At 32.3% G+C, this 72,089-nt stretch overlaps 6 protein-coding genes across 12 annotated transcripts in view; 2 read left to right on the top strand and 4 right to left on the bottom strand.

Annotated features, from left to right (window-relative positions):
- Nucleotides 1-15,596: 15,596 nt before the first annotated feature.
- LOC124939218 (protein FAR1-RELATED SEQUENCE 9-like) lies at nucleotides 15,597-16,343 on the bottom strand. Its single transcript, XM_047479721.1, has one exon. The coding sequence runs from the start codon at nucleotides 16,341-16,343 to the stop codon at nucleotides 15,597-15,599; it is 747 nt and encodes a 248-aa protein (XP_047335677.1).
- Nucleotides 16,344-18,698: 2,355 nt separating this feature from the next.
- LOC124939897 lies at nucleotides 18,699-23,010 on the top strand. 6 transcript variants are annotated; one of them, XM_047480356.1, is made up of 10 exons: nucleotides 18,780-18,827; nucleotides 18,915-18,959; nucleotides 19,068-19,205; nucleotides 19,459-19,681; nucleotides 19,770-21,721; nucleotides 22,035-22,119; nucleotides 22,209-22,333; nucleotides 22,407-22,469; nucleotides 22,578-22,644; nucleotides 22,768-23,010. In XM_047480356.1, exons 3-10 carry the CDS (start codon nucleotides 19,113-19,115, stop codon nucleotides 22,881-22,883), a joined length of 2,724 nt encoding a protein of 907 aa, XP_047336312.1. In that variant the 5' UTR covers nucleotides 18,780-18,827; nucleotides 18,915-18,959; nucleotides 19,068-19,112; the 3' UTR covers nucleotides 22,884-23,010. The 6 variants fall into 6 exon arrangements, with proteins under 6 accessions (XP_047336313.1, XP_047336312.1, XP_047336311.1 ...); XM_047480357.1 differs by lacking the exon at nucleotides 18,915-18,959 and having other exon boundaries at nucleotides 18,699-18,827; XM_047480355.1 differs by lacking the exon at nucleotides 18,780-18,827 and having other exon boundaries at nucleotides 18,935-18,994; nucleotides 22,212-22,333.
- Nucleotides 23,011-32,922: 9,912 nt separating this feature from the next.
- Nucleotides 32,923-36,403, top strand: LOC124940545 (nuclear transport factor 2-like). 2 transcript variants are annotated; one of them, XM_047481072.1, is made up of 10 exons: nucleotides 32,923-33,203; nucleotides 33,292-33,429; nucleotides 33,722-33,941; nucleotides 34,043-34,575; nucleotides 34,639-35,055; nucleotides 35,316-35,424; nucleotides 35,491-35,615; nucleotides 35,689-35,751; nucleotides 35,843-35,909; nucleotides 36,164-36,403. In XM_047481072.1, exons 1-10 carry the CDS (start codon nucleotides 33,168-33,170, stop codon nucleotides 36,265-36,267), a joined length of 1,812 nt encoding a protein of 603 aa, XP_047337028.1. In that variant the 5' UTR covers nucleotides 32,923-33,167; the 3' UTR covers nucleotides 36,268-36,403. The 2 variants fall into 2 exon arrangements, with proteins under 2 accessions (XP_047337028.1, XP_047337027.1); XM_047481071.1 differs by having other exon boundaries at nucleotides 34,043-35,055.
- Nucleotides 36,404-37,311: 908 nt separating this feature from the next.
- LOC124940428 (wound-induced basic protein-like) lies at nucleotides 37,312-38,313 on the bottom strand. Its single transcript, XM_047480944.1, has 2 exons — nucleotides 38,183-38,313; nucleotides 37,312-37,530 (listed from the first exon to the last, which is right to left on the bottom strand). Exons 1-2 carry the CDS (start codon nucleotides 38,251-38,253, stop codon nucleotides 37,458-37,460), a joined length of 144 nt encoding a protein of 47 aa, XP_047336900.1. The 5' UTR covers nucleotides 38,254-38,313; the 3' UTR covers nucleotides 37,312-37,457.
- A 28,082-nt stretch (nucleotides 38,314-66,395) lies between these two features.
- On the bottom strand, nucleotides 66,396-67,224 carry LOC124938658. The gene has a single exon (XM_047479137.1). It carries the CDS (start codon nucleotides 67,165-67,167, stop codon nucleotides 66,562-66,564), a length of 606 nt encoding a protein of 201 aa, XP_047335093.1. The 5' UTR covers nucleotides 67,168-67,224; the 3' UTR covers nucleotides 66,396-66,561.
- Nucleotides 67,225-68,706: 1,482 nt separating this feature from the next.
- Nucleotides 68,707-72,089, bottom strand: part of LOC124938657 (2-alkenal reductase (NADP(+)-dependent)) — a 4,276-nt gene continuing 893 nt past the window's right edge. Inside the window, exons 3-5 of the mRNA XM_047479136.1 lie at nucleotides 71,231-71,397; nucleotides 70,687-70,769; nucleotides 68,707-69,203 (exon numbers count right to left, since the gene is read on the bottom strand). Of these exons, the coding sequence (XP_047335092.1) occupies nucleotides 68,825-69,203; nucleotides 70,687-70,769; nucleotides 71,231-71,397 (629 nt within the window). The 3' untranslated portion in view covers nucleotides 68,707-68,824. The remainder of the gene's footprint in view (nucleotides 69,204-70,686; nucleotides 70,770-71,230; nucleotides 71,398-72,089) is intronic.

Here is a 72,089-nt window from a genome sequence, read left to right as displayed (position 1 = left end):
CTCAACACATAAATATATTTTAAATGTCTCTATATTATTTTTATATACAAGTTCGAATGTGTTTTATATATTAAATTATTTTTTATGAATGAGAAATATAAACTTTAGACAATATTGTTGAAGAGGTAATTTTTCAATTTTTTATCAAATAATTTTCATTTATTATTATTTAATATTTTAATGTCTTAATTAGGTTGTTAAAAATACCAATAATATTAGAGATGGTCACTTGAATGAGGATTTACTCGGCCGAAAAAGACATAAAATTTAGTTTCTCTTTTTAGTTCTACATTTTTTTAATTTTTTTTATGCAAGTCATATTTTTTTAATATACATAATTACGTGTCAACTTAATTCAACATTTATTATTTTTCTATAATATAAGAATAAGAATGACTAGAAATTTATTTTTATTTTCTAATGAATGATTGTTCAATATTGTCTTTCAATTCTTATGGTCTTTTATAATTATAATATAAATCATGGTAAGTAATTTTTATTTTATTTGTCATATTATTGAATTAAATCAAACTAATGATACAATTAGTTGTCAATAATGTTAACAAAATATAAATACTTTTTTATTATTATAGTGTAAGTTATCTGGTATGTTTTTCCTAAAAAAAAAAATCTCTGGTATGTCTTTTATTATTAATATAAAATAAAATATTAGACATTAGTGCATTAGGGCATTTGTACCAGCTTCCCTATCTTATATCCTTAAAAATAATATAAAATAGCAATATCCCTATTTTAGAGAATCAAAATATAAATTATTCTACATCAGCTTCCTTATCCTTATCCATATATTATTTAAATATTCATTAAAATAAACAACTAACTTTTCAACTACCTCACCCACTTAATTACTTATTCACATATATTTAAATATTAATTAAAACAATCAACTTCTCAACCACCTCAACTACTTAATTTATTTATAACCCTTAAATATTTATTCATAACTTCTCAACCACCCTAAGAACCTAAAATATATATAAGAACACATTCTCATAAGGAAATGACTACTTTCACTTTAAAAGAAAATTCTGATTTGTACCAAAAGTTTTTAAGGTGTGTTGGATTGATTTTTGTATTTATTTTAATAGTTCAAACTTTATTTTTTTTACATGATTTGGTGGTAAAAATGAAAGCAATTGTAAAACACAAATTATATGACTTCATAGCAATTGTAGAAACATTTGATTTTTAATGTCACTAATATACATTTTTTTATACTTTACAGGTAAATTCACACATAAAGACTATTAACAATGACTAATGACGAGAGTTTTCTAAATGATTTTTTAAATGAAAGCGATGATGAAGATATAATAGCCACAAAACTTGTTTACAGCTTGCTAGATTGTGCTCCATCTATTTGTGAGAGATTTTTTTGTTCGTTGCCCATACTTAGTTTTTTCTATGACTTCCTTGTAATATGCTCCTACCTTGCTCCAGTATTGACTATTGGTTTGATCCGTTCCATGAATTGGATCAATACTTGTGTTAAGCCAAGCAGAAACCAATAGAAGGTCCTCTTCTGGAGAGAAGTTCTTACTTCGAGCCTTTTTGTATTGATCTTGAGTCTGCAGCTCATTGAACTCATAAGTTAACATAAACTGATCATAATCACCACCACTAGTTTGAGATTAAAATGTTTCATTATACACTTCATTTTCTACTCCTCCCTCCATTCATATAATTGGAGAAATATCCATGATAGAAATGGGAGAAAATAGATTATTGATCTAAGAAAAATGGGAGAGATCTAGGAAAAATAGCAACAAAAGGAAAAAAAATGGCGGAGAAAAACAATGGCGGGATTGTTAGAAATGAAAAGAGAAATGGTGGGATGGTTAGCCATACACTAGTGAAAATATATTATTTTATTATTTAGGGATGCTACAGTAATCCCTAAATATAAAGATTCACTGTTCATCATCCCTAAAAAATTATAAGGATAAGGAATTTGATAAAACATTTTTTTTACAACTTTTATATTATTTATCTTCATAATAGAGATAAAACACATTTTAAGGATTATGTTACTAATGCCCTTAGTGCATGTAGAACCATTTTCTATTTACCTATCCTTTATTCGCATTTTCTTAGTTATACATTTTCTAATAATTAAAAAATTTCAAATAAACATTATTATATTTTATCTATATAATTAAATTAATAATATTTAAATTTTAAAAATAAAATAAATTTAAATATTATATTAAAATAACACACATATTTTATGTTTACTTAATTTTATAATTATAATTTATGTAGTTAAAATTAGACATATTAAATTAAATAATTTAAATAAATATAAATTACATAAATTTTTAAATAAAGTTATATAGATAAAATTAAACTATAGATAAATATATTTTAATATTTACATAATCTATTTTACAACTATATTTTTAATTTTAATAATATATTATATTTATAAAATTAAATAAAAATAAATAATTTAAATAAATATACATTATATAAAAATTAAAATTATATGTATAAAAATAAATTAAATTTTATAATAAAATTAAAATATGTCTAACGCCTAATAACCACCTAAAAAGTTATGTCTTATAATAAAATTAAATATAATATATTTATAAAATTAAGTAAAGATAAAAAAAAAATAGTTAAAAAAAATATATTATGTAAAATATATAAAATTAAAATAAAGTTGTAAGAATAAAATAAGATGTATAAATCTTTTATGTAATATATTTTATTTTAATTTATAATATTTATTTGAATTATTTAATTTAATATGTTTAATTTTAATTATATATATTATATTTATAAAATTAAATAAAGATAGAATATGTTAATATATTTTATTTTATTTTAATATTTATATAATGTATTTTATTTTAATATATAATATTTAAATTTTGTATTAATTATTTAATAAAATATTATTAATTTTAACAATATATATATTATGTTTATAAAATTAAATCATTATTAAAAAAATAGAGTGAATGTGTGTTGTTTAATTATTAAACAGACCCATTGTATTATGTATTTTAATCAATTCTATATTAATTTAATATAAAAAAAATTATTATTTTGAAAATTGTTTTGTTCATTAACTCGGATTTTTGGACGGTTCAATCGGTTGAACCATTAGTTGGAACGATTTTTATTTTAAATATATTTTTGGAGAAAAAAATGGACAGCGAATTAAACATGTAGCCCATAAATATAAAATTTTATGGAAAGAATTAAAATTAAACATATTAAAGTGTCATATTTTTATCCTCTCTTCTCTCTTCTAGCCTAGTAGTAACAATACGTGAATATCCTCAGCCTCCTTAAGAGGTCTTAGGTTCGAACCCGTCAGGCGACAAGTTATGTACCTGATTAAATGATTAAGTGTGTTTGCGAGTTATGTGCTTAACCCCTTTGTGGTCATATTTTTTTATCTCATCTTCTAGCCTAACGACAATAAGAGGTGGATATTCTCACCCCATAGTCCTAGGTTCGAGCCCGTCAAGCGGCACGTTCTACGCCTAGTTAAATGATTATGTGTGTTTACGGGCTACATATTTAGTTCGTTGTCCCATTTTCAATTTAAATATATTAGTTATTGTTATGTAAATTGTTTCGGTCATCAATCTGGTGTTTTGGGCATGCTTCGATACCGGTCCAACCGGTTAAACCACTGGTTAGACCGAATTTTATTTTTATTTTAAATAAATAAATATATATATATATATATTAGTACATAAATTTTATATATAATCATTTAGGCATATGAAAAATAATCAAATAAATGCTAATTAAACTCAATAATTTACCAATTAAATTAATATTATACAAAATATTTACAATTCTCTACAATCAAAATAACAAATATCCATAATTCTCTACAATCAAAATAACATCACACCAAATATCCATAATTCCCTACAATCAAAACAACAATCATTTAAAATATCCATAATTCCGTACAATCAAAACAATAAGCACAACAAATATATTTATAATAAGTCAATAACATTAACAACAACAACATTATCAAACATTAAAGCTACCAACCACAATATTGAATATTCAAATTATACGGTTCTTCTCATAGCAATGGTTGTGTTAGTCAATCTTTATTCTCCCAAACCGTTCCAGCAATATAAAGTACCGAAATATTATATTTATACAATATTTAACAATATTAGTAAGTTAATACTTTACATTGAAGAACATCTCAATATCACAAATTCACAATACGAGAAATATTACAAACTTGTAACGAGAAGCGAGTTTACTCCCACATTTTTATCTTGTTCTTTAGTACAAGTGGTTGCTTCCTCTAGCATTGTTTTTAATTCATTTATACCAATATCTACTTCTGGTTCTTGTTCAATGATCCAAAATTTGGTCTTATTAATGGATTCATAATCAATATGATCATATGAGTGTCATGCACGCTTGCACCTACAATTTAAATCATTATTTAGTAAACATAAGATATTCATCAAGTCATTAACTTTTGATAATGCATTTATACCTATTCTACAAACGCAAGTTGTAATGAATATATACCAAGTCATTAAGTCTTTCATGTTCTAGTTTGTTTCTCTTTTTTGAATTAACTCAATCAAATGTGCTCCAATTACGCTCAAATCCCGATGAAGATGTTGTTTGATTGAGAAATCTAATTACGAACTTTTGCAAAGTTAGGGTACTTCCTTCAAATGACTTACATCACGCATCTATTAAAAATGATATCCAATTACCCATAATAGATAAATATAAAAATTAAAATGATTTCTATTTATATCAAATTCATGAATTATATACAAAATTTGTTAGTACCCGGACTTATAGACTTCGACATATCCAATGTCATTTCATGTGCAAAAGATGGTAATCTACTATTTAAAAGTGTTCAACTTCATGAAATTACATTTTCCATCTATCTTGTATATCCTCTTTTGCAGGGTTACAAAATCAACTAGAGCTTGAATAATAACATGTTTATTGCAATAAGTGTCCTAATAATATTGAAAGGTGGGATTCAATTGATATGTTAGAATGTGAATAGGTTGACAAAATATACATCTCCATCTAGCCTTGATGATATCAGTATAAGGCTTGTAAAAAAGTCTCTTTTTGTTCAAAAATATATCCTTCATTACTTTATGTGCTCTACGCATTCCTTCATAGACATATCTCATTGCAGGATTATCATCAATGTCATAAATTCTCATTAGAAGCATCAATAGAAGCCATCAATTTCACAACAATCGCAACATTGATCCAAAACTTGTAATCCAATACAATGTGTTTCACTTCTACTTTGAGTAAACTTGAGATACGATCAAAACTTCCAAGTCTTTCACGTGGTCATTTAAACTTTGAAGTGCCATAAAAGTAGTAGCAAAGTGTGTAGCATTAGGTCTAACAATCTCATTCCAACTGGGACGTTGCCTCAACCAATTCAAAGTCGATTTGTGATTGTACACAAAGATAGTAATCTTATACCCCAAATTAACTATCATTTTCATTAAATCATCTCACAAATGTCCTTAAAAATTAAATTTATGCAATGTGCAGCACATGGAGACCAAAAATTGATTATATATTTTTCACTCAACAATTTACCAATTGCCTAATTGTTAGCTCCATTATCAGTCACACGTTGAACAATATTGTCAACACTCGTCCACTCAATAATCTCAGAAAACAAGTTGCACAATATTGAAGTATCTTAGATGAAACCCGATGCATCAACATACTTGATAAATGTAATACCCTTAGGACAAAAGACTAAAGAATTTATCAAAGACCTTTGTCTATCATCCGTCCAACCATCTATCATAATTGTGCATCCCGTGTCCTTCCAACATTTTCTATAATCCTCAACAATCAACTCCACTGATTTTTTACATCTCTATACAAATCTAATACACAAAGCATGATATGTTGGATGTGTATATCCATGACCACATTAATCGGTATTTGAAAATAAGAAGAGTTCAACACATTCAATGAAATTTCAGGATCATAAAACCATATTTCCCAAGCTAAATCAGTGTCATGCCATCTTTCTTTACTTTGCAATACATCTTTAATAATTGGTTGAGAATGATCAAAAATACCATGTTTGAAAAACTTTGGAAAAACCTCTTTTATTTAAAGATGGCATTAGCATTGTAACTTTTTCACTATCAAAACTCTCTAAATTTACCGACTTCTTTATAACTTTTGAAATTCTCAAAATTTATGCCTATAAGTTTTCACACACTTCACATGAAACTTGTTTTTATTTCGTAACATCTCCTTTTATTCCCATTAAGTGTTGCTTAAATCGTGAAATTCCTCCACTGTAATTAGTTTTTCACAAAATGTGCAATGAATTGATCTCTTGCCCATATGCTCGAGTAGAATTGCATATTCTCAGGTTACATCTGACTTAGATTTGACATTTGGAATAGCACTTAGTTGTGTTGTTGGAGTTTCGGTTTTCTCACTAGTGTTTGTGTTACTTAATTCGACATTCCCTTCGTGAACGAACCCTTAGATTATCTCACCAATGTTTGTTTACTCAAGTCGTTTTCTCACCAATGTTTGTTTACTCAAGCCGACAATCTCTCTTTTTCTTAATCCCTCACTATTATATGCTATCATTCAAGTCAAATTCACACACACATATAATAATTACTTTTAAAGAGATTTGAACCATAGTCTTAAGTATGAAACGTGAATATTTTAACGACTAGACCAAGTATGATGTTTGAATAACTATGTGTATGTATATATATTTTGTAAGTTATATTTTATAACCAATGTATTTTTTATTTTCTATCTCATCATAATTTTTCTTTTCATTTTTTTCTAATATATATATATATATATATATTATTCTAATTAAAAATATTTCTCTTCTAATTAATTTTAAATATTTAATAATTATATAATATTACATATTTTATCATATGTTTCTTAACTAAAATCATAAAATTTTAAAAAAAATGCTAAATAAAATTGTCTTTATTAGTTTATATTTTTTTTTCTCATCATATACATTTGATGACAACTTTCGGCATTATCTTAGGCCCTAACTCACCATCTATGGAAACGAATCATTGGGTTTTATCAACAATGCTTGTGTTACTCAAGTCGGCATTCTCTCTATGGACGAACCATTCAATTACACCTTTCGACATGATCATAAGCCTAAACTCACCCTCCGTGGACGAACCCATAAGTTATCTCACCAATGTTTGTTTACTCAAGTCGACAATCTAATTTCTGCTTTATCCACCATTATTATATTTTATAATATAAGTCAAATTCACACCCACAAATAATAATTACTTTTAAAGTGATTCAAACCCTACTATGAATGACTAAGTAAGACATTTGAAATAATTTTACAATTTTATGTATGCATATATATTTTTTAAGTTAGATTTTGTAACCAATGTATTTTTTATTTTGTAACTCATCATAATTTATCTTTTCATTTTTTTCTAATATATAATATTTATATATATAAATATATATTATTCTAAATAAAAATATTTCTCTTCTAATTACTTTTTTAATATTTAATAATGGTATAATGTTACATATTTATTTATTTTTATATATAACATATTTTATCAAATTTTTCTTAACTAAAAAAATTTTTTTTTTTTAAAAGAATGCTAATAAAATTTTGTCTTTATATTTTTATATATTTTTTCTCTCATCATATATACATTCGATTACAATATCTGCGTGATCTTAGGCCCTGACTCACCCTGTGTGGATACGAGTCATTGAGTTTTATCACCAATATTTGTGTTACTCAAGCTTGACATTCCTTCAATGGACGAATCATTCAATTACACATTTCGGCATGATCATATCTCACCAACGTTTGTTTATTAAAGTCGACCGTCAATCTCGTTTCTAGTTCATCCACCACTATTATATGTTATTCTTCAGGTCAAATTCACATTCACATATAATAATTACTTTTAAAGGGATTCAAATCCTAATATTAAGTATGTAACGTAAATATTTTAACCGCTCAACCATGTAAAATGTTTTAAATAATTTTATAATTTTGTGTATGTATATATATTTTATAAGTTAGATTTTGTAACCAATGTAAATATATATATAAATATATATTATTTATTTTTTAAAATATCTAATAAATATTTATTATTTTAATATATTTCAATTAAAATTTTGTATTTAAATTTTATTAATTTTAAGGTTGATTATATATATATATATATATATATATATATATAAACGAATTTTTATTTTTGATTTTTTAATATTTTATTTTAAATAAATATAATTTTAAATTTTTATATTATTAACTATTCAAATTCAAATAGTTATATTTTATTTGTGTTTTAAAATATTTAATAGATACTTATTATTTTAATATATTTTAATTAAATTTTTATTTATAAAATTTATTAATTCTTGAAGTTGATTATATATATATTAATTTTATTATATTAAAATAATAAGTATTTATTATATATTTTAAAAATAAAAATAAAAATATTTAAATAATTAATAATATAAAAAGTTAAATATCTATAATTTATATACATGTTAAGGGTGAGTTATATTAATTAGGAAAGAAATATAACTTTTTAATATTAACTTTTTTTTCTTTGTTTTTTATGTTTATAATAAATATAAATAAATGAAATTAATATTTTAAAATTCATTTAAAATAAAGTATTAAAAAAACAACATTAATATTAGATAATTTAATATTTCACCAATATCAATCACACTTTCACACACTCCTTTTATTTTTAATCGTTTAAAGTTTATGGACGAGTCAATCACGATCTGACCCAAATATCCATTTAATCTCACATATATCCAAATTAACCAATTTTTTTTACCTAACAAATTAAACAAATTCAAATTAAGCATTATTATATATATATAATATAAAATATAAACAGAAGACATGTGTTGTGTGCATGTGTGTACTGTTTAATTATTAAATCGACATATTGTATTATGCATGTTGATTATTTAGAGGGAGAGAAAATGTGAGAGGAAATAACGTGGCATCATATTATTGGCTGGAAAAGAAAGAGTGTAGGAGAGAAAAAAGATAGAAAAAATTTATCGGTTATTGCGCCATGTCATTTCCTCTTATTCCCTCACCCAAATTCCCTCCTTTTATCATTTTTCTAATTTAATATATAATTTCTACAAATTAATAGAGTACCCTTTTTTCCTAATTCAATTACATCGCTTCTAAATTAATTCATCTCTGCTTCTAAATTAATTCATCTCTGATGCATTTTCTCATATACACATTGAAAATATGGATCAAGAATACATTTTCTCACATGATAATGATGTTAAAATCGAGAAAATGATATAAATTTTTTTATTACTATAGACATGATTATGTGCTAGCTTATTTGATCATGGATACCTATGCATTTAGTGTTAGGTTATGAATCAACGCGGGACATATAAGTCTTGGTTGATGATTATAAGTTAGCGCATAATCTTTAAGTCTCGGTTGATGGATATGATTCAACATAGGACATTTAAGTCTTAGTTGAAGATTTATGAGTTATCATTATAGTCTTTATCATTATATATGAAAAACTATTATGTTATGAGATGGGTTTTAAATGATGAAATTGATTTGTTAAACTATTGTATACGTTACTTGATCATGTTGTAAACATGTATTATATTTCTTACTAGCCGCTAGTTGAGCTCATTTCAATTGATTATATTTCAAATAAAGAACATGTAAAATCGTAATTATCAGATAAAGAAATGAAGGAAGACTTAATAACTAGACAATAATCCTTATAGATTTTGTTTTGGAAATAATATAGATTGTAGTTATATAATTACTTGTTATATTAATTTTTGAACTAACTCTGATGATAATACGATATTATGAAGTTTCATGTTATGAATTTATATTTGATATGTTATGGATTTATATTTGATTTTAAATAGATAACAGTCATGACTATACGTGCCCTTATAAATTCCAGAGTTCGCGGTGTGACAAAATTGAGAAGAGTCTTTAATTTAAGTTAAGAAAAAGAGAAAAAAATATATTTTTAACTTCTCACAAAAATAAAAGTAAAATTATAATTTTTAACTTTTTACATAACTGATACATTCTTGTCGATATTTTGCCAATAATATTCGAGACAAAGTATTTTCTTAGCAAGGCTAGTTCATTCATATGTGGACCACATACTCCTACGTGTACTTCCTCTATGATTCGTCGTGCTTTGGGACCATCGACATAGAGCATGCATGTTTTGACCATCAAAAGATCGTCTATATAGCTTGTTAGCTATCTAAGCATAGTTGGTGGAATACTGGCGTAGGGCTCTTTATTCCTTAGCTCGGAAATGAGACGGATATTCTCCATATTCGATGTAATTTTGAAGAATATCAAACCATGGTTTGTTGGGAAATGGAGGTTACCACTCCAATTTCGAAATTGTGCTTCTGTTTCTGTCGGATTTTCAAAGGTTTGACCTTAATTTCAACAAGGATTTTGGTCATAAATGCTAGCATGGCTAAAGCATCGGCAAAGCGATTTTGGCTTCTTGACGCATACTCAAAAGACATGTGATCGAACTTATCGATAAACCGGAGTAGGCAAGTATGATAGGGTTTAAGATTTTCCCCCTAGTACTTGCCATGTTCCGCTGACCTAGGATATAACTAGGTTAGAGTCTCCAACTACGTCTAGTTTGGTTACTCCTCTTTCGTATGTGATTTTGAGACCTGAGAGACATGCTTCATACTCAGCCTCATTGTTGGTTATAGAATAGTCTAACTTAATAGAGATGTGATTATAAGTTCTTTGGGGATCTATCAAGAGAATTCCAATTCCATAGCCGTGTTTGGATGAAGCTCCGTCAAACATTAACTTCCATGTGTCTGAAGAAACAGACATTACGGTATCATCGGGAAAGTCGAGTTCAAAAGAAGACTCGACCGTGATAGGTTGATCTATTAGAAAGTCAACAACAACGCTTCCTTTAACAGATTTATAAACTGTATATACAATGTCATATTCAGAAATTATCATCATACATTTAGCGAGTCTGGACGACAGCAGCGTTCGCTGAAACAGATAATGGATTGGATCAAATCTGAATATCAACTTGATAGGGTGGGCTTGCATATAATGTCTTAGTCTTTTAGTGACTCACGCAAGTGCCTAACACACTTTTTCAGGTGTTGAATAATTTAATTCGCATCTAGTCATCCTCTTGCTCAGATAGTAAACGGCGATTTCAAGTTTATTCTAGTTTTCTTGAGCCAACAGGCTGCCCATGGCTGAATCTCTCACTGTGAGATAGAGAATTAAGGGAACACCGGACCTTGATGACATAAGAACCAGTGGTGACTTTAGATAGTCTTTGATTTTGTCAAAATATTTGTTGACAAGTTACATCCCATTGGAATTTTTTATCCTTTTTTAGTAGTTTGAAAAGAGGATCACATGTGAGAATCAATTTACTAATGAACCGACTAATAAACTAGATTTTTCTGAGAAAGCCTCAGACTTCTCTCTCATTTCGAGGAACATAAATATCTGTAATGGCCTTAATTTTAGAGGGATCGATTTTTATTCCACACTAGGTAATAAGGAAACTTAGCATCTTACCAGCGGTGACTCCGAAAGCACACTTCTTCGGATTTAACTGAAGCTGATATTTTCTAATTCTCTACAAGAATTTGTCTAAGTTGGGAATATGACCCTGGCGATCTTTGGACTTCACGATCATGTCGTCGATGTAGACTTTCACTTCCTTGTGGATCCTATCATTCAAGATCATATTTATCGCCCTTTGGTGAGTAGTCCCGACGTTTTTGAGACCGAATGACATAACCCTAAAACAGAATGTATCTACCTCCATGATAAAGGTGGTTTTTTCTTTGTCTTATTCGGCGATTATGATCTGGTTATATCCTAAAAATCCATCCATGAAGGACAATATCAGCGGCATGATCCATCATAATGTCGATATGAGGTAATGGAAAGTTATCCTTAGGACTGACTTTGTTTAGATCGCGGTAGTCTACACACACGCGCATCTTTCTTTCTTTCTTCAAGACATGAACCACGCTGGCTATCCATTTGGGTAGTCCACAATTTTGAGAATTTTGCTTCCAACTGTTTTTGAACTTCTTCTTTTATCTTGGGAACAACCTCAGTTGTTATCCGTCTTAACTTCTATTTGACGGGTTTAGCCTCCAAATAGAGGAGAATCTGATGTCGAACGATAGTAGGATCTACTCCGGGCATATCCTTGTAAGACCATGCGAACACATCTTTATTGGCCTTTAGCAATTATACAATTTCATGACGTTCGTCCTTACTCAAGCTTTGTCCAATTAATACAATTTGAGGATCGTCAACCGTATTGAGGTTTATTTTGATTGTCGTTTCAGCTGTGGACACAATTTCGTCCTCGTGTTACAAGAAGTTTTTCATTTCGAAATTAGTATCATACTGAAAAGAAACATCATCATCATCTGACATATGTTCGAAATTGTACTCTGGTATTTTATTGTACGCTTTATTACAAAAAGACGAAGATATCCCATTAGGATTGTCATTACGTATTTCTTTATTTATTACAACATTAGACATTTTTTCATAGTCCAAAAGGGGAGTGTCTTCATCATCAACTCTTATGTTGATTACATGAGATTTATCTGTTGATGGTAGGTTTGTGGAGTTTATTTTACAAGAGTCTTCATCATCCAAGTCCTCTTCCGTCAATGAGAGATCGTCTCTGATAAGCTTTTCCAAAGTTTCGTGCCAATAAACAGTCATTTTCCTAATAATATTAATAGATAAATTATGATTAAAAGAACAATCCAAAAAGATTTCGAAGCCTAGAGAGAGGATATGTAAAACTTGATTGAAGAATGGCTCGGAGAAATCAAAACACAATGTGGGTTTTCCTTCTCGCACAAACTGTCCATTTAGGGTTTGTATGATTTAAAAGATAAGAAAAATGTTACGATAGAAATGTAGGGTTTGAAGAGGAAGAGACGCACCTAAATTTTGTAGTTTCAAAAACAAAAAATAAAATCCACCGTGGCTCGTCGCTGCCCTAATCGCGATAGTGATAATAAAGAAAAGAAATTGACTTATACTTTAGCATGTTTATTAATACAAACCTTCTTTTTTTTCTTTTTTTTATTAAAATAACTACAAAATTATCAATATAATTATAATTTTATATAAACAAATTTTGTTAACCAAAAACATAATTTAAAATTCATTTGTCAATCATAACATTAAGAAAAATGATTAGGAGCAAGACTTTGGGAGGACTCGTACAGAAAGTGACATCGTTGTTATACGAAAGTGATATCGTTGTTATACGAAAGTGATATCGTTGTTATACATAAGAGACCTCGTTGTTATACAAAAGGGACGAGATGGGATCAACTGTCTCACTTTGATGTCCCTTTGGTGTCCCAATAATCAAAACGGCGTCATTTTAATTAATGAGAAAAATAAATAAATAATATTATTACATTTATTTTTATTAAGTTATCAGATTTCTCTCTCTACCTTTCTATCCCTTGCTCGTATCAGCTTTAGATCAACAGCTGTTCTTCCGTCCACGGATCGCCGTCGCCGTCCACCAACCGCCGTCGCCATCCACAGTTCACTGAACTCCCAAACATCTGGCGACTGGCGACACTGCTCATCCATCCATGCTTACCTTCTTCCCCGATTTGTCATTCGAATGATCTGTTCAAACTAAGGTTTGTCTTAAATTTGTTCACATTCATTCAATTCAATGGAAGTTGATTTATTAGTAATCTAGGTTTGACAACATATTTCTTAGCTCGACTTCACATTAAATTAGGATTTAGGGAAAACTTATTTATTTGGAAGAACTGAATCTTTGGCGCAATGGCCTCACTGGACCTATTCCAACTAATATTATAAAGAATTTCTCCTCAATTTGATATAAAGTAATTTGATATGAATATTTTCTTATTGAAATTTGATAATTAAGTGAAATTTGGAGATAAATGAATTGAAGAAATCTGTTAGTTGTGATGATGTAGTTGATTACAATGATGTCAAAGAGGATTTAAGCAACATTGTTGTTATGAAGTTGACTAATGAGATATGTTCTCTAAATATGAAATTTAGAGTTGCTATTATAGTAGTTGTGTTTACTTGGATTGTGATGATTTGTAAGTGGTTGATGTAATTTTATTATGTTTCTCTATTTGTAGGTTTGTTGGGTTAATTTCTGTAATGTTATGTAATCTTATATTGTTTGGACATATCATTTACAATGAAAACTTCTTAAGTTGAAACTTTTTATTTGATATCAATTTATGTTACTGTAATTATAAGCTGCTATTAAGTATTTACTGTATTTATAAAGTTACTGTAATTATAAGTTGTTTTATAAAGTTATTATAATTATAAGTTGTTTTATACCTAAACTAAATTCTTATGTTATTCAGACACTTATTTCTTATGCCGTAAAAATAACTTACTGTATTACAAAATATTACAGCAAAACAAAAACATAAAAACTTACTGTTTTATAAAGTTACTGTATTTCTTATGCTGTTTTTACAGCAAAACAAAAACAACTTATTGTATTACAAAATATTACAGCAAAACAAAAACATAAGAACTTACTGTTTTATAAAGTTACTGTATTTCTTATTCTGTTTTTACAGCAAAACAAAAACAACTTACTGTATTACAAAATATTACAGCAAAACAAAAACATAAGAACTTATTGTTTTATAAAGTTATTGTATTTCTTATTCTGTTTTTACAGCAAAACAAAAACAACTTACTGGATTACAAAATATTACAGCAAAACAAAAACATAAGAACTTACTGTATTAATAACAACAAAACATTCATTACAGCAACAAAATATTTTCTTATCATTAAACAAAAACAAAACAGAATTGAGTATTCATTATACTTATAACAATACTCACTATTCTCATTCTATTAACTAATATATATTTCATCAATATCATAAGTTTGAAACAATGTCATAAATTTGAAATATAATCATATGCTAAGCCATACAAAGTTTGTGAGCTTCCAGCCAAGTTTTGTGGATTTGAACTTCTTGTATCGACCACCTAGAATTGGAGAAATTGTGAAATAAATAGAACACAATACTTTCACATTGATTCAAATTATGAATAAATATTTCTTAATTAAAATTATGAGTGTACCTGAGAATGTTGAGTTCATAAAAGATCTTCAACTTGAATTATCATTCGTTCACATTGTTTGCTGGACACATTTGAAATTGTTTCACAATGCACTTCAATACCCTATTATGTGGAGAAATAAGTACTTGAATTAATTGTGTATACGATTTTCAAATTTAAAAAGATAAGTAATTTCATTGTCAAATTTAAAAAGATAAGTACTTGAACACAAAAATGATGATACCTTGTCAATTGTTGAAGTTTGATTGGTTTGTCTCGATGCCTTTTTTTCCGTGAAATCTTCTCTATGCCACGTTTCAATCTTCTACCTGCAAATGTTTTCTTCTCGTTCTAATTCCTTTCACTCCAAGAGGGTTACCTTCACCAATTTATACATTTTTTTCGTTTAAAACATTGGTATCATCTATCTCAAAAGCTTGTAACTTCTCATCTATCAATTTTAACATATCCAAAATACCATCTTTAACAACTTTGTAAGTGTCTTCTCTCTCAGCTTCCTTGGTAACCAATTGAACATACAACCCACACAGTTCTTTATATCGAATATTTTGATGTATTTTTGGATCCAAATTAACTTTGTTAGCATTTGAATCATTAACTTCAAAATATTCAACCTTAACTTTTCGCGTCCACCTTTTTAGTATGTACTCTTTTGGGATACTCATGATATTTTTCACTGTAAATATTCTTAAAATATGAGAACATAGAATCCCACCAAATTCAAATTTTCTACAGCCACATTCAAATTTTTCACATGATGAATCAACTGTAACTATATGATGATATCTTTTCAGGTGAGAAGTAACTTTATATTTTTGAAGTGATCCAACATCCTCACAAATTTCAACAATAAAATCATGAGATTTGCACCATTCCATTTCAAAACACTTGAATGCCTCAAGAGTATAGATACTACTTGCTTCCTTTAAAATCACAACTGGATACAATAGACTTGGAATACTTGTATTTGCCCGAAAATCTGCTTTTAACTCCTGATATCGACGATCATCGAGAAGTCTTTCAAAATGATTGAAGAAGTCTAAGAATTTGTGTTTATAATTGACGTACCTTTTTACAAGACTGTTCATACTCTCACTTCTTTGAGTTGTAGTCATATCTGCGCAAAACATGTGTCGTCCATATATCAAAGCTCATTTTTCCTTTATTTGAAAAAGACGCCTCAACCAATCATTGTCTTCTAATGCATACTTGGTCAGCATCAGATTCCATGCTGAAATAAGATCGTCTTCTTCGTCAAAATCATATACACAAGATGCAAAATCTTTGGCAAACTCTTTGAATTGAGAAAAAACTCCACACAAATGTATGGCGGCATTCTGATAAATATGCCAAATGCATAACCGATGATGCGTTTCAGGCCATCTTGAAGCTAAAACCTTTGCCATTGCTGCATCTTGATCTGTTAGAATAGTTGTTGATTTTTTCCCACCCATAGCTTTGGTAAATATATCAAATAATCACTCAAACGTCAATGAAGTTTCATCATATAATAAAGCTGCACCAAAAAGCACGGATTGTTTATGATGATTAACACCAACAAACAACGCAATTGGACGTCCTTCATTGTTTTTCTTGTAGGTTGTGTCAAAGGAAATAACGTCTCCGAAATTGACATAATCAACTCTCATCTTAGCATCAGACCAAAAAATATTAGTTATCAAGTCATCTTCATCAACTTGGATAGAATAAAAAAACTAGAATCATTAAACTGCATTTTTTGAAAATATTCCAATACACCTCCAGTATCTCCCACCATCATATTTCGTGTTTTTTGGATCGTAGATAATTTTTGTAATCTTCAGGAATAAACCCTAAAAACTCTCTCCCACCCATTTGTATCGCGATAAGATCATGAGATACCTTTGGTCGAATTCCAACAGCACTTGCCATCTCAATCTGTATCGCAGCAGAAGAAGATATTTTTCTATGACATCTATGGAGGTGCGTTTTGTTTGGACTAGAAAGGTAATGATTATGATTCTTTACAAATTGAATCACACTAAACTTGTCATTTCTTCGACTACAAATCTTCATTTTAGCCTCACAACCTAGTCTTGTTTCAGGACGACTATTTTTCACATTAAGCTCTCGTCGTTTATTTTTTCTCTTTTACCTTGAGCAGAACAACAGAAAATTCTATCCAATATTTTACCACATTTATCGCTATGACTTTTATATCTTCTTATGCCAAACTCAACCCTTTTAGCATACGACAAATAAAATTGGTAGGCAGCTTCTTCAGTCTCAAATTCCAAGCCAATATGTGGTTCATCCTCTATAATAAATGAATCAGTATTCCCCAAATCTTCTCGATAATCTTCATTTGTTTCAAAAATTAATTGACGACAAGTTATAGATTCACCTTCCATTGTATTATATTGATCCTGAAAATAAATCAACAACAACAAAATAATGTGAAATGTGAGTATATATACAGAGACAAATAATTAATTAAAGAGATAGTTAAACAAAACAACAATAATAACAACAAAATAGTATGAAATGGTAAGTCAAATTAAGCATTTAAGAGACTGTCCATTTAAGCATTTAATTCCAAATTTCACTTAATTATCAAATTCTAGTAAGAAAATGTTCATATCAAATTATTTTATATCAAATTGAGGAGAAATTCTTTATAATATCAATTGGAATAGGTCGAGTGAGCCCATTACGCCAAAGATTCAGTTCTTCCAAATAAATAAGTTTTCCCTAAATCCTAATTTAATGTGAAGCCGAGCTAAGAAATATATTGTCAAACCTAGATTACTAATAAATAAACTTCCATTGAATGAATGTAACAACGAGTGAGGGAACAAATTTAAAACAAACCTTAGCTTGAACAGATCATTCGAATGACAAATCGGGGAAGAAGGTAAGCATGGATGGATGAGCAGTGTCGCTAGTCGCCAGATGTTTGGGAGTTCAGTGAACTGTGGACGGCGGTCGGTGGACGGCGACGGCGGTCGGTGGACGGCGACGGCAGTCGGTGGACGGCGACGGCGGTCCGTGGATGGAAGAACAACTTTTGATCTAAAGCTGATACGAGCAAGGATAGAAAGGTAGAGAGAGAAATCTGATAACTTAATAAAAATAAATGTAATAATATAATTTATTTATTTTTCTCATTAATTAAAACGACGCCGTTTTGGGACAGCAAAGGGACAGCAAAGTGAGACAGCTGATCCCATCTCAAAATGCTCAAAAAGGACGAGGTCTTTTTTTTTTTTGTATAATAGCAACTTTACGAGTCCAGTCCCCAAAATCGTGCTCCTTATCATCCTCTTACATTAATTAACATATTAGAAGCGTGGAGTCTTATTAAGTCAGTTAGAGGCGGTTTTGATTAGTTTGACATAATTAACAAGTCATCACCCACTTTTAATAAGAGCTTATTTTAACTACCTTTTGGTTTTTGTTGACGCAATTCTGTTAATCAAGCTTGGAGGGAATTTGAACTCTCTTCTTCTTCTTACGACTCAATATCCCAACAGCTCTTCCCAATTTCTACAGAAACCCTAAACTAAGTGATCGGGAGAGAGAAGTGTTCTTCAATATTATCTGATTCCAATCAAACTCAGGTACGATTCTCTCCAATACAACATTCGTCAATTCATCCTCCCTTATATATTCTTTCTCTGAGAGTTGTTTTCCCTTATTCATTTTAGTTCTTCAACTCCCTTATTCTCCCTACTGTTCGTTACAAATGACGGGTAGAGTTCAAGAGCTTCTTCCTGCTCCATTATTTGTATGCATTTTCTCTGTCTGTTCATCTTTCTCCCCTATTCCTGCGACTGATCATTCCTTTTATTTCCTTTTAGGTTGGTCAAGCTTTCGTTGTACGGTACTACCGTATCTTGTTTGGAATGCCGTCTTTTGCTCACCTTTTTTATCAGGACATCAGCCAACTTGGTCATCCGGATGCTAGTGGGGAAATGATTATCACTACAACTATGGAGGTGTTCTTTAGTTTTACATTGCACACTATATTGCAACCTTTCTGAAAACATAACTCTGGGAGATTTGTTCATTATATTATTTTCCATCTTCAAGCTGTTAATGTTGATTACCACTGGTATTGAGTCATCCATCTTCTCTAGTTAGTGTGATTATGCTTTATGTCTACAAATACAAGGTTACTTTAATGCTAGGATTCAAACTCAATTATCCAAGAAACCTTATGTGCTTTGTTTTGGGGGCTTTATTTGATAGGCAATTAAGGAGAAGATATTGTCCCTGCACTATGATCAATTCAGAGCACAGATTCAATCAGTTGATGTACAAGAATCTTGCAACAATGGGGTTAAGATACTTGTAACTGGTTATATGATCGGAACGGATGAACTGGCTAGGAAATTCGCACAAACATTTTTCCTTGCACCAAAAGAGGGAGGCTATTTTATCTTGAATGACATGTTCCGTTTTGTGGGGCAAGGTTATCTCTAGGCTTCTGCTTCTAGTATCAGTAAATTATTGTTTTTGTTCTAATAGTCACTTGTTGATGTTATTTGTCTCTTTTCTAGATCCTTTTCCTATAGAGTCCAACAAAGAGAAGATTATGGATGTTGTGGGCAATGTACAAACAATGGTTAATGTAGATGAGGTTCCTCTTGTTGAAGTTGTTGATCAAGTACCTAATGTAGAAACAGTGGTTGATGAGGAGGAGCTTCCACTTGTTGAAGTTGTTGATGAAGTACCTAAAATAGAAACATTGGTTCACGAAGAGGAGGTTCCGCATGTTGAAACTGTTGATGAAGTACCTAACGTAGAAAAAGTGGTTCATGCAAAAGAGGTTTCACTTATTGTTCATGAAGTACCTAACGTAGAAAAAGTGGTTGATGCAAAAGAGGTTCCACTTGTTGAAATTGTTGATGAAGTACCTAATGTCGAAACATTGGTTGTTACAGAGGATGTTCCACTTGTTGATGTATTACCCAGTGTAGAAACAGTGGTTAGTGCAGAGGAGGTTCCACCTGTTATAGTTGTTGATGAAGTACCTAATCTAGAAACAGTGATTGATGTGAAGGAGGTTCCACTTGTTGATAATGTTGATGAAATACGTAATGTAGAAACAAATAATGATGCAGAGGAGGTTCCTCTTGTTGAAATTGTTGATCAAGTCCCAAATGTGGAAAAAGTAGTTGATGGGGAGGAGGTTCCACTTGTTGAAGTTATTGATCAAGTTCCTAATGTAGAAACAGTGGTTGATGCAGAGGAGGTTCCACTTGTTGATCAATTTTCTAATGTAGAAACAGTGGTTGATGCGGAGGAGGTTCCACTTGTTGATCAATTTTCTAATGTAGAAACAGTGGTTGATGCTGAGGAGGTTCCACTTCTTGAAGTTGTTAATCAAGTTCCTAATGCTGAAATAGTGGTTGATGCGGAGGAGGTTCCACTTGTTGAAGTTGTTGATCAAGTTCCTAATGTAGAAACAGTGGTTGATGCGAAGGAGGTTCCACTTGTTGAAGTTGTTGATCAAGTTCCTAATGTAGAAACAGTGGTTGATGTGAAGGAGGTTCCACTTGTTGAAGTTGTTAATCAAGTTCCTAATGTAGAAACAGTGGTTGATGCGGAGGAGGTTCCACTTGTTGAAGCTGTTGATCAAGTTCCTAATGTAGAAACAGTGGTTGATGCGAAGGAAGTTCCACTTGTTGAAGTTGTTGAAGTACCTAATGTAGAAGCAATGAATGATGCAGAGGAGGTTCCTCCTGTTGAAGTTATTGATCAAGTTTCTAATCTAGAAAAGGTGGTTGATGCGGAGGAGCTTCCACTTGTTGAACTTGTTGTTGAAGTACCTAAAGTGGAAACAGCGGTTGATGCAGAGGAGGTTCCACTTATTGAAGTTGTTGATGAATTACCTAAAGTGGAAACAGTGGTTGATGTGGAGGAGGTTCCACTTATTGAAGTTGTTGATGAAGTACATAATATAGAACCAATGGTTGATGCAGAGGAGGTTCCTCTTGTTCAGGTTGTTGAGGAAGTGCCTAATGTCGAAACAAGGGTTGATGCGGAAAAGGTAATTGATGCAGAGGTGGTTCCTCTTGTTCATGTTGTTGAGGAAGTACCTAATGTCGAAACAATGGTTGATGCGGAAAAGGTTCCACTTGTTGAAGTTGTTGATGATGTAACTAATGTGGAAACAGTGGTTGCTGCGGACAAAGTTCCACTTGTTGAAGTTGTTGATAAAATGCCGGTTGACGCAGTGGAGATTCCACATGTTAAAGTTTTTAACGTGGACACAAGTGGTGCATGTACGGTGTCATCTAGTGTTGCAATGTGTCAGATTATTACCAACAAGGAGGAGTTGTATTTGCTAGATAAACTACCTTCTGAAGTTAGGGAAGTTGTTGATGGATTAGCACATGATCATTTTAGCATGGCTGAAACAAAGGAGGTTCCATTTGCTATAATTGTTGATCAAGTACATGATGATTCCAAAATAGATGCAGCGCTAAAGAAACCCCATGCTCCCACTGTAAGTTGACAATGACCCATTTAGAAATATTTATTGGATCCATTTCCAGATACTAAAACATTTGGAAATTAAATTTAATAAGAGACAATTCAGAAATTGGAAACGGATCGAGATACAAAAACAATAAGTGTTTTTAAATGGGGCCCATGTGCCTATACTCGTTTGTGCTTGTCTTAAACAATTACTAAATCATTCTAAGTCATAAGTAGTCTTTAGGCCTGGAATTTGTTTGTGTATTTTTAACCCATTTAGTGATGCTGTTTGAGTTACATGTAATAACGAGTGGTTTTGTTGATGCTGTAACTGTATTAAGGAAACCGTAGCAACACTTCCATCTCATAGTGAAATTGTGCAGCCCTCCATATTAGAAGGTGAAGTAGTACCCATTTCTGCTGAAGGTATATATAGCCTCTCAATTCTAGTGAAGAACCTCCTTATTTTCATGTGTATTGAGATTGCTTAGTCTTGTTTGTAATTGTGTGAACAGCAGCTGGTGATTACTCAATCTATATAAAGTACCTCCCAGTGAGTGTAACCACTTCAATTCTTGAGGATGAGTTTAAGAGATTTGGAGCTATTAAGGAGGGTGGTGTGCAATTCCAAAAGAACAAAGTATGTCTTATCAAAATACTAATCATGGGTTCAAACTTCTTCATGTCTTTTTATCTATGTTCTTTGGCTACAGCAAGGATTCTTTTTTGGGTTTGTTCGATTCGAGGAGGCAAATTCAGTTCAAAAAGCACTTGAGGTATTTTGTTGAATTATTAAAAAATGAAGAGATTCTAATTTCCTTTTTCTTTTCTTTCATTGTTAATAAGTAGATATACTTATAATTGTAAATGGTTTCTTGTTTCAGGCCTCTCCGGTTGAGATTGGTGGACGTGAAATTGTTGTTGAGGAAAAGCGACCTCCGAATTCAAGAGGCAAGTTAAATAAGTATAAGTTTTCTTTTTAATAAAATAAATCGGCGACTTTATAACTTTGTTTGATGTAGGTTATATGATTGATGAATAGATTGTTGATTGAATAGTTAATTATTTGAATAGGTGGAAGAGGAGCACATAGGTTCAGGGATGATGTAATGAGAGGACGAGGATTTTATGGTTTACCAATAGGAATGGGAGAAAGAGGAAGAGGAAGGTGGTGGAGACTACATCGGTAAAGGTCTTTTTAGTACGTTTTTTTGTTTTCGGTATTTTCTTCTTTGAAATTTGAGATGTGGAATAGGCAACCATTACTAATAATGTTGTTGATTGATGAAATAAATAGTGTATAGAGTGTTAATTGAAGTCTAACATTTAGTAAATAGTAACTCAAATAGAATATATAGGACTCTAACAAACAAACAAAAATTCAATTGTGCTAGTTTTTTTCTTCACTGTTACCAATTATTTTAATGTTTGTTAGATATGTTAGGAATGTATTATATAACATGAAGTTTCACTTAGTTAATATTAGATATGTTGCATGATATATGGATGGATTTTTTTATTAAGAATTTTAGTAATGTAAATTGTTTATATAAGTTAACATCTGAATTATTAGTTGTATTCTGATTTTATAGATGTTATTTTTATATTATTTATTAATTAATTTATTATATTTAAATTTATTATTGAATTAAATGAAAATTATTTTATTATCAAGAAAAAAACATTACAACATTACAGATGTTCCTTTTATTTGGTAATCTTTTAGATTTATTTACGCCTTTAAGTTTTTAAAATCATTTCTAATAATTAATTAGTGTAGCTCTTTAATCTCAATTATTCATTAAAAATGTTAGTATATTTTAAAAGTAAAAACTATCATTTTTTTTATTGATTAAACCAAAATCGCTAAGTTGATAAACATATTATTAACTTTTAAAATGCATAACAATTTTTTTTAAAAAAAAACTAATAATTTACTAGAAATTTCAGTCATTTTAATGTTTATAAAACAAAACTTCACATAAATTCATTATGAAAAACCGATTTTTTTATGCAAATTAACTAAACACAATCATCCCAAATATCTGAAACATAATCTTTATATACATATCTTTCAAATAATTAATTTGTTTTTGTAATGTCTTAAATACACTCTTAGATATTTGAGACTAATAATATCAAATAATTCATCGTGGATTTATAATCTTCTCATAAATTACATCATTCAAATAATCATTTAAATACTAAAATTCTTTATTTATTTATATTTTAACTTTATTATATAATATAATTACACCTTTATTGTCTTTTTATCCAATTTATAGTTTACTTTTCAATTATTTATATTGAACATTTGAAGATAACCCATAATCGAACAAGTCTTAGTCTTTAAACAATTAATTAGATGGACGAAATTCTGTATGGATGTTTAGCTGGAAATATTTAAATAGAATAGTCTAAATGGATGTAAATATTTAGTAATGTATTTTAAACAAAATTATATTCAACATTAATTATGAATTTCAATTTACTATTTAAATTGGAATGCCTTTAGAAAGATTTCTTCGTCTTCACCCCGAATTTTCAGTGAACGGACAAATTCAGAAATTCAAGTTGAGTAGGTTAAAATAAAATTGAGTGAGTTTAAAAAATAATAAGAAAATTGTGAGTATAATAATTAAATAAACTAAAATTTTGTCAATTTTCTATAAATTAAAGAAACAAAATATTAATAACAAAAACATTTAAGAGTTATGTGATAGCTTATATGTCACATTTTTATACTAGAAATAAATATATATATATATATATATATATATATATATATATATATATATATATATATATATATATATATATATATATATATATATATAAAATTTATTTTCTGGTGGCGGAACTCAAACCTTAACATTGATCCACACTAATTCCTAATAGGTAAAAAGAATTTCTTCTTATGAGAAATAGGTAGAATTAGAATATGACTTAAATATTTTCCTTCAAACATTTGTATTAATAATTAGGGATAACTCATGAGTACGCGTATATCTGATATTTGTGGGTACTCAATGGTCGAGTTCAGGTCTTTTAAATCAGATTCAGAATCGCGGTTGAGGTCGGGCATGGGGAGGGGAGAAATTATTTGATCAGGTTCATGGTCAGAGATGGGAAGTGTGCGAAATTAAAACTCGATACCCGACTATATTAATATTAAAAATAAAATACTTTTCACACATGACAAACAACACAATAAATACATAATTTATTTTACTCTTATTCACAATTCACTCCAACTTTATTTTTTTAATACTTTTAATATTATTTCTCTTTATTCTTCAATTTATTTTTAATAACAAAATAATATTTCTTTCTCCACACTCTTCATTTTCAATCTATAACTTTTTTTAAAACTATAGTAACAACACAGTCATTATCTTCTTCAACATCAACTAAGTAAGTAAGTAATCGTGTATGTTATGTCTTTTTATCTTTACAACGTCTTTAAAGTTATATTTTATTTTTTTAAATCTATAATATTTTATAGATATTTATTCAGGTAATGGGATACCCGTCGGAGATCGGATACCCGACGAATTAATAAAAAAAAATATAGATATTCATCAAGACGAGAGTCGAGATCACTAAAACATGTACTTTTCCGTCCCATTAATATTCTCATCCCTATTCATAACTATAATTCTCAAAAAAGTTAAAATAAACAAAAGAATTGATAAATTAATTGAAAAAATACTTAATTAAAATTCAAAAGTATCAAGTTTACTTTTTATTAAAATTACATGAATGTATGATAAGAGTCATTGTAGGGACAACTAAGTTGAAAATAAAAACAAGGTCACAAATTTGACGTGATCTGTCACTTGTGCATGAGAGAGAAAAAAATTAATGTCTAAAAAAGATAAAACTAAAAGAACATAAAAAAGTCATGAACATGACCTTATGAGTGACCTTATGAGGCGCTGAAGTCTGAAATATACAAAAATATTATTTATCTATAAATATTTTAAATAAAATTAATATTAGTCAAATATAATTAATTTAAAATTGGTTTTAGTTTATAAAAATTAAGTTTAATCTTAAACTTAATGTTAACATATATTTTATCCCTCGGCACCCATTTAACCCTCATTTTGTGACTCACACTTTTCATATATCTTTTTTATCCCCTCGACAAATCACTTACCAATCTTAGTCGACCTCAATTGATGACACACCTCTTATTTCTCGTCAAACTCAAGCACTAACCCCCCAATTGACTTTTATCTTGTGACTCACATTTTTTCATATGTCTCTTTATCCCCTCGGCAAACCACTCACTGACCATAATCTTGTAACTCACACCTTTTCATATGTCTCTATTGTTGGGTTTTGCAACAGCAAAACTATGGATCTTCTTAGAAAAATCAAAACCTGTAGCAAATCAGATTCCAAATCGTCTATGACGATAAACAGATTACCAAGAACTGAAATAGCACAAAGCAATAAACGACAACACAATATACGTGGTTCATTCAAAATCGACCTACGTCCACGGGAGGGATAAGTTTCACTAAATCAAACAAATGTCAATAGTAGAAACTTACATGCCCTGCTCTCAAATGAAAGAAGTGATTACACTATGAATGATTGGACTACTCCACAATCAAAAACTCCCCCAATCTCTCACTTTGGATCAGCCAAAGAACAAGAAGAAGAAGGAAACCAGAAAACCCTAGGCCTGTAATTCTCTCTCTCTCTATTTGCTCTGTTATGAGAAAAATACCCAAAAAAAAGTATTTATACTCTAACCCGTTTTCATAAAAGAAAACCCTGACCCGTTTACACGGAATTTAAAACCCGCCCGCAATGGCAAGGAACACCAACAATTCTCCCCCTTCCGAGCCATGGGAGAATGTTGCTATACACATTCATCATCGTGACGCTTCTGCCAGAACCATTCCGGCTTTGGCACAACATATCTCATGCTTTTCTCTTGGCAAGCCCTTTGTCATCATATCTGACCCGTTCTCATCTGTGTGTATTTTCTCCAAGTATAACTCCTTCTTTTCGAGCACTTCATGGATCCAATGGTACCTTCTTTGGATGTGTTTTGAACGTGAATGGAAACTTGGATTTCTTGCTCACATGTATAGCACTCTGTGAGTCACTAAACACCACAAATCTGTCTTGTGCAATGCCGATTTCTTTCAACAATTCTTTCATCCATCTCATTTCTTTACAACATTCAGTAATGACAATATATTCAGCTTCTGTAGTAGACAAAGCAACACATTTCTGTAGACGAGACTGCCATGATACAGCTCCTCCTCCAAAAGTAAACAAATACCCTGAAGTTGATCTCATTGTGTCAATATCACCACTCATATCTGAATCAGAAAACCCTTCAACATGTGACTTTCCAGTACCATAACACAAAGCGTATTTGGAGGTCCCTCGAAGATATCTCATTAGCCACTTAACCGCTTCTCAGTGTGTTTTACCAGGATTTGAAAGAAAACGACTAAGTACTCCAACCGTATGAGCTATATCCGGTCTTGTACAGACCATTGCATACATTAGACTGCCTATTGCTGAAGCATATGGAACACTACACATTTCTTGTCTTTCCTCTTCATCCTTGGGAGACATTGTCTTGTTTATTTTCAAGTGTGTAGCCAATGTACAAGCAACTGGCTTTGCCTTTTCCATACAGAATCGTTTTAGAATCTTCTCAATATATCTCTCTTGAGATAACCATAGCTTTTTCTTCACCCGATCACGAATGACCTGCATTCCAAGAATTTGTCTTGCTTGACCCAAGTCTTTCATCTCAAAAGACTTAGCCAAATCCTTTTTCAACTTGGCAATATTGAGCTTGTCTCTCCCAACAATCAGCATGTCATCAACATATAGGAGAAGTATAATAAAATCATTAGAAGCAAACTTTTGCACAAAGACACAGTGATCTGTAGACGTCTTCATGTACCCATGGATGGTCATGAACGACTCAAACTTAAGATACCACTGCCTTGGTGCTTGCTTCAAACCGTACAAACTTTTGACAAGTTTGCACACCTTGCTTTCCTCACCTTTCTTATTATAACCTTCAGGTTGCTCCATATAAATATCTTCATCCAAATCACCATGGAGAAATGCAGTCTTGACATCAAGTTGTTCAACCTCAAGATCCATACAAGCAGCTAGACTTAACACCACCCGGATAGAAGTCATCTTCACTACCGGTGAGAAAATCTCATCATAATCGATTCCATGCCTCTGGCCAAAACCTTTGACAACCAGCCTAGCCTTGTATCTTGTCTTGCTATCATCACTTTCTTGCTTGATCTTGTACACCCATTTATTTTGTAATACTTTTCTGTTCTCTGGTCTTTCAACTAGATCATATGTGCCATTTTTCAGCAATGACTTCATCTCTTCATCCATGGCAGCTATCCATTCTTTCTTATGAGCATCCTCAAGAGCCTCCTTATAGCATATAGGCTCCCCACAATTAGTTAAAAGAACATACTCTGTAGCAGGATACTTAGAACTTGATCTTTTCTCCCTAGTAGACCTCCGAAGTACCTCTGTTTGTTGACTCTGTTGATTTCCATCTTCTTGTTGAACTTCAAAATCAACCTCAATATTATCACCAAGATCAATTTCAGTATTAGTATCATTTCCATGTCCTACAGCTTGACCCTGAGGAACATTATCATCACTATCTGAGTCTGAAGCTACATGTGGCCTTGTCTCCTCAACATCATGAGACAACTCAAGACCAGAAAGGTCACGTATGTATGCATTAAGCTTTTCACCATCTTCAAAATTCTCAATAGTCTAATCTTCAAGGAATACCACATCCCGGCTTCTCAAAACCTTCTTATCAACTGGGTCATAACACCTGTATCCCCACTTTTCATCACCATACCCCAAAAATATGCATTGTCTGGTTTTTGCATCTAGCTTAGACCTCTCATCTTTTGGAACATGCACAAAAGCTATGCAACCAAAAACACGTAAATAGTCATAATTAACATCTTTACCTGACCAGACACTTTCTGCACACTTATTATTCAATGGCTTGGAGGGAGAACGGTTGATCACATACACTGCAGTGCTCATGGCTTCAGCCCAGAAATGCTTAGCCAACCTGGCATGGGAGAGCATACTCCTCATCCGTTCCAACATTATTCTGTTCATCCTCTCTGCCACACCATTTTGTTGTGGAGTCTTGGGCACAGTCTGTTCATGTCGAATACCCTACTCTTTGCAATAATCATCAAATGAGCCTATGTACTCTCCCCCATTATCTGACCGCACCCTCATCAGTTTTCTTCCTGTCTCTCTTTCAACCATCTTGTGAAAGACCTCAAACCTTGCTGCAACCTCATCCTTGGACTTTATAGCATAAGCCCAAACCTTCCTAGATGCATCGTCTATGAAGGTTACAAAATAGGAAGCACCGCCTATGGATTTAATCTTCATAGGACCACAAACATCTGTATGTACCAATTCAAGGACATTCTTTTTCAGTTCAACTTTTGACTTACTAAAGGAGACTCTGTTCTGCTTACCCTTCAAGCAATGCTCACAATTTTCAAGATGAGCATCCTTGAGATTCAGCAACTCATTCCTCTTGATCAAAACATTCAGCCCCTTTTCACTAATGTGACCTAATCTCTTGTGCCACAACTCAGAGGATGACTCCATTAAAACAGAATATGCCGCATCATAGACAATTTTCAAATTTGTCTTGTATAAGGAACAACAGTTCTTACCTCGTGCAATAACCAATGAACCCTTGCTTAGCTTTCATGCTCCACCACTAAAAACATTATGGTAGCCTCCATCATCGAGCTTACCTGTTGAAATCAAATTTATTCTCAAATCAGGAACATGTCTTACATCTCTCAATGTCAGGAAGCAGCCCATGTTTGTCTCAATTCTAACATCACCCAGACCAACTATCTTGGACACATCACTGTTACCCATGCGAACCTCACCATAATCACCAGCTTTGTAGGACTGAAAGTAACCTTTGTGTGGAGTTATATGGAATGAGGCACCTGTGTCAACAATCCATGTTGTTTCATTTGAAGATGTGCTAAGACAGGAGTCTTGATAGTTAGAAGCATATGTCAGTTCACCATCTGAAGCATAAGCAGATGTATCTGCACTCTGTTCTTTCTTTTCTCTGGGCTTCATTGTACCCTTCGCTTTATCATTTTTAAATTTCCAGCACTCATTTTTCCAGTGACCAATTTTGCCACAGTAATGGCAAGCACCATCCTTCTTTGGAGCTCTAGACTTGCTTCTAGACTTTCCCCTGTTCGAACCACTTCTATTATCTTTTGATCTTCCTCTATCAGCCACCAACATATCAGACTTAGAGGGTTTATCCCCCTTTCGATTCTCCTCATCAAGTAAGGAACTGGTGACAAATGCCATGTTGACTTTACCATTTGGTGCTGAGTTGCTGAGAGTGATAATAAGTGTCTCCCAACTTGCAGGCAAAGATCCAAGGACTAAAAGTGTTTGCACCTCATCATCAAAGTTTATCTTCATACTACTCAGCTGATTCAAAATATTTTGAAATTCATTCAAGTGCTTAGCAATTGATTTATTATCAATGTACTTCAGATTCACCAGCCTTCGTACCAGTGCTGCTTTATTCCCTGCTGACCTCCCAGCATAGAGAGCTTCAAGTTTGCTCCACACACCATACGCTGTAGTCTCATTCTCAACATGGTGCACAACATTTACACCAACCCAGGAACGAATAAAGCTGCAGGCCTTTCTATCTATCTTTTTCCAATCAGCCTCTTTTGTAGTCTCAGGTCTAACACCCTCATTTTCAATTGCTTCATTCAAATCATCTGAAACTAACAGATCACTGATCATCAGTTTCCATTGCCTGTAGTTTGTACCATTCAGACTCACCATATCAGGTCTAGATTTCCTCATTATTACTGCCTTAACAACTGACAAAAACACCAGCAAAGAAACCAGTTGATCTCTTCTATTAATTTCGCCAAATAACCAGCAGAGCACTATGCTCCAATGTTAAAACAGATAACCAATTAATACTGCTCTGATACCACTGTTGGGTTTTGCAACAACAAAACTATGGATCTTCTTAGAAATCAAAACCTGTAGCAAATCAGATTCCAAATCGTTTATGACGATAAACAGATTACCAAGAACTGAAATAGCACAAAGCAATAAACGACAACACAATATACGTGGTTCGGTCAAAATCGACCTACGTCCACGGGAGGGATAAGTTTCACTAAATCAAACAAATGTCAATAGTAGAAACATACATGCCCTGCTCTCAAATGAAAGAAGTGATTACAATAGGAATGATTGGACTACTCCACAATCAAAAACTCCCCCAATCTCTCACTCTGGATCAGCCAAAGAACAACAAGAAGAAGGAAACCAGAAAACCCTAGATCTGTAATTCACTCTCTCTCTATTTGCTCTATTATGAGAAAAATACCCAAAAAAAAGTATTTATACTTTAACCCGTTTTTATAAAAGAAAACCCTGACCCGTTTACCTGGAATTTAAAACCCGCCCGCAATGGCAAGGAACACCAACATCTTTATCCCTCGACAAATCACTCACCAATCTTAGTCGACCTCTCTTTTACTCTCACTTCAACAAATCAACTTAAAAAGTTGAACTTATATTGTTAAGACGTCTCACATTCATCAAATTTAGTGTTGAATTCAAATATAAAGTCTTATTAGTGTAGTTTGTTAAATGTTGTATTTGTTTTGTTAGTTTGTAATTTCGAAACACACATATAACATTTTTTATTTTATTTTTAACCGTTTAAAGTTTATGGGCGAGTCAACAAATAATCTAACCCCAAGTATCCATTTACTCTCATATATATATATATATATATATATATATATATATATATATATATATATATATATATATATATATATATATATATATATATATATATATATATATATATATAATTCATAAAAATGAAAGTTTGAGTTATATAATTCTATTTGTGGTTATTATTTATAAAAATAAAATTTGAGTTAAATAATCATATTTGTAAGTTTTGTTTTTATTAATTAATACGGTCTCAAATTATCTCGAACATGGGACTGAAAATTTGAAATTCTTTGAACATAAAAACTCGAACATGACCTTATAAAACGTTACATGTGATATTCAGAGAAAAAAATTGATTTTTTTTTTAAAAAAAAAGAGTCCCTAACATGACCTTATGAGACGCTAAACATTATATTCATAAAAATTAAAAAAATATTTAAAAAAAATAAACACAAAAGTTCTGAACAATCGAACACGCTGAAAATGACTTTACGAGGCGTTGAACATGATATTTAAAAAAAAGGAAAAAAATGGGACGACACCTAACAAACCTCGTCAGATTCGTGGTCTTTTGGGCACAGGGACGCGAGAACCAATCCGAGTAATCCACCGCTTTATTTTAAAAATATGCCTGAAGCAAGATAGGGCGAGGCCAAAAAGCCGTATAGTGCAGGAGCGCTCCAAATTGAACCCGAACATTTGAACCCTCGTCGAGCGAAGGTAGAGCTTGAGCTTCTGCGCGTTTTGCAGAAGTTGGATTCGTGGTCTTGTTGTCAATATAATTTCGTTACCCTAATCATTTTCAATAATCTCATATGATAAAATATGATAAATAGAATTTAAAAAAAAAACTTAAAATTTTGTTCAGTTATAGCATCCCAAGCAAGATTTCAATAATTGACTATTAGAGGGTATAAACAATAATTTTAATAAAAATATATCACTTCAATAATATTTTAATAGTTGGTTGAACTTTTTAATATATTAATATATGAATATTATAAATTAAAACTATTATAACTGAATTATTAGAAAACATTTCAAAATTTTACTTTATTTAAATTATATATATATATATATATATATATAATTCATATTAAAATAGTTTAATAAAATTAAGTCACAATGTAATTTTTTATCTCTCTTTTTCTAAATTTTTTAACAATAAATTCATCTATCCCTAATTATTTTTTTATAAAATATTTAATTAATTAATTTTTTAATAAATATATCAAAATATCTCTATTTTATTTTATAAAATTTTAATTTGCATAATTTTTTTTTTTTATATAATTTAACCAACTAAAATTCCATAAAACTAACTTTTTAAAATTACTTTAATAATAATAATAATATTAAATCTCAAATCTTGGAGGGAGTTTTCTCTTTCTTCTTCTTCTTCTAGATGACAATTAGCTCTCTCTGTTCTGTTCTGTTCTTCCCAATTTCTGCAAAAACCCTCGTTAATTCTTGCACCCTTTCCTTCCTCCTCGATATTATCTGATCCGAATCAGTCTCATGAACGATTCTCTCCATACAACACTCGTTAATTCCTTCTCCAACTTGCTGCTCTTAGTGTTACTTTCCATCATTTTACTTCTTAACTAGTACATTACGATTTGGGTTTTCTCTATTTGGAATCATCGGAAATGGAGGACCCAATTGAAAGGCTCACTGCTTCATCGGTACGTATTTACTCAATTCTATGTTCGATCTTTCTGTTGATTTTTCTCCCTTATTCGTGCAACTGATGATTTATCTATTTGGTTTTAGGTTGCTTATTGTTTCACATTTTGGTACTATCAGCTCCTGCATACTGATCCGGCTAAATCTTACCGATTTTATAACGATATCAGCCAACTTAGTCGTACGGATGAAAATGGGAACATGAGTGTTACTACAACTTTGAAGGTATCATTTACATTCTATCATTAGTATATTGTATCCTTTGGGAGATTTATTGATTTGTTTCTGATCTACCTTAGTTAATGGATTATATTCAATCTGTTTCTTGATTGGTAATTGTGAGTTTATGGGGACTTTGAGATTGATTGATGTCCTAGAAATATCACGGTTCTCCAATTGCTGTGTAAATGATTTGTCACATATTGTTGACTGCCATTGGTATATATTGAGTAATCCAATTTCTCTAGTGTGTCTATTGATTCATGGAATCTTCATATATTTATATGTTCACTCACAGGGTATTAAGGAGAAGATATTGTCCGTGAACTATACAAACTTTGAATCATGGATTCGATGGGTTGATGGACAAGAATCTATTGACAATGGGTTTCAGATCTTTGTAACTGGTTTTTTGAGGGGAATGAACCATAATAGGTATTTTATACAAGTATTTTTCCTTGCACCACAAGAGAGAGGCTATTTTATCTTGAATGACATATTTCGCTTCCTGGATCAAGGTTATCTCCAAGCTTCTGCTTATAAGATCAATAAAATATTATTCTTTGTTACTCATAGTTATCAGTTGTTTATGTCAATCCCTTATTTGTCTATTTTCTAGATTCTTCTCCTGTACCAGCAAATAAGCAAACAGTTGCTCCGATAGAGATCAACGTGGACAAAATTGTGGACAATGTTGAAACGGTGGTTAATGAAGAGGAGATTCAACTTGTTGATGAAGTACCTAATGTAAAAACAGTGGTTGATGCAAAGGAGATTACACTTCTTGAATTTGTTGATGAAGTACCTAATGTAGAAATAGTGGCTGACAAAGAGGATGTTCTACCTGTTAATGTTGTTCATCAAGTACCAAATGTAGAAACAGTGGTTGATGCAAAGGAGATCCCACTTGCTGAAGTTGTTCATGAAGTACATGATGATTCTTACTTGGTTGGTGCAAAGGAGATTCCACTTACTAAAGTTGTTGATGAAGTATATAACATAAAAATAATGGTTGATGCAAAGGAGGTTCCACTTGTTGAAGTTGTCGATGAAGTACCTAATGTGGAAACAGTGGTTGATGCAAAGGAGATTTCACTTAATAAAGTTGTTGATGAAGTATACAGCATAAAAACAATGGTTGATGCAGAGGAGGTTCCACTTGTTGAAGTTGTTAATGAAGTACCTAATGTGGAAACAGTGGTTAATGCGAAAGTGGTTCCACTTGTTGAAGTTGTTGATCAAGTACCTAACGAAGAAACAATGGTTGATGCAGAGGAGGTTCCACTTCTTGAAGTTGTTGACAATGTACGTGATATTTATTGTGATGTTGATGCAAAGGAGGTTGCACTTGGTAATGTTGTTGATGAAGTATCTGACGATTCTTGCCTAGATGATGCAAAAGAGGGTTTACTTGCTAAAGTTGTCGATAAAGTACCTCATTATTCTTGCGTGGTTGATGCAAAGGAGTTTCCACCAGCTAAAGTTGTTGATCAAGTACATGATGATTGTCGTGTGGTTGAACCAAAAGAGGTTCCATTTTCTAAAATTGGTCATGAAGTACCCTATCATTCTTGCGTGATTGAACCTGAATCCAAAATAGAAGAAATGCCAAAGAAATCTCATGCATCCATTGTAAGTTGACTATGACACTATGTTGTACACTAACTGTTTCGGTTTATGTATCATGATCTGTTTTCATATATAAAATGTTATAAGATTAAATTTAGTCGGAAACAGATTCAGAATGTGGAAACGGATCCAGACTAAATTTGTCTATGCTCTCTTGTATTCTTAGTCATGAGTAGTCATCAGGCCTGGAATTTGTTTGTGGACTTTTAACCCCATTTATGTGTAGTAATGAGTGGTTTTGTTGATGCTGTAAACGTATGAAGGAAAATGAAGCAACATTGTCATCTCATGCTCCCGCTCCAGATGGAATTGAGCCTAAGATCGAAGAACATCAAGTGAGCCATCTGCAGCCTTCCATATCAGAAGCTGAAGGTATACAGCCTCCTCCTATTCTAGTGTATGGAGATTGCTTAGTCATGTTTGTAATTGTGTGAACAGCAGCTGGTGATTACTCAATCTATATAAAGTACCTCCCAGTGAGTGTAACCACTTCAATTCTTGAGGATGAGTTTAAGAGATTTGGAGCTATTAAGGAGGGTGGTGTGCAATTCCAAAAGAACAAAGTATGTCTTATCAAAATACTAATCATGGGTTAAAACTTCTTCATGTCTTTTTATCTATGTTCTTTGGCTACAGCAAGGATTCTTTTTTGGGTTTGTTCGATTCGAGGAGGCAAATTCAGTTCAAAAAGCAGTTGAGGTATATTGATGGCAGATTCTAATTTTCTTTTTGTTTTTGGTTAATGAGGAGATAATATCTCAAATTTATAAATGTTTCTTGCTTGTTTCAGGCATCTCCGGTTTGGATTGCTGGACGTCAAATTGTTGTTGAGGAAAAGTCATCTTCCAATTCAAGAGGCAAGTTTTTAGGTTCCAGGGTCGGGATTAATAAAAAGTTATTTTTAACCAAAATGGTTAGGCTTTGTTTGAACTTTGAATAAGCAAGTGCTTATTATAGATTATTGAAAATCAGTAAAAATACACAGGTTATATCCAAATAACCACTAGAGATATTTGGATAAAATAGTGAAAAACAATATAGTTTTTAAAGAAAATAGAATGTATTTTATTATATGTATATATATATATAATTGATGTGATGGATTGAATAGGTGGAAGTGGGTCGCATAGATTCAGGCATGATGTAAGAGGAGGGCATTCTGGTTCTCCCATAGGAGGAAGAAGAAGAGGAAGGTTTGATGGATTACTAAGGTAAATAAAACTATTTTGGTGAGTTTTATTTGAAATTTGAGAGATGGAAATATCACTAAATAGAGAGAGTTAAATGAAGCTAGTTAGCATTTAGTAAACAGTAGTAATATAGGATTTTAACAATGAACAAACAAACAATACTTACACATATTTTGTTGTTTTTACTTTTGATTCAATGCTACTGATAGTTGGTTGGTTTATTCATGAGTTGTGTTAGGAGCTTGTTTTATGTCTTGAGTTATTTGGAATTTTTTAATTGGGTTTTAAAAAAGATATATTATTGATGAAAAGTTAGGTTATTTAAGTTTTTAAAATATTCTTTTGTATTTAAAATTTATAAAAATAAAACTAAGAGATATTTTAATTGATGAAATAAAAGAACAAAAATCATTGTCTAATCTAATTTTATAGAAATTCAATTCATTTAAAGTTGTAGACATTTATAAATTTATAAAATCTAAAATTTACATTAAAAGAATATTAGTTATATATTATTATTTTTATATATAATTAAATAAAAAATAATTAAAAATTAATAATAAATAAAATGAATTTAATATCATTTTATTTATTATTAATTTTAAATTATTGAATTTAATATAATTTTTTAAAAAAATAATTTAATTTAAAAATATAAAACAAAATAAAATAGTAGACTGATAAAATTATAAATTTAAAATCTTAAAAATTTAACTATTTAAAAGTTTATCTTAAACAAACCAAATAATAAAACTTGTATAAAATTATACAATTTGGAGTTTGGAAAGTTAAATTGAAATTTTAATTAAGTTAAAATAACAAAATTATTGAATGTGTTGTATTATTAATTCAACTTCTTCCATGATTAAATTGCTATTACAATAACATAGGATGTATTAATTTAGATACTTGATGATATTAAATATTGAATGCCAAAGTGAAACAAAAATATTAGTACTCGATTAACATAATGGATTTTAATACTTTATTTTGTTGGGTATGAATAAAGATCAACTAAAATTTTCTGGTTGACTTGAGGTTTGTAAACAAGATATTAGATAAGTTCTTATACTAACATCACAACATCAAAAGATTAAAACAAATCATTCCACTTGTGGGTTTAGGAAAGATCTGAATAACAATAAAACATTAAAAACTGTCGAATATTAAAATTTTAAGAAGAAAAAACCAAACTTCATAGCAGAACTGGAAATACTACTCATTCATCACAGGCTTATTCTCATTAGATTTAGGCTTATGCTCCTTTGGCTTCTGCTCCTCCATTTTCCTACAAAATATCAAACAAGTGGGGGATGAAAACGATGTCCAATACTATGAACTAGGGTTTGACATAACTTAATTGCCATCATTTTCCATTACATTTCATTACAACACCCCAAAGAAAGCAAAACATTAGGATTTATGCAACATGAGCACCTAAAACCATTTTATGAAAGATAAAGCTAGATACCCAAAGGTCAGAAATACAAGTTCTTTTAATCCAAACTAATTTCAAACTATTCAAATCATATCTATATAAATAACCCAATTTTCAATAACCTTAACCAAACAAGGTTATTTTGAAATAACCCAAGATTGAACAAGGCCCACCCAAATCATATCTATAGAAGGAGGAAATGATAAACCCTGTAGAACATCATTAATAGTATAGTTGCTGCTGAAGATCCTAATCTTAGCACTTCAAAGATCAACAACAGCAGCACTAGAAAAACCCTAGAAATTACTACTGTACAGACTGGAATGAAAATTGCAAATATAGAGTCCATATCAAATCCAACATATAAATTCCTAATCCAACATACAGAGTCCTTCAATCCCGATTCTAATCCAGAGATGTAACAAATATATTACAGACTGAGATGATAAAATATAAGAAAATAGAACCATCTAAATAAGAAAGAAGAGAAAGAGACGATTACCTCTTGTCGGATGCGCCTCCCTTCTGGCTAAGGAAGGATCTGAACAGCGGTGAGTTGACGTCGTAGATCATTCTTCTAGTTAGTTCTTGTCTGCAAAACCCTAATTTCTTTCGTCTGTAGAAAACTTGAAGCTTTGGGTGGGGGGGCGTATTTAAAAGAGAGGGATGTTTGCCCTGGCCATATTTACTATTTTGTCCAATTCTTTTATTGTTACTTCTATTCACTCCTACTACTCTTACAATTCTCAAATTTATCAATCACACTTTATTTATCTGAAATAAAATAAAATATAAAATAATTTATATTATGAAAAATTATAAGAGTTTATTTATTTGAATAAATAATAATTAATTTTTATTTTAAATATAAATTTACTCTATCTATGTAAAATTACACACTTAAAATTGAATTTTTTTTTTTATATAAGGAACTCTTTAAACTTTAATAAAATCTTCATTTTTTCTTACAAAATGAAAATTCTAAATAAATCAAATAAAGAGTTACATATAAAAAAAATTAATTTGTAAATAAAAGAAATAACATTTAAAAAAATTAAATATAGATGTTACATAAAATAAATTTGTAAAAATTAAGATTATAATGAAACTAATCCACCAATCACGTTTTTCAGTTAACTCCAAATACAGATTCATTTGAATTCAATAACAATGAGTGATGAAGGAGATCAAGTCGAACAAGTCACTTAAGCGGTGTCAGAAGAATCTCTACCTGAAATTTTGAGCGGTATTAAAATTTATTTTTGCCCGAGGATTAATAACCAACGCCAAAAATAGTGTTGCCAACGGATAATATACAAATATGATTAAAATAGCGAGAAACTCATCAAAATCATTAAAAAATATATATGAAAGGCTTCAGATTGAAGATTAATTTCAAGGCTCCTTCAAAATAAAAATAAAAAAGAACTTCAAATCTGACAACATCATCTCATTTGCTGCATAGAAGAAGATGAATATGGACTCGAGAAATGACCACAAACACGATTAGAGAGTATAAGCAGCATGACCCACTGAAGATTGAGAGTATTATTCGAATTACAAAAATCTTTGATAACAAATCTGATCCGACTAAATAGATTATCGTACCCAACAAAACATACCACCAACTCAAATCTGAGCGGTGAAAAGAGAAATAAGACACATTTCATGAGTAAGACAAGTTTTCAATTTTCCTAAAAAAAAAAATTATAAAGAGAAAATTGTGCCTAATTTGATCCGAATAAAAAAAATTTAAAAATTGATTAATCATAAAATAAAAAGATATGCATACATACAATTCAAAGAAAATGATTTAATATAATATCTATAATAAAATAAGAGTTGTTAAAATAAGTTGATTTAGTTAAAATATCAATTTGATTTTTTAAAATCTTATTTTAAAGCGGGTTAATAAGTCATAATTAAATAAACTCTTATATCAGTAAAAGCTTACCATTTTAAATTTATAACTTAATTTTAGATGTGTTTATAAATTATTTTAATTTTACGATTTTATATAATATTAAAATATTGTTTTAATTGTACAAAAACTTAAAAAACTGTCTAAAAGTACAAAATTTTGAAATACTTGTTTTTGGAGTTTTTCATGCACATAATTTGAAATCATTTATTTAATTTTTTATTTTTAAAAAAATAATAATCTTCAAATTAGTTAAGAAAATATAATATCATTACAAACAAGTTTTTCTAGTGGTATACGATCATGAAAAAATATTATGATAGTGAAAATAAAACTATGGATAATAGTTGCTATCCAATTTATAGCTTATTAATATTTGGAAGGATGAATTGAACTTTAAAGTGGTGGTGATAAGACATAATTTGTTTAATGTCTGGTATAACAGATTCGAGACTCTAATAATTTTCTTTTAGTGCATCAAGAATGAAAGAGACTACATTTTTAATATTTGACTCGAAAATGACATGATGTCATTGATTGGCCACATCACATCGCTTAATGAATTGTTTTGGCATCGGCTATAACAGACTTAAGACATATGAAGTTATGGACAAAAACTATAAAAAGTTGTCCATATGATCCAAATAATGATTCCAAAACACACTTTGAACCTTCTTAAAAAAGAGACATAAAAGTTGATCTGTATTCAACCAATGTCCAACGATGTCCAAAGCACATCAACTCTTGAAGAAATTTCAGTTTAATATACACCCTCATATTCCTACAATTAAAATAGTCTCAAATATCATTTATATTAATTTATATTAAGTTGATACACTATAGTAAAAAAATTGATTTATCAAATAAAGAGTAATTTTTATTTTTTCATAGATTCTAACATAAAGTGACAATAAAATTATTATTAAAACAAACATTTTAAATAGTGTAGTTTCTATCAAAAGTGTCAAGTAACCATTTGACAAATTTATTAATGGAAAATTCAGAATGAGAGAAACTAAATAGTGGTAATGTAGCAAATTTTCTTGGCATAGTAATAATGAGTATTCAACAATTTCCATATTGGAAGAACACCTATAATAGATAGAGGATGACGAGATTTGTCGTCGAAAATAATTCTCAAGGGTTGGTAGGACGCTATGGTAATTTTCAAAGGAAATTTCTAATTTTCGGGAACATTTAAGAATCTAAATAGCCTTCGAAAGTCTTGGGTGCACTTGAGATGATGATGAGGTCTTGATCTAGAAGAGTTATAACTTTTTGAGTGTGAAACTATATCCAAAACTAATCAAATGCACTCTATTAGAATTGACATTCCATATAAACTGTCACATGAAAAAACACTAATTGGAAGTTTAAAAATACAATCTGTGAGTTTTTAACCTAACAATTCATACAATTCATGTAAAAGAATAGTATCCCAATGTTTTGAATGATTAATAACATGACAACAAATAAAGGTTCATATGTTGTACTTGGGATAAGGTTCCTAGGCCTTTTAAATTGAAATACACCACTAGAGTCATTAATGGGTAGTCAATTATCATTCCAAAAGAGGTGAATAATTCATCAATTATTTGTCAATATTCAATGACTTTGAGTAAGTCTCTTCCTAGGAGGATCCTAGACCAACACCATGAGCTACCAATTTTTTTTTCTCAATCTGCCATATAGAGTCACGAGGGAAGTGAAGTACAAGATTTTCATTAACTTATACCATAATTTGAAATTAGTATCCATGATTGTTTAGAAAGTAAATTCAAATTCCACTTTTAAAGATTTTTAAACCCCATTTCACCCTCAAATTTTCGAAGAGTAAGATTGTCCCAAGAGGACCAATGAACACTATTTTTCCATATTAGATTTCTACCAAAAGATAGTGATTTATGAAGGCATCCAATTGATGATTTGCTTAAAGATAGATGAATAGTGTATTGAAATTGTTTGGACAATAAACTTAATGAGAATTTTTTTCCTAGCTTAACTAAGAAAGTTACCTTTCTAACTTGCTAAATTTGAAATAACATATCGAGGCGCAGGTACGAAGCACATCTGGCCGAAATCCATTTTTCTTATCTTAAAGCAAGCAAGAAATATCCTTCAAAGCAGCCAATACAAAGAAATATCAAAATATTGACTTAGACAATGTGCAATTATAATACTAAGAATGTCAGTAAGGAAGTTTGAGTATGGATAGGAGTATTACTTGAGAATGACATTAAAGATTTATGTATATTAAAATTTTAACCTAATGCAAATGAGAATTTATAAAGCAGGTCAAAAATACACCATGTTATTTTGAAAAGTTTTTGCAAAAATAGAACATCTACAAATATGATTAAACCAACTATTGTACAAATATGATTGAGCTTAACTCTCTCAAACAAGTTTTTATACTCCACATAATAAAAAAGATCGACATTTAGTTAAAAAATTAAAAAGATATGAGGAAAGTGAGTATCCTTTTTAAAGTCCTCTCGTAGGACAAAACCTGGAAATGGTATTGTTGGGATTGGGATCGCCAATAGGGACTCGGGTCCGACTATTGTTGAACGCTTACACACTCTTCGGTTGATAATAACTTGTTAGATGTTAATATCGGTTTTTATTCTTCACAAGTTGTCACAAAATTTTGAACCGAGTTCAAGTGCAGAAGTGTTTGTTTCAACTTGAAGCAACAACTAAACGATTTAGAGGATATAATGAAGAAAATACTAAATGGTATTGTTGGGATTGGGATCGCCAATAGGGACTTGGGTCCGACTATTGTTGAACGCTTACACACTCTTCGGTTTATAATAACCTTGTTAGATGTTAATATCAGTTTCTATTCTTCACAAGTTGTCACAAATTCTTGAACCGAGTTCAAGTGTAGAAGTGTTTGTTTCAACTTGAAGCAACAATTAAACGGTTTAGAGGATATAATGAAGAAAAGACACAACACAAAGTTTATGGATGTTCGGAGATAAAGCTCCTATGTCACCACTTCTTCTCAACCTTGAGAAGGATATCCACTATAATATTTGATTGAATACAACACTCGTACACAACCTAGTCGAACAATCAGGACTTAGTTACTGCCGACTTTCGAACTCCTAACATACACTCTTATTGAATAGAAACAGATTCTGTCAACTTACAATGCTAACAAACTCACACAGAATATGTAGTATTGTATTACAGTTTTGAAACTCTAACACACTTAAAAGCTTATGAAATTCTTAGAGAGTTGATTACTCAAGAGACGATGAAAAGATTGATCAAGTTGTTAGTGTATATTCTCGTATGCTTTCGTGTCTTGAGCCGGTTATCCTTTTGTTCTCTTAAATAGGCAAATGTCAATAGACATATTTTGCTTCTTCAACAGATTTATTTGCTTCTAGGACATCTTTCTTGTTCTTGATTGGTTGAGGTCCAGAAAAGTACATCAGATGAGATATCTTTTGATTTTGTCTGTACTTTAATCATAATATGCCAAAAAGCCATTAATTGGATTATGATTTCCTAAGAGCGAGCGACATGGATCAGCATGGATAATTTGTCTTTTGGTGCTTTTGACAGTCTGGACTGTGTTGACAGACACCTGCTACCAAGAAATCTTCCTCAGACTTGCACTGAAATGGAAATAAAATACTGAAGTAGCATAAAGCTAAATATCTGGAGCTACCGAAAATATGTTTGTACTTAGAGACATGATTAATAAAGCCGGGCGCGCTTTTACCGATTTATAAAATGATGAATTGGTTTAATACCAATTACGCTTTGGTAGAAAACCGACTTGGTAAAATGTCGGTTACGCATCTGAAAAACCTATTTCGAATACTACCGATTGCGCATCTGGAAAAACCGATTTCGAATACTACTGGTTGCGCATCTAGAAAAATCGATTTCGAATACTACCGGTTGCGCATTTGGAAAAACTGATTTCGAATACTACTGGTTGCGCATTGGTAGAAAACCAATATACAAGAATACCAGTTACGCGTCTTTGCATAATACCGATATGTAAAATACTGATCCCACTTCTTCATAAAACCGATATGTAAAATACCAATTCCTCTTATTCATAAAACCGATATGTAAAATACCGATCCCACTTCTTCATAAAACTGATATGTAAAATACCGATCCCTCTTCTTCATAAAATCGATATATAAAATACCGATCCCTAAAGTAGCCGATCTTCTTAAATGCTGAAGTATAAAACCGAGCCGACTTAAGAAAATATCGATCAACTTTCCTTCCGGTTTCTCTTAATCTATACAAGATTGACTTGGTTAAATTCTTATTTAAGAGTTAATTAATGATAATAATTAATTACCTATTTTTACTTAATAATTTCTCCCTTTTTGATTATTTAATCTAAATATTCAAAACCTTGTAATTTTGTTAATCGTTGTCTGATTGTGCTAAGTTAATTATTCATTTTAATCTAACAATTTCTCCCTCTTTGATTGTTTAGAATAAATTATCAAAGCCAGTTAAGTTTTCAAAACTAGTGATCTAGTCCTTTTCAAAACCGGTGATTTATTCCTTTATCATTTTCTCCCTTTTTGATAATTTTAACCTAAAACTATCAAAATCAGTCAATATGAACCGAAATAATTTTACTATGTAATATTTGATAACTCTATCTAATTTCCAAGATTAGGAAATGACAGTTAGTCAAGGATCTCAAACATTCAACCAAAATAAAGAAATATGTTCACGATAAGAGAGAAATTGGAGCAAAACAGTTTAAAAAATAGAGGTTTATCGTCTCCCTTTCGGCTTCTCCTTTGTCATGTCTCCTATGAATGTTTTCATGAAGCCTTGACTTGGTTGATCCGGGACATTAATTTAACGATTCCTTTGATGATCAGGTACGTTGTCAATGGTACTTCCATCACCTCATCGTAACCTTTGATTTGACCAAGCACTGCGGGGGACTTCCGGTTGAGGTACTTCAGGTTGAGACCGAGAATTTGTAACCTGCGTGGTGTATTGGGATAACGTCATGTCATCCGCTGCTGCCTCAGTTTGCTTAGTCTTCTTTCGTTTAACAACTTTAAACTTTTTAGCAGCATTAACTTGTTTAGCAGTCTCGACATTTCTGTTCTCCTCTTATTGAATACATCGAGTCGCGTCTTCATGTTTCCTCAATTTCTCAGCATCGACAGCACCTTGAGATCTAACCATTTCCATGACTTGATAGGTAAGAACCTCAACCGTAACTTTGGTTTCCTTTTGAACAGTGAGAGTCTCACTAATCATATGTTTGATTTGGCTTAATTCCTATCGCATCTTTCTTTTTCGATCTTGATAGGGCCGTTAATAACTACATACCACATGTCATCATTCAGAGAGGCTAGATATACAATCATTCACAGCTTCTACTCAATGAATTCTTTAGTTTTGAACATTGGAGGCTTGGTGAACGAAGTCATATCGGTAGTTGAGTGCTTGAGAATAGAAACTTGCCGCTCTAATATCACTTGTTGGGATCGGGATCGCCAATAGGGACTCGGGTCTGACTATTGTTGAATGTTTACACACTCTTCGTTTGATAATAACCTTGTTAGAGGTTAATATCGGTTTCTATTATTCACAAGTTGTCACAAACTCTTGAACCGAGTTCAAGTGCGAAAGTGTTTGTTTCAACTTGAAGCAACAACTAAACAACAACTAAACGGTTTAGAGGATAAAATGAAGAAAAGACACATCACAAAGTTTATGGATGTTCGGAGATAAAGCTCCTACGTCATCCCCTTTTCTCAACCTTGAGAAGGATATCCACTAGAAGATTTTATTGAATACAACATTAGTACACAACCCAGTCGAACAGCCAGGACTTAATTACTGCCTACTTTTGAACTCTTAGCACACACTCTTATTGAACAGAAACGGATTTTGTCAACTTACAATGATAACAAACTCACACAGAATATGTAGTATTGTAATACAGTTTTGAAACTCTAACACACTTAAAAGCTTATGAAATTCTTAGAGAGTTGATTACTCAAGAGCCGATAAAAAGATTGATCAAGTTGTTAGTGTATAATCTCGTATGCTTTCGTGTCTTGAGTCGGTTGTCCTTTTGTTCTCTTAAATAGGCAAATGTCAACGGACATATTTTACTTCTTCAACGGATATATTTGCTTCATAAGACATCTTTCTTGTTCTTGATTGGTTGAGATCTAGACAAGTATATCAAGTGAGATATCCTTTGATTTTGTCTGTACTTTAATCATAATGAGCCAAGAAGCCATTAATTGGATTATGATTTCTTAGGAGCGAGCAACATGGATCAACATGGATAATTTGTCTTTTGGTGATTTTGATAGTTTGGACTATGTTGGTAGACAACCATTACCAAAAAATCTTCCTTAGACTTGCATTGAAATGGAAATAAAATACTGACGTAGCATAAGTTAAATATTTGCAGCTACTAGAAATATGTTTGTACTTAGAGACATGATTAATAAAGCTGGATGCGTTTTTACCGATTTATAAAATGCTGAATTAGTATAATACTAGTTACGCTTTGGTGGAAAACCGACTTGGTAAAATACCGGTTACACATCTGGAAAAACCAATTTCGAATACTACCTGTTGCGCATCTGGAAAAACCAATTTCAAATACTACCGATTGCGCATCTAGAAAAACCGATTTCGAATATTACCGGTTGCGCATCTAGAAAACTGATTTCGAATACTACCGGTTACGCATTGGTAGAAAACCAATATGCAAGAATACTGGCTACGCGTCTCTATATAATACCAATATGTAAAATACCGATCCCGCTTCTTCATAAAACCGATATGTAAAATACCGATTCCGCTTCTTCATAAAACCGATATTTAAAATACCGATCTCGCTTCTTCTTAAAACCGATATGTAAAATAGTGATCCCTAAAGTAGCCGATCTTCTTAAATGCTGAAGTATAAAACCGAGCCGACTTAAGAAAATATCGATAAACTTTCCTTCCGGTTTTTCTTAATCTGCACAAGATTAACTTAGTTAAATTCTTATTTAATAGTTAATTAATGCTAATAATTAATTACCTATTTTTACTTAACAATTTCTCCCTTTTTATTATTTAATCTAAATATTCAAAACTTTTAATTTTGTAATCGTTGGATGATTATGCTAAGTTAATTATTAATTTTAATCTAACAATTTCTCCTTTTTTGATTGTTTAGAATAAATGATCAAAATCAGTTAAGTTTTCAAAACTAGTGATCTGGTCCTTTTTAAAACTAGTGATTTATTCCTTTAGTATGTACGCTTTTAAAAACTTATATTGTATGATATTGTCTTAACACATGACATTTAGGTGTCAACAATTTATGAATTAAGGGGAATGATCACAACCATCGACTGTCTCTGGAGGGAAAGTGCCCATTTTTAATAGTGTTGTGAAAATTATCACCCGAAGAATGAAAAACAGAAATATAACAATCGTAATAAATGTAGAACAAGAACGTAAAAACAAAGAATAAACAGAATAATGACACAAGAGTTTTACCTAGGTTTGGATCAACAATGTCCTGCGTCCTACTTTCGGAGAATTGATTCAATAGAGTTATAATTACATATTCTAACTCTCTATATATTCTAGATTTTAGTCTCACTACCCTCTACAACTCGTTTATAATATAAATATATATGGGCTTTTAGAATTCATAATTAAAAAAGAAACACTCTCTCTATATATTATATTATATATAATATATATATATATATATTCTTCCCCTTTTAGAATATATCATTCTCTCTCCATATAATATAATATATATGAATTCTTTCCTTCTTTTGTACCTAACATCGAGGCACACTAAATTGAGCCTCAAAATCCTAGGCCCAATTTCACAAATAACAAAGACTATATCTAGTTTTTCCTCACGAGATCTGCACCTAAACGATTATTGCACCATGCATACCTGCAATCATTAGAGCAAATATCTAGAAAATAACAATTATTATTTTATAAAAGTAGATCTCTAATACTGATTACTCTTAGTTATACTATCTTTCTCAAAATAATATAGATGGTTGTTAAAATCTCTCACATTTAGCTAGAGTGAGTAGTACATGGTGGAAGTTTTTGAAATTGTTTCCTAAAGAATGTCCCTATTTATAAGGTTAGTGCATCTATATATAAAAGATTCTTTACGAATGATGGTTATGATTAAAAGACATATATATGTTTAAAACATACAATATTGTGTAGTTAAATAGAATGTTATGTTGACATCCTCATTCCCGAATAATGTAATACCTCCAAATTGGTCAACTAAATCGCTATGATAGTGATGTGTAAATCCTAATATAAATTAAACTAGATTTATGTACACGAACAAGATTTTTTAACAAATGAACTATCGGGAAAGTCCCCAAACACTAATAGTTCCATACCAAAATACTCATTGGACACCTTGTAATTATGGTCTGGGAGTTTCCCAATTGGACCATCCAATGATATATCAGAGGCAATCTGAGATTTCTCCATAATGTAAGAGATGTTATTAGGTGTGGGTTGAAGATGAAGACAAAAACTAGGTAAGGGATCTATAGATATTAGCTCACTAAAGGGGTTATTATCGTTGAGAGAAGGGGATTATTTTTGGGGTCTTGTCGTATGTGTGTGACATTTGATGTTAGCCGATTATGGAAGAGTTTTTGGTTATATTTGTGTTTGTGAAGTTAGTGGAATTGGAAAATAGTTAATAGCCTAAGATAAATTGGATTGTATTAGGTTGTGTATGGGGTGGGGTGTATTGTGGGTGGGCTTAGAGGATGAGGCTACATTAAATGTGATAGTGTTTTTTTGGAGATCCACTAATAGGAAGGCTCAAGTTGAGGTAATCCATTTGTGTGATAATCTTTGACATCCCATTAATTTCCCATTAATTTGATCATCCAATGTCATTTTATTGGGGGGCATACTTTGGATATTTATTTCCCTCATTACATTAGAGTGTGCCTTGATAGTTACATTTTAAAAAGGGATCGGTCTCCCAAAGATTCTAGACCATTATAAACGTATCCATGGACCATACTAATATTTTTCATATCTTGCCTAGAACTTTCACCGTTAATCACATTATTGTCTAAACGTCCATACCAAGACTATCAAAATCGAAAGTTTACGTAAAATTGTTAAACTATCGCAAACTTGAATCGTAGAGTTTACTTATAAATAATATTAATAAATTGTTCAAAATAATAATTCATTAAAAATATTTTAAACTTTATAAATAAAATCATTCAAAATATTTAATAAATTTTTCATAACCAACTTCTTAAATCATCACATTTGTCTCATTGCTAACATCAAAATTGTCTAAATCATCCATAACATCATCAACTTCATCACCATAATCTCTTTCTACTCTTTCTTTTTCATCGTCTTCTTCGTATATTTTTCTTCGTTTTCTCTACATTTACATTTAGTACTCTATATAAATAAACGTGTTTGAGATGATGAAGAATTATACATATTATTTTTTTTAGTTATCCACTCATCATCAAAAGGAATATCTTCAACTTATTTTTTTAATACTTGTTTGTCCTTTAACTTCATGTTGTATATGATAAATACAAGTCATTCATTTTTTTTTATTGATGTAGACAATTTCTATGCTTTATATGAACCTGCAGACAAAGAAGAATATTAATGTTCTAATTTTAAACTTTGAATAATTATGTAAACCAAAAATATTTAAATATATATAAAAAAAATATACCATTTCAAATGGACTCAAATTCCGTTCACATCCAGATTAACTAGAAGTAAGACTAAGTATTGTAATAGAAAATATTTGTAGCTATAGACATTCATCACCATAAGAATCCCACCATTCAGCGGGAGACTTTGTGTTTACTATCATTTTTGCAAATTTAGAACCGAATAATCCTCTTGCAATTTTAATTGATTCTAGTTGGCTATCTATTTTACTTATCATATGTTCATCGATTATCATCATTTCAAGACAACTATATAAACCATTTTTAATTTGAAAATTAGATTTAAAATCACAACTATAATGATATTGAGGATTTAGATAAAAACCAACAACATGTAAGGGTCTGTGGAGTTGAATTGCTCATCATTCATCAATGATCTTCCAAATAAGTTCATAACTAAAATGAAGAAAAAAAATATGAATACATAGATAAATGAATATTTTATATAATTAAAAAATAATAAAAATACAAATGTTACTTACTTTCTCTTTATATTGTTGAAGTTAACTCTAATATTTTCTTTAACTCCATCCATTTATCATAAATAAAACCAATGATATGTTTAACATCTAAATCTACCATTCTAAGTACTTTAATTAGAAGTCTTGCAGTTTTGAGACATTTAATTATATTTGACCATAAACGACTATCAATAACCACTATCCATCAACAGTACTCGAGAATGAACTTGATCTCCAATTTCTTGAACTAATCATAGTCATTAGTGAAACTTTTAAATTAATAAAACTCCCTAACGTGAAATATGCAATGTCAAATCTTGTATTTGTTGGTCTAATCATGTTTCTTTCATCAGTAAAATGTCTTAACCTAGATATAAGTAAGTGCTCGAGTATATATATTTTTTATGCTTTTAGCACTCTCAATATTCAAGGTATGACCATGTATTTTTTTCCTCAAAATCTTCTAACATGAGATCAATACAATGAGAAGCACAAGGAGTGCAATATAACAATATTTTTCTTTTTTCATCAATAATTCGCCAGCTAATTGTAATTAGAAACATTGTCACTAACTATTTGAACAACATTTTCTTTTATAACTTTTTCTACAATTGCATCTAACATTTGAAATATCTTATCCGTTGTCTTAGAAATGTCAGAAGTATCAATGGAAGTTAAAAAAAAAAACTGTTCCATTAGGACTATTAACCCGAGGAGATTCGACCGAGGGGTCCGACTGTGGGGGTCCGACTAATTATATTTTTCCAACCCATACTTATGCCACCTCATGCTTATGCCACCTCATGCTTCCAACCCATACTTATGTCACCTCATGCTTATGCCACCTCATGCTTCCAACCCATACTTATGCCACCTCATGATTATGCCACCTCATGCTTCCAACCCATACTTATGCTACCTCATGCTTCCAACCCATACTTATTAAACCAGCTGATGACAAGCAGGTGACCAGCCCTTTAATTAAACTATTATTTAAACCCAACTGATGACAAGTAGGTGACCAACCCTCTTTTGTTAATACATGCCAATGACAAACAGGTGACCAGCCCTTTTTATTATTTTATCAATTAATCCAGCTGATGACAAGCAAGTGACCAGCCCTTTTTGTTAAACCCATCCTATGACAAACAGGTGACCAACCTTTTTATTATTTTATCAATTAACCCAACTGATGACAAGCAGGTGACCAACCCTTTTTATTAAACCCATGCTTATGACCAGCTGGTGACCAGCCTTATTAAGTACTATATATATTGCTCCCCTTCATCCATTTGATCCTTTTCCTCCACCTCTTTACTAAGAAAATCGAAGGCACACTTTAGAAGAAAGATCATAACACACTTTTAGAAGCAAGATCATAACATACTTAGAAGCAAGATCATCTAAGGCAAGTTCTTTTCTCAACTCTTCTTTAGAAACCCACACTTGTTTATATAATCTGTTTTTATCAAGTATAATATGTTTTCAAAGGTATGATCTGTTTTCAAAGGTAAGATCTTTTTTTCAAAGGTATGATATGTTTTTGTGATCAATGATATTTGGACTGGACGGATCTGGGAAGAAGGCTAATCAGGTTGAGCTCTGGTAGTCTGATTCCAAAATATGTGTTGAGGTTCTATTGGGACTAGACTTATAGGATGAGCTCTAGAAGATCCTACCCACACAGACAAGTGTCTAACTAGGTTGTGGACTTTAAGGATAGACTCCGAAGAGTGCCCTTCCAACTATGTGCTCAAACCGGATTCCTAACTATCAAGATCAGCTCTAAAATATAAAGGGCCATTATGTGCTCAAGATGTTTCTGTTCCAACACTTTGATAAATTGTTTTATAAATCAGCACATCAATACAAAGCAGCTTTTACATGTCTTTTATATACTCTTTTAAAATGCTTGCTGGGTCTTTAGACTCACTATGCTTGTGTGGTGTAGGTACACAACCATAGCTTTCTGTTGGCATAATGAAGGGAGGCTTGGAGAGTAGGTAAGGTGCAGGGGAGGTGTGTGTGGGAGGAGGGACAAATGAAGTTCAAGCACTTATTAGGGTCTAACACTTAAAAGACCACTGTTTTTGTAATAATGGGCCATCTTTTATTTGTTTTTGATGTAAAGGACCGTATCTGTTTTTAAAAGACCAAATTTTGTAAAGCCACTTATATATATATATATAACTCTTCCGCAAATGTTTCTGTTTTTCCGTTGATGTATGTACGTTTTAAAACATCCCGCACTTGGTCTAAGGAAATTAGGAGTTAGAGGTGTTACGGTTGGTATCAGAGCAATGGTTCCGAACCTTTGTACTTTCACACACATGCTCCTGCAACTGCAACTCCAAGGACTCACCTTCAGGTTATTAAGTGTTTAAATAAATTGTTAAGCTGATAATAAGTTGTATAGCTCTGTTTCTATTAGAATCATGAGAAGAGGAACAAGAGCCAATGCATCTACACCATCTGATGAGACTGACCAGGACAACTTCTTATCTGACCTTGTTGATGCCTTGAGGGATCAAAACCGGATACAGAATGAGCAGGTGAGGGACCAAAACTAAATCCAAAACGAGCAGATGCGCGAAATGTTCCAAGCCAATGGGACTAATCCAAATCATGCCAGCAACACCCACGAGGGAGGCAATCAACCACCAACATACAAACAATTAATGAGCTTCAAACCAACAGACTTTAAAGGAAATATTGATCCAATGGTAGCTGAGGAGTGGATGTAGTCAATGGAGACAATTTTCGAGTTTATGCAATGCAGCAACTCGGATAGGTTAAGGTGTGCATCTTTCATGTTCAAAGACGATGCAAGAATCTGGTGGCAAAGAGACAAGTCCACCCTCAACCTTAATGTAGCAACCTGGGAAGAATTCAAAGCTGTATTCTATGTCAAGTACTTCACATTAAGCACCAGGAACAAGTTGGCCAGGGAGTTCCTAGAAATCTACCAGGGGGATGCAAGTGTTGCTGACTATGTTAAGAAGTTTGAGAGGGGTAAATATTTTGCACAATGATAACTGGAAATGCTGACTTGGAGCTGAACCATTTATTAGAAGGGCTCAATGCAACTATTCGACGTGATGTGAGGCTGAGCAATTCTTCAACCATGAGGGAAACCATTGATAGGGCACTAATGACGGAAAAAGACAGTCAAGACATTGTTAGAGAGGCTCAGGACAAGAGGTCTAACTATTAAGGGAGGGATTCTCTAGGTTCAGCGTCAAAACGGCCCTATAAGCAAAATTATAATAAAAATTCTAACCATCAACAATCAAGGAACATCTAGAGCCCTCAACAACAACAACAACAACAACAAAACAAAGAAGGACATCCTATGCAAGACCAGCAAACCAAGCCAATCTGCCAGCTTCCTCTTGTAATCTTTGTGGGATCATTCATACAGGGTCATGTCTACAGAGTTCCAACGTTTGTTTCTTATGTAAGAAAGCTGGGCATTATAAGCGTGATTGCCCACAATTGAAGAAGGTCATTCCAGGCAAGGTCTATTCAATGAACCAAAAGGAGGTGAATCCGAATTCAACTATTATCACATGTAATTTATTAATCGTTGATAAATTAGCCAATACCTTGATAGATACTGGAGCAACAAATTCATTTATTTCTGCATGCTTTGTGCAACAAGCTAACTTGAAACTAGTTGAGTCCATGGCTGTTTATAAAATATCTATACCATCAGGACCTAGTCTTAAAACTAATAAGTTTGTTAGAGCTTGTGAAACTCAGCTCCAAAATCACAAGATGTTTGTGGATCTTGTGGTGGTGGAGATGTCTGGATTTGATGTTATTTTAAGAATGGACTGACTACTCCTTCATGAGGCTCAAATCAATTGTAAAGAGAAATATGTGGCACTAATTGATCATGATGGGAAGGCCTTTCTGTTCCAAGCTTAACAGTTATCTCAAATAGAAGTTCCAATTGTGTTGGCTACTGCTCATGTTATGTTGAATGAGCAGCAACCAATGTTAGAAGATATCTTGGTGGTAAGAGAGTATCCAAGCGTGTTCCCTGCTGATATTTCTGGGCTGCCACCAATCAGAGAAGTGGAGTTCAACATAATGATTAAGGTTGGTAGTCTGCCAATCTCCAAAGCACCTTATCGTTTAGCACCCACCGAAATGAAAGAGTTGAAGGACCAGTTGGAAGATTAATTGAGCAAGGGCTTCATTCCCCCAAGTGTGTCGCCTTGGGGTGCACCAGTTCTGCTTATGAAGAAGAAGGATGGGTCAATACGTTTATGCATCGACTATAGAGAGCTTAACAAGGTAACAATAAAAAACAAGTATCATTTGCCAAGGATCGACGAACTATTCGACCAACTCAAAAGGGCTTCGGTCTTGTCCAAGTTCGATCTAAGATCTGGCTATCATTAAATCTGGGTCAAGGATGAAGATATAAAGAAGACAGCATTTAGAACTCGTTATGGGCACTATGAGTTTTTAGTGATGCCTTTTGGGTTGACAAATTCACCAACAGTATTTATGGAACTGATGAATAGGGTCTTCCATCCTTATTTAGATCAGTTTGTGGTGGTCTTCATTGATGACATCTTGATCAACTCCAAAACAGAGGAAGAGCACCAACAATACTTTGCTTTAGTTTTGTAGGTTTTATCTAAACATCATCTCTTTTCAAAATTAAGCAAGTGTGAGTTCTGCCTGAGGGAAATCGCATTCTTGGGCCACATTGTTTCGGCCAAGGGAATTGAGGTTGATCCAGCTAAAGTTGAAGTAGTGAAGGACTAGGCAACACCATCAAGTGTGTCTGAAATTAAAAGTTTTCTGTGTCTGGCTGTCTATTACCGAAGGTTCATCAAAGGCTTCTCCAAAATAGCTCTACCCCTTACAACTTTTGACGCGCAAAGATAAAAAGTTTGTGTGGAATGATCAATGTACCAGCAGCTTTGAAGAGTTGAAGAGAAGTTTGATATCTGCCCCAGTTCTTACAATTCCAGCCGAGGTGGACAACTTTATTGTGTGCACAGATGCTTCCAAGAATAGCTTAGGTATTGTGCTAATGCAGAATGGGAAGGTAGTGACTTATGCATCCAGGAAATTGAAGATCCATGAGAGGAATTACCCCACTCACGACCTGGAGTCAGCTACTGTGGTGTTTTCCTTGAAGATATGGCGTCATTATCTCTATGGGGAAATGTGTCAAATCTTCATCGATCATCAAAGTCTAAAGTACTTGTTCACCCATAAAGAGCTCAACATGAGGTAGAGACGATGGCTGGAGCTAGTTAAAGACTATGACTGTGAAATAATTTATCAACTAGGGAAGGCCAACGTTGTAGCTGATGCACTTAGCCAAAAATCAAGCACCCTTAATCAACTTACTACTCAACCAAACCTAATTCTAGAATTCGAGAGGCTGAACCTGGTGGTGTTAGAGCAGCAACAAGAGTGCATTCTGGCGACTTTGGCAATAGTTCAAGACCTACTTGAAAGAATTCGGTTGGGGTAGGCTCAAGGTCCCCAGCTGACCACATGGAGGCAAAGAGACGAGAAGAAAGGTACCTCATTGTACTCAACTAAAAACAATCTGGTGTATCATAAGGGCAGGTTATGGGTACCATCTGTGGAATCTTTAATGCAAGAAGTTATGGCTGAGGCACATTCAACACCCTACTCTGTCCTTCCAGGAAGCACCAAAATGTTCAAAGATCTGCAAACTTTATATTGGTGTCCAGAAATGAAGAAGGACATCATGAAATTTGTAAGTGAATGCTTAACCTGCCAGCAAGTCAAAATTGAGCACCAAAGACCTTCTGGGTTGCTATGCCCTTTGCCAATTCTAGTTTGGAAATGGGAAGACATTGCTATGGATTTTGTAGTCGGATTGCCCAAGACCTTGCGAAAGATGAATGCCATATGGGTCATAGTGGACCGTCTCACCAAGTCAGCTCACTTTCTACCAATTCGCACAACCTTTTCAATGACTCAATATGCGGAGCTGTACCTGCAAGAGATAGTTCGACTGCATGGCATACCAGCAAGGATAGTTTTAGACCGAGACCCACGTTTCACTTCTCATTTCTGGGAGAGTCTTCACAAGGGTCTAAGAACGAAGCTGTCCTTCAGCACAACCTTTCATCCTCAAACCGACGACCAATTTGAGCGTGTGATCCAAACACTTGAGGACCTGTTGCGGGCTTCTCTTATTGACTTTGGGGGCAATTGGGAACCTAGGCTACCTTTGATTGAGTTCGCCTACAACAAAAGTTTCTAATCTTCCATTGGAATGGCGTCCTTTGAAGCATTGTATGAAAAGAAGTGCAGGACACCACTACATTGGGACGAGGTAGGCGAGAGAATTTTGATTGGGCTAGAAATCGTATCCAACATCGTGGCCCTGGTGGGCAAGATCCGGGAGAGGCTGCTAGCAGCTCAAAGTAGGAAGAAAAGCTATGCTGACAAGAAATGCCGAGATCTAACTTTCAGTAGGGGCGACCACATTTTCTTAAAGGTTTCTCCTTGCAAAGGTATCATCAGATTCGGGAAAAAGGGCAAGTTGAACCCAAGGTACATCGGCCCCTTTGAAATTCTGGAGGAAATAGGAGATGTTTCTTACAGACTTGCCTTGCCCCCAAATCTTGATACAGTCCACAACGTTTTTCATGTTTCCAATCTAAGGAAATATATTCCAAATTCGACCCATATCATCCATCATGATGTAATGCAGTGGACACCAGACTTGGCTTATAAAGAGGTCCCAACAGAAATAATTTCAAGGCAGATCAGAAGGCTACGAAATAAAGAAATCATCATGGTGAAGGTTCTCTAGAGCAACCATTTTGCAGATGAAGCCACTTGAGAAGTAGAGGATGACATGCAAAAGAAGTATCCCGATTTATTAGGTACGTTTTAATTTCAGGGTCGAAATTCCTTTAAGTAGGGTCGAGTTGTGACACCCAAAATTTCATTTCAGACTGAGTAACTTCGGTCCTGGACAATACCATGGGCCGAGGCAAATATGTGTCCGGGCCGAGGCAAATCTGTGTCCGGGCTGAGGCAAATTTGTGCCCGGGCCGAGGAATAATCTATGTCACGACCAAAGGGTCCGACCGAGGGGGTTAGACCGAGGGGGTCCGACCGAGGAGGTTCGACAGAGGGGTCCGACCGTGGGGGTCCGAATGATTATATTTTTCCAACCCATACTTATGCCACCTCATGCTTATTCCAACTCATGCTTTCAACCCATACTTATGCCACTTCATGCTTATGCCACCTCATGCTTCCAACCCATACTTATGCCACCTCATGCTTATTTCATCTCATGCTTCCAACCCATACTTATGCCACCTCATGCTTCCAACCCATACTTATTAAACCAGCTGATGACAAGCAGGTGACCAACCCTTTAATTAAACTATTATTTAAACCCAACTGATGACAATAAGGTGACCAACCCTCTTTTGTTAACCCATGCCAATGACAAGTAGGTGACCAACCCTTTTTATTATTTTATCAATTAATTCAGTTGATGACAAGCAGGTGACCAGTCCTTTTTGTTAAACACATGCCTATGAAAAACATGTGATCAGCCCTTTTATTATTTTATCAATTAACCCAGCTGATGACAAGCAGGTGACCATCCCTTTTTATTAAACTCATGCTTATGACCAGCTGGTGACCAACCTTATTAAGTACTATATATATTGCTCCCCTTCATTTATTTGATCCTTTTCCTCCTCCTCTTTACTAAGAAAACCGAAGGCACACTTTAGGAGCAATATCATAACACACTTTTAGAAGTAAGATCATAACATACTTAGAAGCAAGATCATCTAAGACAAGCTCTTTTCTCAACTCATCTTTAGAAACCCACACTTGTTTATATTATCTGTTTTTATCAAGTATAATCTGTTTTCAAAGGTATGATCTGTTTTCAAAGGTAAGATCTTTTTTTCAAAGGTATGATATGTTTTTGTGATCAATGATATATGGATTGGATGGATATGAGAAAAAGGCTAGCCAGGTTGAGCTCTGGTAGTCTGATTCCAAAATATGTGTTGAGGTTCTATTGGGACTGGACTTCTGGGACGAGCTCTAGAAGATTCTACCCACACCGACAAGTGTCTAACCAGGTTGTGGACTTTAGGGATAGACTCCGAAGAGTGCCCTTCCAACTATGTGCTCAAACCGGCAATTATAGCTCTGAAATGTAAAGGGCCATTATGTGCTCAAGATGTTTCTGTTCCAACACTTCGATAAATTGTTTTATAAATCAGCACATCAATACTAAACAGCTTTTACATGTCTTTTATATACTCTTTTAAAAATATTTATGGGTCTTTAGACTCACTATGCTTGTGTGGTATAGGTACACAGTCATAACTTTCTATTGGCATAATGAAGGGAGGCTTGGAGAGTGGGCAGAGTGCAGGGGAGGTGTGTGTGGGAGGAGGGACAAATGAAGTTCAAGAACTTATTAGGGTCTAGCACTTAAAAGACCATTGTTTTTGTAATAATGTACCATCTTTTAATTGTTTTTGATGTAAAAGACCGTGTCTGATTTTAAAAGACCGAATTTTGTAAAGCCACATATATATATATATATATATATATATATATATATATCTAACTCTTCCGCAAATGTTTCTGTTTTTCCGTTGATGTATGTACGTTTTAAAACATCCCGCACTCGGTCTAAGGAAATTAGGAGTCTAGGTGTTATAGAACGTCTTTTCTTATCGGCCCAACCATTTGACATGATTGAGCAAACTGTTTTTCTCCATTTTATCTTAAAATCTCTTAACAACTCGTGTGTTATTTCCACCTATTTATTTTAGATATTTTACTCGTACTTATGATAAGTAGGTGGTTTATGGAAATAGTATCATTATTAAAAACTTATCATTCTTTTTTTTAGATTAAAAAATAAAAGTTGTAGCCTTCAAACCTTAATTTTTGAGAACCTCTTATCTTATTAGTTATTCTAGTTCCCAGAAAATCCTGGACGATGTCTAGCAACCATTTCAAATGTTTTTTTACAATATTAAATGGAATGACACTATTATAGAGAAAACGATAGATCATTTGACAAACATCTTCCCTCAAATCTTTCTTAAATATTTTACTCACTATTTTTGTACGTTTGATCTTTTTGTAAAATATTGTCTCGAAACTTTGTCAAATTATTTTGAAATAGTTTGTACATCCTCTCCTTCATCATCTTCATTCTCATAAATATCTTTTTTTCTTTTTCTTTGTTTTGCCTCATCATTTTTCGATAAAAAATCTATAATCTTTAATTTCACATTATCAGAAACACTATGTTAGATATCTTGTCATTGAAATAATAGAAATATATATATATAAATGATGATACAAAGAAATTAATTAAATACAATGTTACAAAGAACGAAATCACTAGAATATAATATTGATTCGAGGCATGTGCTTAACACATTTCCCTTAAAACAGTTCTACCGTCTCCCCTTGTACTAAAACTTTTCGTAAATGACTGTCTCCCAGGTACAATAAATCTAATAGTGATTTAGCACTAGAATCACTACGCATCGAACTTAACAAAGTACCTAAATCGATTATCAGGTTTCAACAGAAATACACTAAGTCAATAACTAGAAGAACACTCAATTGAGTGAAAAACTCAAAGAACACTCAGTTGAGTGAAGAACTCGAAGAATACACAAGAAAAACAAAGAAAATACCTTTTGAATTCTAAAGAGATAATGAAATGAGTAAAGAAGAGATATGAGATATATGAAGAGTTTCAACATGATAGATATATATAGCTGAAAATTAAACCATCACAATAAATTCATTTATCAATCCAACGATTGATAATTCATCCAACGGATTCCATTCTTAGATTCTTGACATTTCTAGACTATTGACATTTGATCTTATCCATTGACATTCGATCTTATCCATTGTTATTAAATTTAAAAAAAAAATCACATTTGAATTTGATATGAATTGATATTTATTTGGATTAAATTACATTTAATTTATTTATCCAAATTCTCACCTCCTTTTAATTAATAAAATTAGTTTAAAATTCCAAAACACTAATACAAGACTCATCATCTTTGTGTGTACAAACTAAATGATGTCTGGAACGATATATTCAACCCGAGAATACTTTAGAATAAAATTTGCATTTTACGTTTTAGAATTGTTATCAACATCAATTTCATACTCCCAATCAATATTAGATCTTTTTTCCGGTTTATTCTTATTTAACTTATGAGCGACATAACTCGATATTGATATTGTTTTAAAGGTTAAACTAACTCTGCAAAATTTAAAACAATAATAATTTAATAAATAGATATGGTAAATATATTTATCATGTGATATTAATTATAAGTTATATAAAAAGTATTTAATGTGAATAATTATATATTATTATTGTTTATGTGGACATGATAATGTGAATAATTATATATTATTATTAATATTGTTTATGTGGATATGATAAATGAGATTATCAGGGACCGAGAAACCTTGAGATTTTGGGGCCCTATGCAAATTTAAATTTTGGGGCCCCTAAAATAAAATAGTAAAAATTGTTTTTTTTTAATTTTAATTAATAAAATAAAATATAAATAATTAATATATTATAATACGAGACTAAAAAGGAGATAAAAAAGTTATTTTTATAATATATCTTTAATATTAAAAGAGAAAAAAAAGGAAAAAATAATATTAATAATAAAATATTATTAAATATAAAAAATGGGGACCCTATATGCAAGTGAATTGGTTGCCTTATCCCAGGATCGGCTTATAACTAAGTTGTTATGAATTTTGATAACAATTTAGTTGAAGAAGTTATAACTAGAATCTCTAAATAAATTAGGATAATGATGGTGTAACTAATTTAGAATTAATTAATAATAGTATAAGACACCGAGGTTTGAGAGAGTTTAAGACAAGACAACACAACACAGTGAAACTGTAAAAATAAAAACAGACTCTGTCTTATGACTTATCACTATGTATTCTGCATACGGTTAAAAAAAAGTAATGATATGAAAAAAATGTTGGAAGACAACGATTAAGAAAGGAAGTAGAGCAGCACTCTTGCAGTGTTTTAGAGAGAGAATGTTTCTAGTTCTTCATTTGTTTCCAATAATGAAAAGAAATTAAAGTGGCTAACTACTTACAAAAGCTTAGATTCAAATAAAAAGATACAATTATTTTGAAAAAGTCAATTATATAATAAATAATGATTAGAATGAATTTTAGCATCTACAAGTTCCTATTTATACAAGTTTGACAAATATAAGAAGAATAAGACCATATATTAAGGACCTAGAATTTTGGCAAAAATTATATTTTCTAACTCCACCGATTTAGCCTAGTAAAAGAAAACCAGATAACTAATTATTATAATTAATATCCTCCTACAAGTTGGACGATCTGGAAGAGAAACGCAACATAGACAATAAGGAGTCAAACAGAGGTCGAAGTAGTGGCTTTGTGAGTATATTAACAAGTTGATCATCAGTAGACACAAAAGATACTTGAAACTTATCTTTTTGAATATTTTCATAAAAAAATGATAGGCTAAGGCTATGTGTTTCATCATAGAGTGATAAACAAGATTAACACTAAGATATGTGGCACCATGATTGTCACAATAGATAACCGGATTGGTTGTAGACAAGTGACCAAGTTCAGTGAACAAGGATATGACCCATAGAAGCTCACTAGTTGTGTCAGCTAAGGCTTTGTATTCTTCTTCGGCGGTTGTGGAATGAGCAATATAGCATTTTTTTTGGAAGCCCCAAGAGATGGGAGTGCTACCGAGATACAACAAGTGACCAGTGGTGGAGATGTAATCATCCGCCCAATTTGCATCTGAGTAAGCATGAAGGGTTAGTGGAGCAGATGCCGAGATAAAGATATCTTTGTTGCAAGAGCCCGCTAGATAACAAAGCACCTGTTTGAGGGCAAACAAATGTGTCATTCTAGGGTAGTGCATGAACTGCGCAAGTTTATTGGTGTTGAAGGAAATGTTCGGGCGAGTAATACTTAAGTATTAAAGACTTCCCACAAGTGCACGATACTCAGTTGGGGAAGGTAAGAGATCACCAAAATCTTTGAGTAATTGAGAACTGGCGGAGAAGAGAGTGGATGCTGATTTGGTGTTAGCCATGCCTGATTTAGGGAATAGATCAATGATCTATTTCCTTTGCGAAGAAAGAGTTCTATGGCGGAAGGAATTACTTCGACTCCCAAAAATATGTAAGACATCTAAGATCCTTTAGTGAAAACCGAGCATCAATGGTGAAAATAAGGTTGGACAACTCTGTAGAGGAACTCCGAATGACAATGTTATCATCAACATAGACTAATAAATAGAGTGTGAACCTAATTTTTGGTAGATGAAGAGAGATACATATACCGTTTAATTGACAAAGCCAAGAGAAAGGAGAAACGTGTGAAGCTATGTATACTAGGTGCAAGGGGCTTTCTTTAGGCCATATATTGCCTTTTTTAGGCGACAAACATGATTAAGGAAACTTTTGTTAATAAAACATTAGGTTGGAGCATGAATACGTCATATTTGAGAATCCCTTGAAGAAATACATTGTTGACATCAAGTTGGTGGATGGACCATCCTTGATGAACTGCAAGTGTGAGGACAATGTGAATGTTGACCGGTTTAACAACCTAAATGAATGTCTCTGTAAAGTCCCAACTAGGGCGTTGATGAAATTTTTTGGCTCGAACCTTGTAGCGATCAATCAAACAATCCAGGTGCCGTTTGATTCGAAAAACTATTTGCAACCAACCATATTTTAAGTAGAGGCCAACTAACAAGTTCCCAAGTGTTGTTGCAGTGTAAGGCGTTAAACTCAGCTTGCATAGTTGAGCGCCAATCAGGGTCGCGGAGAGCTTGGGTGATGGTGATGGGTTTGAGGGGAATAGATGGTTGGACATGAAGATTAAGCTTCTTGAGTGGTTATGTTATTTTTAGATCAGGTGATGATGTCACCCCCATCGGGTTGGGGTTTTCTATGAGGGTTGATATCGAGATGAGATGGTGGCACAAAACATTGTAGGGATGATGAGGGAGGGGATTCAGAGTGGCCAAAGAAGGGTGGGGGAGCCGAGACCCCCTCTGGGGGGTTTAGGGTGGTACTGACCATGGGATTGGTTTATGGGATGGAGGTTGGAGAGCTAAAGTGGGCCTTGGTGTCGCTCTGTACTCAGACTGGTTTGAGGGACTAAGGAGTTGTATGGGAATTCATATTGAACGAACTTAACATGATGATATGTGTAGATCCTTCCAGTGATTAGATCGAGACATAAGTATGCATGTTGATCGACCGAGTAACCTATAAAAACACACATAGTAGACTTTGGTGCAAGTTTATGGTTAGCATATGGTTTAATCTAGAGAAAACACAAACAACCAAAACATTTTAACTTATGATAATTCAGGGAAATTTTGAGTAATTTGGAATAGGGTGACTAGTATCCAATAATTAATGTTGAGAGTCGATTGATGAGATAGGCAGTTGTCATGGCTTGATGCAAATATGTGAGGGGAAAACTCGAGTGATGGAGAAGAGATAGACCGATTTTGGCAATGTGCCGATTCCAGCAATTAGAATTTCTATTGTGTTTAGGTGTATGAGATGGGGTGGTGTGATGACTTATTCCATGAGTTTTTAAAAAGAGACGAAGACCAATATATTCTCTATCATTATTAGTGTAAAGAATATAATGTCATAATGAAAGAAATTTTCAAAAAACGATTTAGCTTTGGGAAATAGAGTTTGCACATCAGATTTTCATTTTATTGGATGTAGCCAAATATAACGAGTGTAATGATCAAAAACACGTAATAGTAGCGAAGATCATCAATTGATAAAAACAGGGAAAGTTCATACATCAGAGAAAATTATTTGCAGAGGATAAGATGATTTAAGAGTGGATTCATAAAAATGAAGTTTATGACTTTTTCTTATTTGACATTAGTTACAATTTGATTGTTCGAATTTATTTGAACTCAAAGAAAAATGTTGCTGAATAAAAGTGAAGATGGAATAGGAGGGATGCCCAAGTCTATGGTGCCATGAAGTAGAGGAGTCTGTGCGGACAGAGTGGACAGACGGGGAGTTGGCTGGCCAGAGATATAGTCCATCCACACATGGGACTTTATGAGTTGTTTAGCCATATGCAAGTTCTTTACATAAAAATAGGTTGACAAGAAAACAACAATAAAGTTAGTTTGTTTGGCAAGTTGAGAAATATAAAGAATTTTTTGTTGCATGGAAGGAACGCATAAAGTATTTGAGAGGGATAAGTCATTAAGTAAAATTGTTCCAAAATGAGAGATGTTTAAACCCGAACCGTTACCCATAAACAGTGAGTCTAGACCCATGTACGGATGATGAAGCGCTAGATTGACAAGATCATTGGTGACGTGATGCGTCGTGCCACTATCAACTAGAAAATTATTTTGAGATGTCATAGCGGTTGTAGCATGGAAATGAACCTATCTAGGGTTAGGAAAAGAGTCACGAGGAGGCGGCGTGACACCAGGATGCTACTTCTTGAAGGTGTAACACTTAGACAAAATATGACCCTTGACATTACACCACTGACTACGACCAAGAAATGATTTGCGATTGCTAGGGCATGAAGTAGATGATGCAAAAAATTGCCTAGGCCTACTTTTGTGAGAATGGTTGGGTCGAGTTTTGTTAGAATGGATGGGTCGAGTTTTGTTAGAATGATTGGATCGAGTATGTGCATTCAAGGCTGTTTTGAGAGAAGTGCCTACCGTTGAGCAGCAACAAGGGAGAGTTCTTGAATGAGAAGTTTCTCGAGGAGGTCATCAAATGGAATAGTAGTGTCCCTTGCATTAACTCCATCAATGACAACTCTATAGCTGTCGTTGAGGCAACAAGACACGATTATCATGTCTTCAACAGAGACGAGGCAAGGAGATCAACAACTTGCTTTAGTGAATGCATGTAGGTGGTGATGGATTAGGTACCTTTGGATGATGTGTAGAGACGCTCCTTTAACTACTTGAGGTGGTTGTGGGATGCCTTGATATATGTGCGCTGAAGAAGAGTCCATAGGTCATGTGATGTCTTTGTTTGAGATACTAGGGATGCCACTTCAAGGGAGAGTGTGGTGAGGAGAGAACCGTATATAAGACAGTCTTGTCGACGCCATGTTTGATAAGCATGATTCAGAGTTCTCACTAGAGATTCAAGGGTGGCGGAGACCGTTGTCGCCGATGCAAGAAATGATCCATCTGGATATTTGAGAAGATCATAGTCGTCGAGGAGAGCTTCAATTTGAAGTTTTCAGATTAGGTAATTGGAGAGAAGAAGCTTGGTGACACTGTTGAGGGTCATGCAAGTGAAGAGTTTTGATGGTTAATGAGGGTTGCTAATAGAGGAAGAGTTGTCGGTGGCCATGAGAGGTAAAACGAAAAAAGAGTGGCGTCCTATGTTGAACGAAAAAAAAGGGAGAAGTGGATCGTGTATTACTCTGATATCATGTAGAAAAAAATGTTTAGAATGAATTTTATATATTTTTTAAAGCATTTACAAGTTCTTATTTATAAAAATTTGACAAATAATGGAAAGAAGAAGACTAAGGCATAAATTAAGGACCTAGAATTTGGGAGAAAATTATGTTTCCTAACTCTACCAATTAACTTAAATAAAATGAAATTAGATAATGCAACTCTCAAAGGGCCACAAACCGAATCATTTTAGCAAATTCCCCTTTACCTAATGATAGTGCTTATTCTTTTTCAATCAACCAAATGATCAATTTACTAATTATTATAATTGATAAAAACAATCCTTAAGGTAATGTAGGTTTAAATTTCGATATTTGAAAATGAGAAAAAATATAAAAAATAAAACTTAATGATTTTTTTCCTTCTATTTTTAAGCGTTTTCAGTGATTTGACCGAGTCGTGTTGACTCAACGGCCGATTTTACACTTCTGCGATTTTTGTGACTCTATGACTAGATTTCCTTAAGGATATGAATTGTTAATGGGGTAAATGTGAAGTCGTGTGGACATTTCCTTAATGTGAATGAGATTTCATTTGAATGTCCATGGAGAGTTCTTAAGGACCATATCACAATCTCATCTCAAATAGATTATTTGAGAGTTTTATCACAGTTGGACTATCTTTAGCCAACAATCTCCGAATTAGTTTGAAAAGTTTTGCAAAAGCTTGAGTTCTGGATTCAATACTACACAATGAATGATTAGAAGTGAGAACGAGTAAGAAAAATAAGAAATTAGATTAGGATTGGAGGAATAGAAAAGTGAACAAGTACATCAAGAGGTTATTTGAGTAACAGAAGCTTAAGAGTTTATAATATGATTACTTACCCTCACAAAGATTCAATATTTCCAAATCTATAGATAACAAGTCTCGAGAGTGTAAACTGTCCTTTGCTAAAAGAAAGAAACTTTAGGAGAACACCAATAAAATGAAAACACTCTATTAAGATTTTTCAAATTCTTTTTTATATATTCTTTAGCATAATTTAGTGAGATTAATTTATTAAAAATTAAAAAGAAACAAAATGCAATCGGTAGTCTTTCAATGAATTATTAGCCTCACATAAGAAACAAAATAAATTATATATTATATATATATAATAGATTTACACACACAAACAGAAACATTAAATTATTAAACTTGAAAAGGGAAAATCAAATTTCCCTTTATGATCTCTTCATCTTAAACTTGAAAAGGGAAAGGCAAATTTTCCTTTATGGTCGTCTCTTCGTCTACCTCATTGCAAGATCCAATCTTTGATTTAGATCCTGATCCCAACCTCACTTCATTAATAGAATTCCTTCCAATTCCATCAACATAAGCAAAATAATTCAAAAAGAAAGCCAAAGTAAGAACAACCCAATTCAAACAAAACATCAATAAACAAAGCCCACCAGCCATTTTCAAAATCACTGCACCATCTTCTTCTCTCACATACGATTTCAAACTTCCAAGAAATTCTGGAGTCATAGTGAAGATCAGAATGGCTACAGATCCCTGAAATATAGTTGTTAGAACTGTCACCACCATGTGGGCTCCATACCACCGTAATCGGCTGGAAGAGGAGGTGGAGGAAGAAGCGGCGACGGTGCCTGAGATGGATCCGGCGATGGTGATGATGTGGAGAAAGATTAGAAGGAAACCCCAGATTGAAGGGATTAAACGGAGAGAAAGTGTGAGGAAGATGCAACTTGAAGCGGCGCCGAGAAGGATGTAGTTACAGAGGATGAATACTCTGTGGGTGTAGTAATGGGGATCGGAAATGTCGCCGGAGAAACCCATTTTCATGATCGGAGAATGAAGTTTATGAAGTTAGAGAGATAGTAGAGGAAGATTTGTGAGAATTATGAGATGGAGAGAAGTTTGTTTATAAGGGGAATAAAACAACGGTCATAAGTATGAGTAGCTTTCCAAACGGCTAGTTTTTAGTTTGATACAGCTGGGTTTGACAATCAAATAAGTTTTGATAATTTAAATTTTAGAAAAAAACAAAGTTAGGAGAATTTAATAAGTTTTGTAATAAATATATATTATTTTATTTGAATTTTGGAAGCACTACCCACCTTATATATGTGAATTGGATATATCAAATAGTTCACTTTCTACATGTAAATTAAATTTAAAACAATTAATAAAATAATGTAATAGTCAAAGATTCTCATTTTTTACCTTCAAAAGAAATTTTTTCCTTTTTAAATCAGGTCTTGTTGAGAAATAATTAAATGAAAATTTGAAATAATTTTTTGAAATTACTTTAAAAATAATAGATTATGTGTTTTCAAATTAAGCAGCAACAATTCAATAATTGTTAATTCTGAGAAGTTATTAATAAAACAAAATCTCTACAAAGAAAAAAAAAAACAGAGTACCCTATTTAAACTCTTCAAAACAATCTTTAATCTCAACTTTTTCACCATTTTAATGTTTCAAAATTAAAATTGTTAATAATCAACCTCTCAGAGGAAAAAAATGATGGTTGAATTTCATCTGTTCACAATTTCATTTGGTTTGAAAATATCCTCTCTTAATGAACAACGACAACAAGAATAGGAAGAAAATGAATGTCTCCAAAATTATTATCAATTTTGAAGCATTAAAGGATAAGGAAAGTTGAGATTACAAATTGTTTTGAAGAATTTTAATGCAGAGTACATGAAATGGTACGTGAAACGGTACGGGCAGTGTTCTAAATGACGGTCGAGACGGCCGCTAAGGCGGCGCCTAGGCGGTTGAACACCGCTCCGCCTATACCTGAGGCGGTCAAATTATTTAATTATTTATTATTTTTAATTAATTAATTACTAATATTAATATTAATATTAATATATATGTGTTAGAGAATATTAATTTTGTTTTTTTTTGATAAAATGATAATTATAGAACATCTTTATTATATTTATATTTAAATTTATTTATATTCAACCGCCGACAGTAGGCAGTCACTTACCGTTCCGCCACCGCCATTTAGAACATTGGGTACAGGGTTGTGGAACAGTAGATCCGGATGAGCAACCACACTCTTCAGATCAACGGTCACAGATCCTGTTGAGTCCTCCTTTGACCGAGTCACCACCGAGTATACCGCGTGATTCATTGAGCCCGACCAAGTTGACCGATGAGTATACCGCGTGATTCATTGAGCTCGATCAAGTTGACCGAATAGTGACGATGTTGACAGTTATTGGGTGACCATATTTGTTGCAGCCCATATGTTTAACAAAAACGTATTACATTTTTCTTTTCTTGAACCAATAACTTATTCTTATTGTCTTCTATTTATCTAAAACATAATCTCAACATCTTCATCATCCCAGTCACAATAATAAAGACTAAATCAAACTAGGATAACTACTCAACCCATTAACTAAAAGGTTAAAAGATATTAATTAAATCTACAATTAACCAATGATCAAGTCTTATTTGAATTAAATTAAAACCTTCTCAATTACTCGTGGGATACTAGAATAACTTGTTTACCTATGTTCTTCCCGGTGAATAAACCAACAAGAGCAGCAGGAGCAGATTCCAGACCTTCATTCATGTCTTCAATGTAAACAATCTTTTTCTGTTGATAGTAACTGACCATATCTTTCACAAACTGCGGAAACAGATGTAAATAATCGCTCTGTAGGAACCCTTGCATCTTAATGCGTTTAGAAATTAAGCAAAACATGTTTCGTATTCCGTCAGGGTTAGACAGGTCTTGTTGAGATACCATTCCACAAATGGCAATCCTTCCATTAACCCTCATCTCCAAAAGTGCAGCATCTAGCATGGCTCCTCCCACATTGTCAAAGTATATATCAATGCCACTAGGAAAGCACCTGAAGAAACACAGTTGAATTAGTTTTGTATGATCTAGGTTTATTTTTATCTTTCTTATAAATTAATTGCTTAAGTGACAAAAGTGGTTCTTAAGAAACCAAATATCACAATCTCGATTCCAATTAAAACGCCTTAAGTTGAAGTGGAGGTTATGACTGTGGGATCATGCTAACTTCCTACGTTAAGAAATAAATAAATATATTTCGCAATTTTATTTGGATATATAATTAATGTTTCAAAAATGTTATATGGTAGGTCATTTGTTATTTTAATCGATAATTTGTTTGATTTGACAGAAGAAATGAGGCTTTCTCGTGCCAAATAAGGCTTGTTGTATTCAACGTCCTATCATCAAATCATTAATTAAAATACCAATGAACTTATTATTATTTATTTTTGTAATATTAAGAAAATACACTAATTATGCTTGAGAAGTTTTGTAAGGGTGCGTGGGTCATTATACCCAAATAATCCAATAATTTGAAATCTATCATCAAACAAAATTATTTTGAAAAGAAAACCTAAATCAAACAAGCCAAAAATGACCTAATATTTGTCTTTATGAACTTACTTGAAAGCTCTTCAAGTCTAAACAAGCTAAATACTAGATAAGCTTGTTTTCAAGTTCTACTCTAGCTCAAAGTATAATAATGTATAAACCAAGATTACATGAATAATAGGCACAAGTTATAGATCTAGCAACCAATTTAGAAAATAATAAAACTTCTATTCAAAATATTGTTTACCTAAATAGCCTTGTTATTGTTAAGTTGAAAACTTTCTTTCATTATTATTAATATTAGTTTGAATGCTAAAACAAAAGGGGGTCTAAGGCCCTAAAACTGTACTAGACAAGCGCAAAATGACGATGAAATAAGATGCTCTTCCACATATCAATTGTAAACACAAACGCAGAAGATCTCAAAAGATGTCTTGTCCGTAACCATCCCAAAACCTCAAACACATTCCATAGAATTTGTAAGAAAATCACACTCAAATTACCAATAAATTTTAAAATGTCTCATCATACTTTCCCCAAATCACTAACATATAATATTAGAATTACTTAGAATCATCAAAAAATTCAGTCAACATGTCTTTAAATAGATAAAATTGAATATGTTATGAAATTCAAGACTCAATTTTAAGTTTTAACGCAAATAAACTACAAGTCAAGATCTGAAATCTCATAAAAATCAAGTTCTAATTTAAGTTATTAGTCTTTCAAATCAATTTGATCAAGTTGGCGCATTTAAATTTCCTATATAGAATTAGGCTTGTTTGGAAGGGTTATTTGGATTCCCATCATTAATCAAATTATTCAAATCATTCTTAATTGATTTTCTAATAATATTTTATCATTAAATACAAAGGATATTTTAGTATTTAACCCAAATAATCCATTTTTTCACAAAAAATCGGATTGTGAAACCTACAGCAAACAAACTCTTAGTAGTAGAAAGACAAAACCACTCAACTGACCTTTTCAGTGCCGCATTGAGATCTGTCTCTTCTTTATAATTGAAAGCATCATCAAACCCAAGTGTGTTCTTCAAAATGTCAACCTAAAATGTGAAATGGAGATCAAAATTCCAGTCTTATCAGTTTCTAAAACATAGTTTGTCAACTTAGATTGAAGGCAAACAGTTTGCAGCATTTTGATGGCTATATATAACCTGGTTTGATGGTCAATCATGAACCTATTTCAGTTGCCCATTTCATTCTAGTTTACTATGCATCAGCCACTTTCTTTATTCATAAACTACATCAACACTTTTCCAACAAAAATCCCTTCAACTAAAAGGGAAATATAAGATCAAAGTCCATTTTCATGGAAGAAGACAACCACTACCACTACGGAACTACCACATGAATCCTATACCAAACAAGGCTAAAAGAAAAGGAAAAAAGCTTGTGACAAACAGCAATCTCTTTTTTTTTATCACATTAAACTTAAAAAATGAAAAGGAAAAACTTTGATTGAAGAAAGCTCATATCAGATTTATAATTGTCTCCATGAGTTTACCTTCTTAGATGAACCAGCACTTCCAACAACATAGCATCCATGAAGTTTGGCAAGTTGACCAACAAGCTGACCCACTGCTCCAGAGGCAGCAGAGACAAAAACATAATCCCCCTTTTGGGGGGAACAAACCTCATAAAATCCTGCATAAGCAGTGAAACCTGGCATTCCTGTTCAAGGATGATATATTGTTATCAGTATTCCTTATATTTAATCTCATGCATAACAATCGCTAAACTGAACGCTGAATGTTTTAAGATACCATCTTCTCAACTGAGGACTTTACAGCAATAGATTGCTAATCCTGGACTTTAGATCCAACCATTTGGTGTGGACCGTGTGATATTAGACCGAGGAAATATTTCGAGAGAACCCATATATCTTCCCTTAGAAGAGTATCAACAGATTTTGAAATCTGCCCTGAAAATCTGCTATTTTGATATCCACCTTTAAAGTATCAAATTCAAACAGAAAAATACTAACACCATATTTATGTTACAAATCATCTCGTACATTAAGGGTGATATCAAACTATCATACACTAAGGGTGGATTTCTAATCGTGCTAGCTTTAAATTAAAAAAAAAAAGGAAGATTTCTTAAACTGCTAATAGTATAAGAGTGGATATATGGGTTATCTCTGATAATGCCATTAGAACAACTGTTGAAGCAAGTGTGAATGATTTTCAACTTGGATGGAAGAGCTATTTAGTGAACGACGTTATGAACTTGTTATGTACATTGTTCGTATCATTAGATGGAAAACCTAACCACAACTCTATTGATACAAACATCAACATTTCAAAATAAAATAAAAAATATGGTGGTTCCAAAGCCTGAGTTTAATATGTTGAGCTACTCAA

This window comes from Impatiens glandulifera, chromosome 5 (genome assembly GCF_907164915.1).
Source record: "Impatiens glandulifera chromosome 5, dImpGla2.1, whole genome shotgun sequence".
Taxonomy (NCBI): Eukaryota; Viridiplantae; Streptophyta; class Magnoliopsida; order Ericales; family Balsaminaceae; genus Impatiens; species Impatiens glandulifera.
Note: the sequence above shows the minus strand (reverse complement) of the source record. Positions and strands in the feature narration are given on the sequence as shown.

Excerpts from the sequence above, each read along its gene's own strand:
- LOC124939218 (XM_047479721.1), bottom strand. The coding sequence starts at position 16,343 with ATGACTACAACTCAAAGAAGTGAGAGTATGAACAGTCTTGTAAAAAGG.
- LOC124939897 (XM_047480354.1), top strand. The coding sequence starts at position 18,953 with ATGACGGGTAGAGTTCAAGAGCTTCTTCCTGCTCCATTATTT. Across the intron at positions 22,334-22,406 it reads TGCAATTCCAAAAGAACAAA|CAAGGATTCTTTTTTGGGTT; the intron begins GTATGTCTTATC and ends CTTTGGCTACAG. Across the intron at positions 22,645-22,767 it reads GCGACCTCCGAATTCAAGAG|GTGGAAGAGGAGCACATAGG; the intron begins GCAAGTTAAATA and ends TTATTTGAATAG.
- LOC124940545 (XM_047481071.1), top strand. The coding sequence starts at position 33,168 with ATGGAGGACCCAATTGAAAGGCTCACTGCTTCATCG. Across the intron at positions 35,056-35,315 it reads AGAAATCTCATGCATCCATT|GAAAATGAAGCAACATTGTC; the intron begins GTAAGTTGACTA and ends AAACGTATGAAG. Across the intron at positions 35,910-36,163 it reads GTCATCTTCCAATTCAAGAG|GTGGAAGTGGGTCGCATAGA; the intron begins GCAAGTTTTTAG and ends TGGATTGAATAG.
- LOC124940428 (XM_047480944.1), bottom strand. The coding sequence starts at position 38,253 with ATGATCTACGACGTCAACTCACCGCTGTTCAGATCCTTCCTTAGCCAG. Across the intron at positions 37,531-38,182 it reads GGAGGCGCATCCGACAAGAG|GAAAATGGAGGAGCAGAAGC; the intron begins GTAATCGTCTCT and ends GATATTTTGTAG.
- LOC124938658 (XM_047479137.1), bottom strand. The coding sequence starts at position 67,167 with ATGAAAATGGGTTTCTCCGGCGACATTTCCGATCCCCATTACTACACC.